General features: G+C 44.9%; 1 protein-coding gene across 3 annotated transcripts; it reads left to right on the forward strand.

Moving 5' to 3' along the window:
- The first annotated feature begins 7739 nt into the window (after positions 1 to 7739).
- On the forward strand, positions 7740 to 42652 carry Znf697 (zinc finger protein 697). Of its 3 annotated transcripts, XM_076933010.1 has the most exons (4): positions 7783 to 7888; positions 12633 to 12784; positions 35312 to 35538; positions 38030 to 42652. In XM_076933010.1, the coding sequence occupies exons 3-4, from the start codon at positions 35349 to 35351 to the stop codon at positions 39478 to 39480; spliced, it is 1641 nt and encodes a 546-aa protein (XP_076789125.1). In that variant the 5' UTR covers positions 7783 to 7888; positions 12633 to 12784; positions 35312 to 35348; the 3' UTR covers positions 39481 to 42652. The 3 variants fall into 3 exon arrangements, with proteins under 3 accessions (XP_034356991.1, XP_076789125.1, XP_076789126.1); XM_034501100.2 differs by lacking the exon at positions 12633 to 12784 and having other exon boundaries at positions 7740 to 7888; XM_076933011.1 differs by lacking the exons at positions 7783 to 7888; positions 12633 to 12784 and adding an exon at positions 20435 to 21051.
- Positions 42653 to 57861: the final 15209 nt, after the last annotated feature.

Consider the following 57861-nt stretch of genomic DNA (forward strand, 5'->3'; position numbering starts at 1 on the left):
GTTCTCTTCCTTTCTTGTCTCGAGTCTGCACACAGGCTACAACTTCTAGCACATTCAGCTATGTGCTGTCTTTTTTTTTTTTTTTTTAAATAAGAGTACAAGTACTCTTTTTTGAAAAAAAATGATTTATTAATTTTATGTGTATGAATGTTTTGCTTCTATTTATGCATGTGTATCATGTGCGTGCCTGGGTGCCTGCAGAGGCCAGGAGAAGCTGTCAGATTCCTTGGAGCTGGAGTTACAGGCAGTTGTGAGCCACTGTGTGGCTGCTGGGGATTGAACTCAAGAGCAGCCAGTGATCTTAACCACTTATTCATCTTTCTAGCCCTTGTGTTTTTTTGATTAGCATTTCCAACATAACCCCCCCCACACACACACAAAGAGAGAGAGAGAGAGAGAGAGGGGAGAGAGAGAGAGAGAGAGAGAGAGAGAGAGAGAGAGAGAGACAGTCATATACAAAGACAGACAGACACGTGTGTGCATGTGGATGCACACACAGAATCAGAGACAGACAGACAGACAAAGAAAGAGAGAGAGAGAGAGAGAGAGAAGTTAGCTTTCTGGTCATTTGATTAGAACTTGATGGTGTGTGTCTGAAAAACTCCCTCTTCTAGGCAGGCCTCAAGTGGAAGAGAAGTGATTTTTTTAATTTAATTTATTTTATTTATTTATTTTTTTTGTGAGGAAAAACCAGGCCACTGTTAACAAGGAAAAGTAAAACTGGATGTTGAGCCTTCAAGTCCTTCAAGTGTGGTTCACCCCTTGGCTTCATTTCCACTGTACATGTAGTTTTAAAAATGTCCACATTGGCCAGCAGGCTATCATTCAACCTATGTATGAAGTGCATTCCCCCACACCTGAAAGGGAACAGCATCTGTCTTGTCTTGGTGTCTAGCTCCCTGGTAGCCTCTGGCTAGACTACAAGTGCAATCTCTCTGCATGTAGTCGGTGGTTTCCCTGTGACTGGAAACACTTTCTGATTTTCCCAACAGTACCAGCTAAGCTTCAGTCTGCTTCAGGCCTCCGGAGTGATGATAAGCACACAGGCAACAGTGCCATGCGTCTGCTTCAGGCCTCCGGAGTGATGATAAGCACACAGGCAACAGTGCCATGCGTTCTGCTTGTTTCCTTCTGACTAAACATGATTAGTGTTTATGCCAATACAACTCTTGATGAGGATGAAGCAGGTCAGCATCTAGCACAGGCTCTCACACGGGAAGCATCTCAAGCTGCGAAGAAGAAACTGCAGAAATCGCCGGGTGTAGTGCTGAGGGGCTGTGGTCCTCGAATTTGGAAGGTGGAGCCAGGTGGATCTTGAATTCCAGGCACGGATTCTTGCTTTGCATGTGCATGTGCACACGCACACGTGCACACACACACAGAGCTGGAGGGAAGATTCTGTGCTTAAAAACACTTCTTGTTCTTGCAGAGGGCCAGGGTTCAGATCCTAGCACACACACAGGCTCACAGTTATTTGTAACTACAGTTTCAGGTCTAACATCCTCTTCCAACAGCCACAGGCTCCTGCATGCATGTGGGGCAAGTGTACACTCAGTGCCCGCACACACACGCGTGCACACACACACACACACACACACACACAGAGAGAGAGAGAAAGAGAGAGAGAGAGAGAGAGAGAGAGAGAGAGAGAGAGAACAAATAAAAAGTAAAACAAAACACCCCAAAACCTTACAAACCAAAATGTTACACAAGAAAACTAACAGGGAGTCTGGTGACTCTCACTATAATTCTATCTGCTAGGGGAGGCTGGGAAGGGAGGGCTACGAGTTCAGATCTGGAATACATAAGAAGATCCTGTTTCAAAACAAAATGTAACAGAAAGGCATAGTTTGGTAGAGTACTTGCCTATCATGTGCACCACTCCAGGTTCAATCCCCTACACCAGCCCTCCACATACAAGCAAAACTTATCTACCCTCAAGAGAGAGGTTTCTGGCTAATTTCCTATTTACCCCTCAATCCTTTCTAGGACGGGGGTGGGGCGGGGGCGGGGGCGGGGGTGAGGGCAGGCTTCTTACCACATTCCTTGACTGGACTGTGATGGGAACTTCGGGCAGCATCCTTCTCGGGATGCATGGCTTACCCCTGGCCATTGTGTTTCAGAGGACAGAACTCCTCTGCACTCTAACCCTTAGTCTTGGTTGTCTCCTAATGAAAGGCTGGGGCTGGTTCACTCTCCAGTCCTCAGCTGACTAGCTGCCATCTTGGCCTCCACCAGAGGCAAGCAAAAATAATTGTCTGCTGGTGAGGAGGACTAAGGGGTTGGCTTTTTGAAGTAGGACCATGTTCTAGTGATAGCCCTTTTAATTAGGGTAACCTGCTTTAGCGACATCAACTAAGTCTAATTATTAATAGCACTGCCCCCTTCACACTCAGAACAGCTCCATTTACATGACAAACTGTGGTCATCCTACCTTAAAGGGGCTTAACTCCTCCTTTTCTTAAACATAGATGGCACAGCAGGTAGAAATTGATCCAGGCCCAGGAATCAGTCTTTCCGGGATCACTTTTCTATCTTTCTCATTGCTTTGCAGGGGACAGAGAAAGTCTGCAGTCCAGCCTGGCTTTGATTGATGTGTTTGACAGTCCCTCTTAGGTGTTCCAGAGACCTTGGAAGACCTAGGAAGAGCACCTTGGAGCCTGTCTGTCACACTTTCCTCTCTGTTAATACTGCAGCCAGTTTCTCTTTAGATTCTCTGTAGAACACTCAGTGAACAACCCTCAAATTCCAACATCGGTCTGTTACTCCGACTCACCTTTCCCATGCTGACTTGACACTCCTGGATCAGTCCCTTGGCCACAGGAATTCCAATTCCTGACTCTGGCACTGGGGGGGGGGGGGGGGGGAGGGCTCTTTCCCATTCTCACACATCCACACCTCAGCCAATTGCTAAACTACAATCTCCCACATCCAGCTATATAGAACTCTTAGCTGCAAGGCACAGAACTTAGCTTGAAATAGCTCGAGTCCCCAAAGGAATATTTTGGCTCAAGAAGTCTAAAAGTCCACGTACACGTAAGCTTCAGCCACAATCCAACAAAGTCTTAAAGATTTTATTGGGCTTTTCCTCCCTTTGCTCAGCTTTGCTTCTTTTTATCATTCTGTTCCTAGTATAGTATCACAACTGGTATATCTTGGTTACATCCTCCCATTGAAACAGAAGTGGGGAAGTGGGTGGTGTCTTTCTCTTTCTAAACTGCAAGGGCTTGGGGGTTATTTCTCAAAGGTGCTGCTATCCAGTTAATGGGGGATGATTGCTTACTAGGTTGAGAAAAATGACAGGTGTCTTCCTGACACGTGAAAGCATCTAAGACCTCTGTACCCGGGCTCCTTTCCTCCCGGTGTTCTCTGTGCAATGCTACAAAAGCAGTCTTGCAGTTGTGTATATAGACTGTTGCTGGAGTATGGACGGTTGCCCTCAGCAGTCTTCCAGACTTTGCAAGGAGGCATGCAAGTCTCTGATCTCAGGCTGTTACCAGGATGGATGCCAGACAGGTATGACAGGTGCCTTCGGGAAGCCCCAGGACACAGTGGCCAAGGTTCATTACTGGCCATGTCATTATGACTGTCACCACCAGGCTGCAAAACAAAGAACATATAACAAAGCCCTGTGCACAAGCCATATTCAGATACTCTGGCCACCACCAGAAGAGCCACATCTCAAAGAAAACCAGATTTTTTTTTTGTTTTTACCAAGTTTAATAAAGATAAACTTGATAATATGGTGGTTGACAAGTGGCTTATCCCCAGTAGCTACAGGATCAAATATACCCCCAGTTGTCATCCTCTGATCAAACACTCCCCATCAGTAAATCATACCTCCTGTTCACATAAAGTAACTGTAAAAAATGAGATTAATACAAAACACAAGAGCTATTTGATCTAAAAATGTTGTTGGCCAATCTCTGAGCTCAGCCCTCCTCGTTGGAAGGCAAGGATGAGAATAGCTATTTATTGTACTTCAGGGTGGAGAAGTAACAAACCGAGCAGGCCTGGCAGCTCAGGCTGATTATCTCAGCCTCTTCCTGAGGCTGAGGCAGGAGGAGCGTAAACATTCAAGGCCATCCTGGGCAATTTAGCCAGAGACACAGCCTTGAATTAAGAAAGAAAAAGAGTGTGCTTGGATGTGACTCAGTTATAGAGTGCTTGCCTAGTATTTAAGAGACCCCCTTTCAATGCCCAGAACCAGAAAGAACAATACAAGGCAAAGGTAGGGTAAAATATTTATTTAAACATAAGTAAAATAAAAATCCCGGAAGCTTCGGCTGCTCTGAAGTTGCTGTCTACTTTTTAAATCTGTCCTTAAGTCAGAGAGAGCTTGTCCTCCAGCACCAGGGCCGCTTGAGTCTCTCCTTTCCCTCATTCATCATTATCTTCCCCTGGGGATGTGAAGGGCAGGGGAGGGAGTATGAACAGGAAGAAAGGAATGCCGGTTCTGTCTGGTCTTAGTCTGTGTCTCAGTGGGAATGTGCACTTGGAGCAGCTCACGCTCAACATCACCAGTCAGGCTACGCGTCAGGAATTTGTTAGTTCAACAAGCATTTGTTGAATGCTAATCCCTCATCTTTTTTCTCTCCCTCTGGCTTTACCATCTGCCTCTCTGTCCCAGCCAAAATCCCAATATCCCCAAAGCATCTCGAAAGTCAAACAAAGACAACTCCATGAATAACACCATTCTCACCAAGGTCATCATCCTTCAGAGCCAGAGTTCACACCTTAACTGTCTGTTTTCTCCTTCTCATTCCTATTCCCACCCCTTAGAGCAGCAGTTCTCAACTTGTGGTTCAAACGACCAAAGGTTCTAAAGGGCAAAGGACCAAAACCTTGTAGATTAAATGACCCATTCACAGGGGTCGCCTAAGACCATGGGGGAAACACAGATATTTACATTATAATTCATAACAATATCAAAATTACAGTAATGAATTACAGTATCAATGAAAATTATTATGGTGGGGGATGGTCACCACAACATGAGGAACTGAATTGAAGGGTGGAAGCATTAGGAAGGTTGAAGACCACTGCCTTGGAGGTGCAAAAGGGCTTCTGGGAAGACCAGAAACTTCTGAGAACCCAAATTCCTTGACAGTTTCTCATGTCGATGGATGTAGATTCTATGTAGTGATTGTACGAGCTAGATCTTGTCAACTGGGATGCAGGTTCTTGAGGGTAGCCCGCACCTTTAATTACTCAATGTCTAACCTGTGGAAGGCCTCAGAGATGCTTGTTAGTCTGGAAGCAAAGCTCTACTCTATGGCTAGTCTCTCTCCCTACCACCTCAGACACACTGTCCACATACAGTGGCCATTACAGGTTTCATAGGACTTCATTATAACAGTGAGGTCACTGTTGAAATCTATAAAGGCAGGAGTATTTTTTTTTAAACACACTTTGCCAAAGTAATGAATTAACTACATTGGAAACAAACAAACAAACAAACAAACAAAAACAAACAAAAAAATGAAAGGTCAGGTTTCCTCTGGGGGTGGTGGGGTAATGTGTCAAATTTCCATATCATCAACAAGAGTAAGAAATGTAGAAAAAAGTGGTGTTAGAGGAACGAGAGCAAATAGCTTCACTGGGGGCAGAGTGGGCAATGTTCAGTGCCACAGGCAAGCCTAGCATCGCCTCAGACTGAGCACTACGAGGCTACGTGATTTGACAAACATCCATGAGTGATTTGACAAACATCCATGAGTTCTGTGTGGGAGACGTGGGGGGCTTTTTACCTGAACGTTCTGAGGCTACAAATGTGAAGCTAAAATACTTTGTGCAGCTAATTCAGATGGACAGCCAGCAGATCAACAAGGACTTCTGGGAAGTACACAATGCTATCCACCCGTTCTTCATCACTTTTGCACCTTGAATTAAACCAGCCATTTATCCCTGTGTCGAAGGGCTCTCAAAGAATGATGACAGCATTCTGAGATAATCTGTTCTTAAACACGGAACAATGCCCTCTCTCAAAGGTTCCTACTTGTGCGGACTTGAAATGGGAGTTGACAAATGGAAACTCACATTGTGAGCTTCTGATTGTGTATGTATGCACGCATTACCTACGATCAGGGTTTTGTTAGGTAGCCCACATTAACTTTGAACTCCACACCCTCCCACCCCAGCCTTCCCGGTGGTGCCACTAGATCACTGGGGCTATAGCCAAATTATTTTTCAAGTATTCTAGAGAATCTTAGGACCTGTCCTTTCCTTGATTGGCTCCTCATGCCCTTCCTGCCATGCTTTGGGAAGCATAGCTTTTAGTCATTTAGTTGTTTGTTTTTTGGGGACAGAGATTTTCTGTGTAGCCCTGGCTGTCCTAGAACTCCATCTGTACCAGAACTTGTTCTGTAGACTAGGCTGGCCTCAAATCCACAGAGATCCGCCTGCCTCTGCCTCCTGAGTGCTGGGATTAAAGGCACACACCACTATCCAACTTGTCACTTAGTTTTTATGTTGCCCTGCCTTGACTTTTCCAGGGGGATCTTGAGCCCCACAAACAGATGGAAACTCAGGGAAAACTCATGGACCTCATTGGGCTGAAAGTGGAGTCTCTCTCTGGTAGCGGTGTCCTTCCCTACCCGACACACATCCCACTGAATGTGTCACTGTGCCGAGGAGGCTGAATCCTAAAGGTGAATGAGGATAAAATAAATAGAAAGTCCAGAATGATCCTAATTCAAGGGCACACTGACTTTCATACACCTAATTCATGAAGTTTATTTTCTATCTCTCAATTACTTTTCTTGAAAAGAAGCCTGGGCAGAGGCCAACAGTGGAGAAAAGGGATGTCACCAGCCCAAGATCTAGGAATGATCAGCTCCTTATGGTTTTTAGGGACAAAGTGCCAAGATCTTTAAGGAGCTTGGATACCAGAAGAGCAGTTAAGTGTTTTTCTTAAACAGGCCACAGACAGCGTTCTGACTGCATAGAGTCATGGTTCTTAACCTTCCTAATTCTGTCCCTTTAAGTAGATCTTCATGTTGTGGTGACGCCCAACCATTATTTTCATTGCTACTTTATAACTATAATTTTGTTACTGTTTATGAACTGTAATGTAAATATCTGTGTTTTCTGATGGTCTTAGGCGATTTCTATGAGAAAGGCCATTTGATCCACAGGGGTCGCGATCCACAGGTTGAGAAACATTGGGTTAGAGAAATTGGTAGGCGAAAAGTTTGGTAGATGGTTAGAACATTGGCCACACATGCAGGGGCCTTTAAGGTAGATTAGCACACAACAGAAACAAGCAAAACAACAAACTCGGTTTGGCATATACTGGAAACATAGGAAGAAGAATCATGGTGAGTTGTCTAGGTGAGTTCCAGGCTAGGCTGAGTGTCAGAGTGTGGCCCCCTCTCCCAACCTCACCTTATGGAAGACCATCTATTAGAAGAAGCGGGAGTGGGGTGGGGGGGGAGCCAACTTAAAGAGAATCTATCATAAACTTCACTTCTAAAGAAAAGGCCACTCGCACTGCGCGCACAGGACAGCAAGCATCTGCGGGCAGAACGGGTCTGCAGGACCGCGACTCTACCAAGCGGCGGCGGGTCGGCCATCTGCACAGAGCAACTACAACCCGACAGTGTCCAGGGACGTAGCGAGTGCCTCTCCTCCAGTCCTGGGGTCCGCAGGAGCCCCCGTTGTTGCTGCGGTGGCAGGAAGTCCCGGTGAACTACAAATCGAGGCATGCTGGGAACATTCCCTGCTCCTCCCAGGAAATGTCCTTTGTCCAGCCCCACAGGAAGCCCCAGCTAGGAGGCAGTGGGCAGCCAGTCCGAGTGCCAGCCAGCGGCCGCATCGCCGCAGCACCGGGCAGACGCGCGGGCGCCAGGCTTGGGCAGTGCGCTCAGAGCCGCCCGGCGCATCACAGGTAGGAGCGCCGCTGCGGCTGGGCGCGCCAGCTTCGGGGATGGGGAGCTGGGGTCCTGAGCTGATCATCCCGGGGCTGGGGTGTATGCTGTGGCTGAGCTGCCGCGCGAAGCTATCCTTCACACACTGGACTGTGGTCCGCCACTCTGTGGGCTCATGAACCAAGGACGCATGGGGAGCCCTCGTGTCCTATAGCTGGGTTGAGCTCCCTTTGGTCTCTGTAGCGAGGGGCGGGGAGGAGGAGGAGGCTGAGACTGCGCTGCCAGAGCAAGTCGGACCGTCCCACAGACCACCGAAGGGGGCATCAGAGACCCCGGGAGACCAAGCCCAGGGAGGAGCTTGCTAGACCGAAGGTGAAGGGCTTTGTGTGCACCGGCTTAGATCGTGCTCCCTTTGCCTGCTAAGTCAGTGCCCCCCAGCCCCACTGTAAGGAAGGGGGTGAAGGTGGGGACTTTGCGAAGGGCAGCAGGTTCATTTTGGCCCTTGTGAAATGTGTGTCTGTTCCCCGTTCCTCCCATTTGTCTGCCCGACTCGGATTACCGCTTGGGGGCTGCGATCGGACTGGGCTAAAGGTACAATGAAGACCTGCGAATAGAAGGCTGAGCTAGCCAGCTGCTCGTGGCCCAGGAGGGGTCATTGTCTGGTTTTGCTAGAATCCCCAGCCACAAATGTCCACGTTGTCTGGTCATGGGCAGGTGGTGGACAGAGCTGGAGCCTGCAGCTAGAGGGCTTATTGAGGCTCAGGTGGCCTGGGGTGAGGCATATGTTGGCGTTGGGATGCTGAAGAGGAACAGTGAGACAGGGGCCCTGGGTGTACCTTACAGCCAGAGCACACAATAGTAGGCCTCTAGAATGAAACTTTAAGACTTCCCATGATTTAACCGTTTTTCTTCTTCTTCTTCTTCTTCTTCTTCTTCTTCTTCTTCTTCTTCTTCTTCTTCTTCTTCTTCTTCTTCTTCTTCCTTCTTCTCCTTCTTCTCCTTCTTCTCCTTCTTCTCCTTCTTCTCCTTCTTCTCCTTCTTCTCCTTCTTCTCCTTCTTCTCCTTCTCCTTCTCCTTCTCCTCCTCCTCCTCCTCCTCCTCCTCCTCCTCCTCCTCCTCCTCCTCCTCCTCCTCCTCCTCAACGGCCCCCATCCCCCGGCAGTGAATCAGCTACCCCTCCAAATGAGTATGAGACATAATTTAATTTAGTGCTGTAATCCTGCCTGTTGAGTCAGGCTCTGTTGGCTGTCAGCATTCCCATACAGTGGGTCTCTTCCCAAGAGACCGGTGTGGTAAATGCGGCAACGGCTAGCAAGTTCGTGGTCTTTGTGAGCTGCTGTGAACAAATGGGCAAGTTTGAACACAGCTGGAGTGTGACTCCTATAAGAGAATTCACCTGCCTCTGATGCCTTTCTGCTCTTCCATGTATGTACGATTGTGCATCCCTTCTCTTAAGGAAACATAAGGTGATTACTTGATGTATAATATACTTTAAAACCAAAGGAATGCCTCTTGAGTAGGGTGGGGATTACCTAAGGCTCATGGGAGAACAGGATGCTCTAGATCCTGGATAAATGGCTTGTAGGGGGAGGAAGGGTTTTTCACTTTCATTGTTAGTTAGATAAGACATGTGAACTAAGTTAGAATGAACTAACTGGAGTTGTCCAGGCAGTCAGTGTTAGGATGAAATGAAGGAAGAGTGTCTGCATTGGAAAAAGTCCCCAGTTGCACACACTGGCGTGCATGCAAGGAGGTAGGATTTTCAGGGGAGAAATTGACAGCCCAAGAGACAGTGACATGACCGGAGATTGAACCAAGACCATACAGTGAAAGTCAGGCCACTTCCAGGTCGCTCAGGAGAAAAACATGATGGCACTCAAAACCTACTGGAATTAAGGAGTGAGTGACAGGAAGTCAGAAAACTCAAAGGGCGCAGTGAAATTGAAGGGACTGGGTGACCTCACTGGAGGCTGTATGTCTGAAGCTGAAGGATTTGCATAACATTTCCTTTTCCTCCTGCCAAGAGCTCTTCGGATTTCTCCAGAATCTACTTACTTGTCTGCCTAAATTTTAGTGTCTTGGGAAAGGAAGGAGAAATTGTAGAAGTTGGTTCCAAGGAGGACACAGTAAGACAAGCAGAGGGCTTGTCTGCTCCCCAAGGGACAATACAGGAAGCCACAGCAGGGTGCAGGAGCCCAGGTTGCAGCCCTGTGCAGGTGCCCTGGGTGCCATTTGAAGCATTCTCTCTAGGTCATTGCTTTCCCCTTTTCTCTGCGTCTTGGCAGCTTTCTGAGTATACTACATGCTATTTGGGGTTAATGTAGTTGGCAAAGGTTAATAACTTAATTCGGCCTTTAGAGTATACTACATGCTATTTGGGGTTAATGTAGTTGGCAAAGGTTAATAACTTAATTCGGCCTTTAGAGTTCTGTACGTAGCCAGTGCCTGCCCACTTCTCCGTTGTATCTCCATTCTCTACTGGTCCTTGTACCAAACAGCTTTCATCCTAAGAAGGAACACACGTTCTTGAGTGTTGGTTACTCAGGTCAAACCACACCCCTGTAGCACATTCCTGTGCTGCCTCTCATTTTTGTTCCAATTTCTAATTCCCTCATAGGAACCTTTCAAGAATTCCTAGTGGGACTGGGGAGATGGCTCAGAGGTTAAGAGCACTGACTACTCTCCCAGAGGTCCTGAGTTCAATTCCCAGCAACCACATAGCGGCTCACAACCATCAGTAATGGGATTCAATGCCTTCTTCTTGTGTGTCTGAAGACAGGGACGGTGTGCTCATATTCATAAAATAAATAATTCTTAAAAAAAGAATTCCTAGTTAGTTTTAAGCTTTTGCTCGTGGTATTTTGAATTTTGGTGACACCTCTTCCTGTCTGTTATGAGAACTTGTTCATCTTGTTCCCCTTTAAATTATAAACTCCTTGAGGACAATGACTTTTTCTCCCTGATGCTTTATAAGCGGCAGATGCACAAAGGATGGTTAATTTGAAGTTCATAAATAAATAAAAGCAATGAAATAACACACATATCTTGTATTTACTTATCGATCAGGTCTCATGTAGCCCAGGCTAGCTTCTAACTCATTGTGTAGCCAAGGATGGCTGAAAGGCTCCGTGGCTCCCATCCTTCTTGTCTCTATCTCTTGAATGCTGGGATTAGAGGTGTGCTTCAGGACACTTCATTTTATGCCTTACTGGAGATCCAACCTGGGCCAGCATAGTGCAAGCTTGAAACACTTCACCAACGGAGCTACGTCCCCAGCCCACACACAGCTTATTTTATCTCTTACTTAGTTTCTATAGTAAAGCTTTGGAGTCTTTTTCAGACTTGTGAGGACTCATTGAGACAGGGAAAATAAAACCTCTGTTTCATGGCATACCGAAACCTTTCCTTTCTCCTGGTTGAAGAAGACCTACTAAACGTGTCTGTCTCCGTGGCTAGTAAAAGATGTTCGTGAGTACCATGTTAGTGAGCTTCTTTGCCAAGCTGAATGTTTTTAAACTCTTGCAACATATAGAATGGATTCATGTACGTGCATAGTCAAGTGTTTTTATAAGTCTACGTGGGAGAAGGTGATTTTTGTTCTCAGTTGTTAAAGTGTTTAAGTCCTGCTCTTTGCAACTGAGTCAGACACTGAACATGCCTATTCCCTCTTACAGCCTAAACTATCTGTTGGGGTCAAAATATACCACATAAAAGTGCTCAAACTTGATTTACTTCCAATTTAGCTTTTTTTTCCCCTGACAAATAAATGAATATTTTTTCTTGCTTGCTTTTCTGTGATTTCTAGCAGTCACCGCTGTCTGGATACATCATTGAAGACATCAGTGATTACACTATGAAATTTGGGGCTGGGGAAATGCATGCCTTAGTTGGTACAGTGCTTTCTTTGCAGGTACAAGGACATGAATTTGATCCTGAGAATGTGTGTTAAAACAAAACAAAACAAAACCAAAAACCAGGCATGGTGACCTGTGCATGTAATCCCAGTCCTGGGGAGGTAGAGACAGGAGAATCCGTGAAGCCAGCCAGACTAGCATACTTGATAAATTCCAGGTTACTGAGAGATCTGGCAGATAAAAAGGTGGGCAGCACCTGAGTAATGACAGCCAAGACTGTCCTGTGGCCTCCATGGTCACATGTATGCATGTGCACCTGGGTGTGTGTGTGCACTTGCATGTGTACCCCTGTGTGTGCACCTGTATATGTGCACCTGTGTATGTGTACCTGTACATGTACACAGAATAAACTAGAGAGTTTATTTGCATTGCCTTATTTCATCTGACATTATCTCCATTCTAAAAATGAGGAAACCAAAGGTCATAGAGACTTCAAGAAACTTGCCTGGAGCCCCAGATTCCAAACTGGACATGCATTGGAATGTAGCTCTGTTGACCACAGCTTTCAGGGCTGCTTTCTGTGGGCGGGAATTGCCAGGTGGCTGCCTTTTCTGCCTCCACAGACCTCCACATTTGCAGGTTGCCTGCCAGGAATATTGATAGGCTTCTAAAAGCATCCTACTGGTTCTCATTCCGAGAAAATTAGGTTTTTTTTTTTTTTTTTTTTTTAATTAAAAACAAAACAATAATAAACCACATTTTTAAAAAATGCTTTTAATTTCCCATGGCTATTAGTTTGAAAGATCAAATTTAGAATCCTTAGAGCCCTTGGGCACAGAAACGTGCCCAGAATTCTTCTTGTTTTTTGTTTTCTTCCAGCCTATTTAAATTTGTTTTCTCTCCTCTCCAGGCTAAGTCCCTTATCTTCTGGGTAGGTTGGCTTGATTGTGTCAGGCCATCCTTAGGCTGTCCGTCAGCTCTTGCACTGCCTGAGATGCCTGGGTTCTATTGACGTCTTCATGAGAACTTAACAGAGCACACGGCAGGCACTGTGTCCAGATGGTACGTGGTGGACTTTCAGAACTCTGATCATCACGAATTATTGGGCATGGGTAAAATGCAAAAACGGAGGGATGAAACATGTTCATGTCAACAGTTGGCTTCTGTTGTAGAAGGAGGACCAGAAAGCAGTTGATTTTCTTGTTATTGTTCCGGTTTCTTTCAATGGGACTGACAGATCCGGTTGGAAGGATGCAGGGTAGAGCTGTGGTATGCTGTTTTCTGTGTTTGTGTGAACATCAATGATGTGGAAGTTAATGATTTCAGGTGGTGTGGGTGGGGCCCCTGCTTCAGCTGGCGTGTCCACCCTCACTAGATCTTGGAAAGGCCTTTTTACTGTACAGCTAAGGAAACCATCGGGTTCCCTGGGTGCCGGCAGGGCAGGACATAGAAAAGAGAAAGGCTGGCATGAAGAAGCACATCTGATAATATCCCTGTGAGAGTGGAAAGAGTCGAGTTGTGGATGGGCTTGGGCTTTACTTCAGCAAGTAGGGATGGTCGGGCAGTCTCTCCTTTCTTCTTGGGTGGACCTGGCTGTCAGCCGCCATGATTGAACCTGACTTCTGGCAGGCAGCTCATGGGATAGCTGTGCCTAACTACACAACAGGTCAGGTTCTATGCATTCACAGTCTAGGGGTGACCTTTCTTCAAGGAGGTGTATACATGTGGCCTTCTGATACCTTAGTTAGGATCCTACCGTAAAGTACAAGGCAGCAACCGTTCTTCCTGGGCTTATTTCTAAGAAGTGTCCCACTTAGGATTCAGGGCCATGTGCTGTCATGTGGCTAGCACACTTTGCTTGATACTTGATGAGAGACATTACTGAAAAGTGCCTCCTTCCCAGCTAGCATTTTGTTTTTCTATCATACTTGGGAACCTTGGTTTAAAAAAAGCACATTTTCCTCCTGGGCCTTTTTGGTAATCCCTCAGCAGATATTCGTAAAGACTTATGACAGGTGCTTTTAAAAACTGGATAGAAACATAAATCCATTGGACATGATCTCTAGCAACCCAGAACCTAGAAAAATGGTAGCTTATGGTGTGTCTGACACATTGTTATCGATTGAATAGTTATTAAGCACATATTATGTTTCAAATATTTGAAATATTTCTTATTTTAACTATTTAAAATACTACATTTTTATTCTTGCCTAGTATGATGGTACTGCCAACTTTTTATAAGGAAATGTGGGGAAGAGCAAATGCTTATTCACTGTCTGAGCTAGGAAATAATCATACGGCAACTATACATAATTTCTTTTTAAAAATAGACATTTTCAGAGCTTCCCCCCACCACCCCGAGGGATTACCAAAAAGGAGGAAAATGTGACTTTTTTTTTTTTTTTTTTTTTTTTTTTTTTTTTTTTTTTTTTTTTAGCCAAGGTTCCCAAGTATGATGAAAAAACAAAATAGTCAGCAACTGGAAAGGAGAGAATTTCAGGTTTTTAGGTTCACAGGAGAGTTGAGCAGAAGGTACAGAGTCTCCATGTTCCTCCTGCCCCCACTCTTTCACAGCCTCCCCCACTCTCAACATGTACCAGCATGATACATTTGTTACACTTGAGAAGCCACAAGGGAAGCTGGGAAGTGTAGTCCTTTGTTGGAGCAGGTAGTTCTAGGTCCATTGAAGAAGAGGGTCTTCTGGTCACACAGCAACGGGGGGGGGGGGGGGGGGGGGGGGGGGGGGGAGGGAGGGGGGGAGGGAGGGGGAGGGGGCGGGGAGCAGTCTTAACTTAATCAGCTGCAATGGATCATACTGTTGGTGACCTGCGTTCCTGTAGAGACTTGGAAAATAAGAGAGTTGAAAGCATTTGATTTGGTTACAGAGTTAAAACCGAGAGATTTTCTGAGACTGTTGAGTGATATGGAGGGCCGGAGGTGGGGAAGACCGAGTGGGCCAGTGAGAGAAAGTGGGCATAGAGTTGATTCCGGGTGACTGTGACTGGTCCCATTGCCAGGTCTGTTGCACCGAAATGAGGAGCTGAAGTAGCAGGGAGCGACAGAGCATCAGAGGAAGGAGCAGGAGGAAATAGGAGAGAAATATCCCGAATTTTATCTGGTCTGGGGTGAAAGATGATAGTCCCTTTTAGCCAGTTTCTCCACAATGTCTAAAAGATCTTTTTGCAGATGTATCAGAGGCAAATGTAAGGTGAGAGTTTTGGAAGAGCTCACCTGGGACATTTTGTTTGGGTATAGGGTGAGGTTCCATAAGTAAGTCATTTACAAGACAGGGTGAAACCCCACAGGTGAGGGTAATAAGAGGGAAAGAAGTGACCTGGGGAGGAGCCAGGGTAGTAGGGAACCAGGAATCCAAACAGGAGGATGCTTGGGGTTGGCTTTTTCATGGTCCCTGTCTGTAGGCTCCATCTCAAACCGGTTAGGATCTGTTGGTGTGGAAGCCGCATTGTTTGTGGAGGGGATGCGACTCTCATCCCAATGTCAGGTCTAGTCCTTTTTCATCTTGGAGCACTGCAGCAGGTAAGCAGAGCTGGTCCTGAAGCACGGTAAGCTGGCCTGAGCTGGTGAGACTGAGAGGATAATTGATAGAAAGGAAGCTTCAGTCCGGATGCTTCAGTTGTGAGTTCCCCAAATGATGTGCAGAGCGACAGGAAGAGGGATAATATGCATGGCCTGTGGCCCAATAGTCCTCTTGTCGAGGTCATCCCAACTGCCTTGTAGGGGTTTGAGGATGTCTGTATCTCTGAGACTGCTTGAAGGCTGACAGAACGGTGAAGAGGAACAGCACTTAAGAGTACCTCAGAAGAGAGTCCATGCAAAGAGCCATGGTAAAACTTAACAGTTGGCAAAGATCAGAACGTAAGTCGTCGGAAGATATAACTGCAACTTTATGGGGGACATTAAGAAACAAAGTTACATGAGGAAAGCTTTTACATCAAGATTAACAGGAGTTAAATGCAATTGTATAACTGGCTGGACCATGTACCAGTTCTGTACATGTTCTACAGTGTTCTGTAGAAGGAAAAGGTCACTGTAATCAGCTGTTGTTACATCAGACTCCTGCATAAAGGATGCACCTGGAAGCCCTGTAAAAGAACTCAAAGTCAGCATTCAAGGAGTGCATCTGAACAGAATGTGTCTGAGACATGCTCCTTGCTTTTACACATGACGGACTGTGTATTCGTGCTCTAAATATTAACAATACCAGCTATTATTGAGTGAAGAAAAAATGTACCTTAAGTAAAACCAAAATATTTGGCTTGAAACCATTTGATAAGGTAAAAATTTTAAAAACTGGGACTGTTCCCTTAAATGACCATCTATAGTATTTGAAAACATGACAATACAATACATATTTTTCTTAACACCAAGTTGCTATACCTACATTCCAAGAGACAATTTAATTGTAAGTTGTATTTTTCCCAAAGAAATTATTTTTAATTTTCAATGTAAACATCCTCCCAGAGACAGTGACTGCCTTGTGTTCTCTGCAGCAGACGCTTCTTTAGAGCTCTCCTGAGCATCCATTCTCTGCTGCTACCCTAGTCAGTGACAGCAGTGTCAGTAAATGAGAACTTTACAAAGATTTCTAAAATCAACCCTGTTAGCAGCAGAACCATTAAAAATCTCTACCTTTTCATTCCATACAGTCAGCCAACAGATGAAACATTATGGCAGTTGGTCATGTTAGATCTGTAATAAATAATTTACACCACAGACTGAATTAACAAGGTGGGCTAAAGCGAGCTTTCTCCAATGGACGGATGTCTAGGTCACCTCATATGGACAGCAATAAGCCTATTTCTTAACATGATTCTATTTAAAAGATAGGTTGGTTTGTTGTAAAGCAAGATGACCAAATTAAGTGAGCCTTAACAGATACTGACTTTTGGAATTTCTTAGAAAGCATCTACAAACGTCACTGTCAAGGCCTGTATACTCCTTGTAGACTTCAAGTGGTGGACTCTGGCAGCTCTCTATCTTACTACAGGCTGGGGCGGGTCACTGCAACAGGAGGAACTGTATTAAGGGGTGGCAGCATTAGGAAGGCTGAGAACCACTGATATAAATCATCTCCTTCTGAAGGATCTAAAAGCGTGGGCTATCATTTATTAGAGACATTTATTGACTCTACAGACATAAAACCAACTGTCAAATATACCTCTAGAATATTCTGTATAACTTTCCCAAGCTGTGAGTTTGATGACAGAGTATCTGGCATCTTCCTTTAATGAGGGAACATGGATGGTTAGAGTGTAGACCCTGGGATTAGCTTCTGCTAAGAGGAAGAACTGAATGCTAGGGTAAAGGGCCAGGGCCAATTGAACTAGTCCCATGCCAGTCAGAGGCTAGGCTTAGGTACCAAGTTCTTCTGTTTACAGCATCCTTGTAAATCAGTTTACAAGGGGCCATGCATAGGAGGCTTGGAGTTGGCTTTTTCATGGTCCCTGTCTGTAGGCTCCATCTCAAACCGGTTAGGATCTGTTGGTGTGAAAGCCGAATTGTTTGTGGAGGGGATGCAACTCTCATCCCAGTGTCAGGTCTAGTCCTTTTTCATCTTAGAGTACTGCAGCAGGCAAGCAGACCAGCTTGTATTGTTATATTTCAAAATATGAATTGTTATGTTTTCAAATACTAGAAATGGTCATTTAAAAAAACAGTCTCAGACTTTAAAAATTTTACCTTATCAGTTGGTTTCTAACCAAATATTTTGTTTTTACTTAAGATACTGTTTTTCTTTATTCAAAGTTGAGAGTAGAATGAGTGTTACATGCCTCTCTGTGGTTTGAGACATTTCATATGTGGTGCACACTCTAAGACCCTGATCCTTTTACAATGTTACACCGTTGTATATTGGACATAATAATGTAACTATATATTACATTATTAAGAGGCAGCTATAGAGAGATGGTAAGTGTAAAGAAAGGGAGGCTTGGTTGGACCTTAGGCTGGACCAAGTTTCTTCCCTGCCAGTGGCATCACTCATATGGACCAGTGACCTAAATGCCCACAGAGGAAGATGGGATGGGACTCCTTATGGGTTGGAAATGGCTTCTTTAGTCCACAGGAGAAGCTGGGAAATGTCTTCTTTCAAGAAGAAAACTATCTTGGTGTCTGCCTCAACAGTGTTGTAATTGTGGGAGCATTCCAGCCCTTGGGTTTCTTATGTGGAGCTTGTGTTTGTGGGGCAAGGATGTTATTGACAGAGCCATCACCTCAGACCTATTGTTCAGTAGTAAGATTGCTTACTCTGTATTTTGGGTGGTAGTCCTTTATCAGATACATTTTTGCAAATATTTTCTCCAAGTCTATGCTTATCTCATTGTTTTGATATGTCTGTACCTGTGTCAATATTTATATCTGAACATTCACAATCTGTTTTCTTCTCTGGGGGTATGCATGTGACAGATACAAAGCTTGCTTTATCCTAGAAACAGGAGACAAAACCATGAGCCAGTCTTGAAGAAATACCTGTCTCGTGCTTATTTTTTTATTTTTTTAAGTGAGGGTCTGGAAGAATGACTTAGCAATTAAGAGTACTTAGTGTTCTTGCAGAGGAACCTAATTCAATTTATGTTAGCTCACAATGTGACTGCGGGTCCTGGGTATCCAGTACCCTCTTCTGGTCTGAGAGGGTACCATGCAAGCACATGGTGCACACATATTCATGTAGGCAAAATGATCAGACACAGGAGGAGAAGGAGGGAAAGAAGGATAAGGAAGAGGAGGAGGGAGAGGAGGAGGAAGAAGAAGAGGAGGAGGAGGAAGAGGAGAAGCAACAGCAGCAGCAGCAGCAGCAACAATAACAATGTCAAGGGATTGTACACAGCCAGTACATAACTATAGGAACCTTTGTTTTTATTTCTCTACTTCTCAATAGGCACCTGGGTTTATTGATTGAGTTGGTGGTTTGTTGATTATTTCTGGTCACCACTTCCTATGCCCTGTAATTGTTTCTTTAAGAGTGTGTGGTTGCTACCCCGATCACTGCCAACAACATCAGTGAGAATCAGAACCTCTATATCACTGCAGGCACCTCTGGCATTAGAACTTAACCCTAGACCCTTCCGAAAAAGATTTTCGTGGTTGACAGTTAGACACAGGAACGTGAGAAATTAAGGAAATCTATACCTTTCTAATTGTAGTAAGGAAAACAAAACACCTGTCAGAGAATCACTTCCCTTCACATAGACACTCTTAACATTACATGCAGGTGCCTCTTGGTGTTTGCATGGTGTTCCTCCCTCCTCCCGTAGTTCAGTATCTTCTTTACTTTCATTATTACTCTGGAAAGGTTGAGTTTTGGTTGCTTCTTGTGCATTTCCAGATTTGTATGATTGTTTGTCCTATCTGTCATCAGTGAGAGAGAAGCAGTGACTGAGAGGGCTGGGGCGTACTGGGGAGTACTGGAGAGTACTGGGTGATTTCCATGAGCAGCACACACACACACCAGACCGCTTTCATTTTCCTTTCTTCTTTTTCTATTTCCATCTCCTTCCTCTCTCCCTCTTTCCCTCCCTCCCTCTTTCCCTCCCTCCCTTTCTTTTTCCCTTCCCTTCCCTTCCCTTCCCTTCCCTTCCCTTCCCTTCCCTTCCCTTCCCTTCCCTTCCCTTCCCTTCCCTTCCCTTTCTTTTTCTTTTATTTCCTTTTGCACAGGTAGAATAGAGGTCATATCTCTGCTGGGACATCTGATATAAACAAGAAGTGATGATTCTTGACCAAGTGGTACAGTCTTCCTTTTTGAGACAATTGTGTCAGTGTCTGAAGTTAACTACCATTTTGTCATGACTGCCTCAGTAGTGGATGGCTGGGTGTGCTTGGCTCCTGGTGCTGATGGGTTATTGGATCTGGTTGCGAGTGGCAAGTTGGCTGGGTGTAGTGGCACATGTTCTCATTTTCAGCACTCCAGAGGCAGAGGCAGGCAGATCTCTGTGAATTTGAGGCCAGGCTGCTCTACAGAGTTATTCCAGGATAGCCAGGACAGAGTCTGTCTCTGAAAACAAGCAAACAAGCAAAGAAACAAATGTGTGTGTTTTGAAAAAAAAAAAAAACCAAGTTGTTTTCATGCTTCCATCTTGATGTGATCTTGGCCAGGCCTCTGGATTTCCCAGTTTTTTCTTAGTTTTTTTCTTTTGAGGCAGAGGTAATGAAATGATTATACAGAATTTTGTGTTTCAAGAAACGTTTGAGAACTCACATGGGAGAATCACCAAAGTGAATAAAACTCAACATTTTACCCAAGGAACTTACAGCTCGTTGAGAGGTGACAAGGAAAGGGAGAGCCAGCAGGTAGGTATAAATCATATATTTATTATATGTACACATTCACATATGTTTGTTTTGTTTTGTAGTGGCACTGAGGATCAACTCTCCAGTGTCCTTTACTTGGTAGGCAAGAGTTCTACCACTAAACTACATCCCTAGTCAGTTAAAAATATGCCCATAATTATGAACAAATGTTAGGCAGAATAAGATGAGGGAAGGTACCTCAGAAAGCCAGGTCTACTCTGTGAAGTTAGCATAGTATGGAAATTAGCAGTCATGTTGGTCTAGGAACGTTAAACATGTTTTTCCTCATTTGTACACTGATAACACATTACTAAATATGTGAGGTCTTATCTATGTGGCTTTCGTTACAGAAATAATAAAGTATCCCCTAAATAATGCGAGATTCAGTCATAGTGAAATAAAAATAAATGAGATAATTCTGTGTGAGCCATTAACAGTAATTCTATAGATTAAGTTAAATTCCTTTCCCCTATTTTATAAATGAAACAAATGGAGGCTCAGAGAGCTCCAGCAGGGCTGCCTGGGGATGTGCCTCGGTGATAGAATACTTGCCCACCAACCTGCCCCAGAGTAACCTTAGAGGCTAGGTTTCTACAATCAGTCTGGCTCCAGAGGGCTGAGCTCTGACTGCTCCATGTGGGAAGGAAACAAGAGACATCTCTTGTGTGTCCTGGAAAGGACAGCATGAGCCAGCACAGTAAGTACCTTTCATGGGATTCTAGGCACCAGATAAAGAGTCTTGATTTCAATCACTGAGCGCTTAGTCTGTGCCTCTCTACTAGTGTCATTTAGGGATTCCTGAACAGGAGAATAAACAGTGGCAAGTGTGTTTTAGGATTGATTCTACAGTGACTTGTCGGTGTGCCTATCTAGTGTGTGTCCAGTGCAGTGACGGTGGCGCCAAAAAGGAGGAGAATGCCAAGCTAGCTCACACCTGAACACCCAGGCTCCAGAGGAACGAGGGTTTGTGGTGGTGATGCTATCTGTGACCCTGTGCGTTGATAACGTTCCTTCATTTCCCAGTGAGTAGTCTGCAAGGTTTGTTTTTGGAAAGAAAACAAATGATGCTTTAGGAAGAAGTGCAGTAAAGTTTGATGACTGGCTTTAGGCCAAGGATTCTGCAGGATTGGGAAGCAGCTAGCCTCTTTTAATGAAAAGCATTCATAGTTTGAATAGAAATAATGATTTAAAAATTTTTTTGGATGGAGCTGTGTTTGTAGTTTAGTGTGGGGACACTTGACTAGCACAGATGAAGCTCTGGGTTCAATCACTAGCATTGTGAGGGATAAAGATAACTGAAGATGGCATAGCCAGAACTGTCTACATATGTATGGTCTCTGTAGCCATATTCCAACCCTGATTTTTCCTTTACACAATTACACAAGCGACTTAATGTTATTCAGTGTTGACCCAAGTCAGTGTTAATTCAAACAACTAAAAAATGTCAACAAGATGTTTTGTTTCTTGAGCGAAAACTATAGACAATCCAAAACCTGGTTTGTCGGAGACCATCTTAGAGAATCAGATGAAACCTTTAAGATTATTTTTTAGTTTTGAAGAGGTAGGTTAATCCTAATTATAGTAGGAGAGTAACAATAGGAGTTGGCTGAAGTCTGGAAGAGAACATGAAATAGGAAGAAGGAAGGTGTTGCCCACAGAGTGTGCTTACTGTAGCTAGAGCACCAAGCCGTGAAGATGACAGAGGAGGTCAGATGCAGAAGAGACTGAAAGAACCAGCTGACTCTGGATGGCTGTCTCAGTGCTCTGCCTACTCACTACCTTCGTGTGTTCAGACAAAACTTACATATTTGTTGGGCCTCATTTTTTCTCTGGGAAATAATGTTTCTCTGTCTCTCTCTGTCTCTCTGTTTCTGTCACTCTCTCTTTTTCTTTCTTTCTCACTCTCTCTCAAGCATATAAAACATGGCAGATTCCACCAGCATATAAAAGGACTGCCCACCACCCCAGTGCGGTCGGTCTCTCTCTCTCTCTCTCTCTCTCTCTCTCTCTCTCTCTCTCTTTCTCTCTCTCTTTCTCTCTCTCTCTCTCCATGTGTTCCTGGCTGGTCTCTCTCTCCATCCTTTCTGTCCTTCTCTGCCCCCTTCCCCTGCTTTGCCCGAGTGGCTCTGCTGTCTGTCTGCCTATTTACATGTCCACTCGTCTGCCTCTATCAGGTCCTTGCTCCACTTCCTTCCCCCAAATAAACTCCCTTATAACAGAAAAACAAAAAAACAAAACATGTCAGACTTTCTCATTATCAATGAGTATAGTCTCTTCAGCAAAATGTCACTGTAGTCATCGGCCTTTACCACCTGGCTTACTTCTCTGGTGCCTCCCAGATACGGAGGGGGATGCTATTAAAACAGGAGCAAAGAGATACTGTGAATCTGAATCTGAAGAATTGTTCATCGTAGATTAGATGACCTGGAGTCTTGATCTAGACACATCTTCTAGTTTATGGTCTCATATCTTGGAGGGTTTTGTGTCATTCTTATCAGTAAGCTCCTTCTAGAAACTGGAGAGACTGTTCAGCTAAGATCTCTTACAGTTCCTGCAGAAGCCCCCTCAGTGGGGTTTTCATGCCCGCCAGCATTGGGTGACTTACAGCTGCTAGTAACCTCAGCTTTAGGACATCCACCTCCTTTCTCTGGATTCTGTGAGCACCTGTACACCACACACACACATACACACACATACACACACATACACACACACACACACACACACACACACACACACACACACACATAATTAAAGAATAATACAAATAAATATTAAAACAAGAATCTCCCTCCTGACCAGGTATTCCAGGATCTCATTTGCAGGTAGATGATTTGGCTAAGACTTTGAAGATATTTTAGGAATGGGTTGGTTACTTTGGCAAGACTTTAAATCTTCTTCCTAAGACAGGGATGGAGATCACCCTACAAAGGATCCATGTACTGGGCGGGTTATGAGTTGATGAATGTGACTTGACTCATTGTCCTATCAAGCAGTTAACAGAAGCTACAAATTCCAGGGCTAAATATGTAAATGAAGTATAACCCAGAGAGATTGTATGTTTGGGACTCGGGGATCAGCCTTCTTCAAGGGCACCTGTTACACCGTCGAATAGGAAGTGAAGAGCAGGCGCATTGGTGTGCTGAAAGGCACTGATTGCTAGTTCGAGTAGCCAAAGTACACTGGTTACCTTGGGTGGTGAAGCAAGGGTGATTGGAGCAAAAGCTGGTATGCATGGATGTAGGCTCCTGCCTGGCACTCGCTTGTGTGTTCTTGGACAATGTTTGCGCTGTTTACGCTTCCTTGATCCTTTCTTCGCGATCACATTTGAAGCTGCTGGTACGTTTGTCTGTTACAGCCTGGATCTGAATTAGTTGCTATTATTTTCAACCAGATATCTTGGCAAACATAATGCTAAAATGGTTTACCCTCTTCTCCAAACCACTGTGGCCCATTTCTGAAATATTTTAACAGTAAGATGCTTTCTGATGGCTCTTACTTCCTCTCCATCCCTCTTCTTCAATGTTCCCTGAGCCTTGGGGGCCAGGGCTTAACACACTCAGCACTATAGTCTATTGTGTTAACTGCTGCCCGCTGCAGAGAGAAGCTTCTCTGGCGTAGGTTGGTAAAGCAGGGTAAAGCAGGTTTGGTTTTCTATCTAAAAAATACAAACTCACGTAGGGTGGAATAATGAACGTAGATCTACAGCATTTAGCAGAGACTGATGCATGGCCTTTCCTGTTTCATCCGCATCCATCTAATCCTCTCTTCCTTGGAATTGTGTTGAAGCAAATTCCAGACGTTATCATCTCATCTGTAAATATTTCTTCATATATTGATGATAAAGGACTCTGTAAACTTATCCAAATACCAGTATCATAAAGATGTACAGTTCTTGATATCAGATCGCTAAGCAGAATTTCGCAATTACTTAGTTGTCTCATAATTTGCGTAGGCTTTGCTTTTGGAGGGCGCCTCACTATGTAGCCCAGGCTAGCCTTGAATTTTTAGTCTCTGTCTTTTTATTGAAGAATTGAGTCATTGATATTAAGAAATATTAAGGAAAAATGAATGTTGTTTCCAGTTATTTTTGTTATTGGCAGTGGAGATATGTTTGTTTAGCTACCTTCTATTAGGGTTGTTGGAAGATTACTTTCTTGCTTTTTCTAGGTTGTAGTTTCCCTCCTTGTGTTGGAGTTTTCCACCAATTATCCTTTGAAGTGCTGGATTTGTGGTAAGATATTGTGTAAATTTGGTTTTATCATGGAATATTTTGGTTTCTCCATCAATATTGATTGAGAGTTTTGCTGGGTATGGTAGTCTGGGCTGGCATTTGTGTTCTCTTAGGGTCTGTATGATATCAGTCCAGGATCTTCTGGCTTTTATAGTCTCTGGTGAGAAGTCTGGTGTAATTCTTATAGGTCTGCCTTTATATGTTACTTTACCTTTTCCCCTTACTGCTTTTAGTATTTTTTCTTTGTTTTGTACACTTGATGTTTTGATTATTATGTGGTGGGAGGTATTTCTTTTCTGGTCTAAACTATTTGGAGTTCTGTAGGCTTCTTGTATATTTATGGACATCTCTTTCTGTAGGTTAGCAAAGTTTTCCTCTATAATTTTGTTGAAGATATTTACTGGTCCTTTAATTTGGGAGTCTTCCCCCTCATCTATGCCTATTATCCTTAGGTTTGGCCTTCTTATTGTGTCCTGGGTTTCCTGTATGTTTTGGGTTAGTAGCTTTTTGTATTTTGCATTTTCTTTGACAGTTGTGTCAATGTTTTCCATGGTATCTTCTGCACATGAGATTCTCTCTTCTATCTCTTGTATTCTGTTGGTGATGCTTGTGTCTATGACTCCTGATCTTTTTTCCTAGGTTTTCTATCTCCAGAGTAGTTTCCCTTTGTGAGTTCTTTATTGTTTCTACTTCCATTTTTAGATCTTGGATGGTTTTGTTTAATTCCTTCACCTGTTTGGTTGTGTTTTCTTGCAATTCATTAAAGGATTTTTGTGTTTCCTCTTTAAGGGCTTCTATCTGTCTACCTGTGTTCTCCTTAAATTCTTTGAGAGTGTTATTTATGTCCTTCTTAAAATCCTCTATCGTTGTCATGAGAAGTTATTTTAATTCTGGATCCTGCTTTTCCGGTGTGATGGGGTGTTTAGGGCTTGCTATGATGGGGGAACTGGGTGGTGATGATGCCATGTAACTTTGGATTCTGTTGCTTAAGTTCTTGCGCTTGCCTTTCACCATCTGGTTAACTCTAGTGCTGCCTGTACTTGCTGTCTCTGACTGAAGCTTGCCTTTCCAGTTATCTTGCTTGTGTCTGATCTCCTAGGGATCCAGATGTCTCTGTGATCTTCTCCAGCTGCTCTGAGTACAGTGGTACCTCTAGGATGACTCAGGATAAGGTGTCTCCAAGGTAGCAGTCCAGCTAGGTGTCCGCTGTTCTGGGTGCAGTGTCTCCTCTAGGATGTCTCAGGATAAGGTGCCCACTGTTCTGAGTGTAGTGGCTCTTCTAGGATATGTTGTCTGCCGCTCTAAGTTCAGTTGTTCCTCTGCCGCTCTGGGTTCAGTGGTACCTCTGCCACTCTGGGTTGAGTGGACCTTCCAGAATGTCTCGGGCAGAATCCGGTGTCCACACAAGAGCAGACTGGGCAGGGGTCTGCTCCAGGCCTCAGATCCGGGAGAGGGGTAGAAGGGGAGTGCTATTCCGCAGGGGTGGGGGTTTGGGTATCTGCTGGAATCTGAGCACTCCTGGCACCCAGCTATGTGTATACAGTGTGTGGGTCTTCCTACCTATGGCTCTGGGTTCAGTGGAGCCTCCAGGATGTCTTGGGTGGAATCCGGTGTCCATACAAGAGCAGAACATGATATAGCTGTCTCCTTGGAGGTCTGCCAGAGACTGATACATTCAGAGGCCGATGCTCACAGCTAACCACTGATCTGATCAAGGGTTTCCCAATGGAGAAGTTAGAGAGAAGACTGAAGGAGCAGAAAGGGTTTGTGACCCCATGAGGAAAGCAACAATACCAACCAACCAGAGCTCCCCAGGGTCTAAACCACCAGCCTGGGAGCACATAGGGAGGGACCCATGACTCCAGTGGTATATGTAGGGGAGGATGGACTTATCGGGCATAGGTGGGAGAGAAGATTCTTGGTTCCATGAAAAATGAACACAGAGTGTGTGTGTGTGGGGGAATGTGAGGGTGGGGAGGGGGTAGTGGGGACGGGGGTAGGTGGGGGCACAGCCTCATAGAAGCATGAGGAGGGGGGATGGGATAGGAGGTTTCTTGGTGGTGGGAGGAAGTGGGATAAGGGGATAAAATCTGAAATGTAAATATAATACCCAATTAAACAAAAACAAAAACAAAAAAAGGAGCAGACCAGGCAGGGGCTAGCCTTGAATTTTTAATGCCCCTGTTTCTCTGTGTACCTTGCCCAACTGCTTAGAACTTGCTTTTGTAGTACGTTAATTTGAGTTGGGTTTGTGTAAGTACTGTTGAGGTTGGTTGATTTATTACTTGTGTTTTGACCTTTGGACAAACCCTTCCCTCCCCCTGCCCTGCTCCTTTCTTCTTTTTATTACATTTTTCCTTGCTGTTTTTGTCATTGTTCTCTTGGTAAAGAAACTGGAGATCATGTGTCTTTTGCAGCTTCTTAGGATCTGGGTTTTGTGTATCCTGTTATTTTTAAGGAAATAAGAGTGAGTTAAGTTTTTAAAAGTGTTTTCAAGTGTATGCAAGTGCTTTGTTTTGTTTTACTTTAAATCAGTCTAGCTGCAGAGTTGTGAGACTTGATGAGGCAGGAACATTTAGACATCAGGTAGCTCGTCTTTCTCCTTGCCTTCGACTCATGGGACCCTATCGTGGCAGGTTACACGCAGAGGTGTCACTTATCCAGCTGAAATGCTCCGAGAGGAAAATGCCAGCCATTCCTTGTCAGTAACACCAAGCAGTTATTTTGGGCAGAGAAGGGAACGGCAGTTTTTTCCTGTTGAATCTACATGGGAGGCTGGGTGACAGAGTGTCTGCCTCAAACTCTTTGTTCCTGCACCCCTGTCTTCTTCTTTGCTATGAAGAACATTTCTCTCAGGACTACCCATTCCAGGGGAAACAGGATCACAGAATCATTTAGATTTGGAAAGACTTGCGGAGATCACTTGACCCTACCCAGAAACCTAACACAGAGACTCCCACCCCATCAGTACTTCCAGAACAAGGCTGTTTATGAGCACATCTCATCAGACACACCCCTCCTGCATTCCATTCCAGGTCCCTTCTTAGTTAAGCAAGATTAGTTATTAACTGTGTCTCTTTCTGCTGTGTATACCATACATGTGTCCAGAAAGCTTCCCTTGACTTTGAGGATGTTTGTTAGTTTTGCAACAGAGTTCTGCTCTGTGGACCTGGCTAGTCTGACACTCACTATGTAGCCCAAGCTGGCCATGTTTTCTTACTCAGCCTCTATCATGTTGAGCTTCCAGGCCTGTCTGAGCATTTTTAGGATCAACCTTAGTCTTCCTCCTCATCCTTTTTATCACATGGTACAGAAACTGTATCCAAGTATATATTGTGATTTTCATGACAAAACCTATGCTTTTAGGGGTAAATTTGAAGTGTGAAGGGATTATTTGAGATTGCTTTTTGGCCAGGGTGTGTGTGGTAGTTAATCTTTTGTGTTAGTTTGTCTGGGCTACAAGGCAGCAAGATACATAAACAAACATTTATGGATATTTTTCTGAGATTGTTTTTTTAGGGGCTTGGCGGGTGTGACAGGTTGCATACTCTCAGGGGTCCTGTTTGCGATAATGGACAGGAAATACCCGGCCCCAAGGACATTGTGTGGTTTTCTGTGCTTGTCTGTTTGGTGTGTGTATGTGTCTGCATGTGCGTGTGTGCTCATATGCACGTGTGTGTGCGCATGTGTGTCTAGAGACTGAATTCAGCAGGGCCTCCCACTGGCTATGTCGTCTTTGGGCTCTCCTCTCTAGGTGAAAGGGCAGTAACTACAGATCAGGAACTAGATTATTCTGGCTTCTCCTGTCTGGAGAGTGGTCAGTACTTAGTTGCAGGCGTGTTTTGCTGTTCTCTGTCTGGAATTCAGGTCTACCTTGCTCAGCAGTCTGTCACTCAGGACTCTGGCATTGAGGGTTGGGTGGTCTGTGAAAGCCAGCCAAAGTGAGGGTCAGTGGCCTCTTTGGATGTGACACATGGGAAGAGGGTGACGAAGCTGTGTTTCTTGTTCACCAGAGACATCACCTGTCCAGTAAGGTGACTGACTTATTACCCTGTTAGCTAGCCAGTAAGGATGCAGGGCTCTGAGACCATCCCCCCTCAAGAAGCAACTCTTCTACTTGGTTACTGATGAAGATGGACAAATGATTAACCCTTGCAGTCCCCAGTTGGATCTCCCTGCCTGTCCTGAATCCAGCCTTTTGGACTGCTGCCTGGAGTTGTCTTTACCAGTTTCTTCCAAATTGTGTGTCTTTGCTTGGACTCTTGTATGCAAACTATCCCTGGGGAGGGAGTGGTGGGCCAGGGCTGTGGGAAGCAGCAGAAAGAAGCTTTTAGATGCTGCTGCTGGATTTCTGGCTTACCCCCCCCCCCCAAGATGAGTAGGAGACAGGAAGGGCGCTTCAGTCTGGAGGCTGCTGAATGGAGCCACTCCTGGCCTTCTGCCCAGAGAGCACTTCCTTTCCCTGACAAGGCAGCTCTGCTGGCCTGGCCACCTGCCACCTGGCAGTGGCCTTAGCACATGACTCCTGTCCACCCAAGGTCTGAGGGAGTAGGCAGGAGGTTCCAGGTTTAGCCTGCCTCTTCTGAGTCACAAGGCTTTTTTGCCAGTTCCCCCATTTGCTATGATACAGGTTAGTCTGCCTAGGGGATGGGCCATATGCTCAGAGTTTGGCGTGTGTGTGTGTGTGTGTGTGTGTGTGTGTGTGTGTGTTTCCAATACAGGGTTTCTCTGTGCAGCCCTGGCTGTCCTGGAATTCACTCTGTAGACCAGGCTGGCCTCAAACTCACAGAGATCCTCCTGCCTCTGCCTTCTGAGTGCTGGGACTAAAGGGATATGCAACCATTGCCCAATGGTATTCTTAACACATATAATGAGTAACCTACTTTCCTGATAGTTGTAGGATCAGTGGAGAGAGACTGGATCAACGGTATGGTAAGTTGCATAGGTCCAGTCAAATGAGACACTGCTTCCCAGCCTGGGACTATCACAGCTGGCCTCTGATCTCCACGGGGGTGGGAGCTGTCCCACAGCAGCAGGGCAGTGGGTGTGTGTATGTGTGTGTGGATGCCACTGGAGGGTGGGAGTTGTTAGTGTTTTGTCACTTGGTGCTATTTCTGGCCTTAGTTTCTCTCTGTAAAATCTAGGGAGGTGGGAGGGTGGTATGGACTTGACTGCCCATCCGTAGGAAGTTAGATCTCATCTATAAAGGGGCGGGACCCTGATCAAAGGAATAGTTAACAGGTAGATCTAGAGGGGGCTAAACATCGCAGTAAACCCAGGTCAAAGTCTCATTTCCCACTCTCCTGGCTTCCTCTTCCCTCTGTTCCAGCCTTTTCCTCCTCTTTCTTTTTATAGAAGTACTTTGAGGGCAGGAATGCACTCCAGTTGACTGAGTGCTTGTGAAGACTGATCTCCTGGGTTTGGGTCTCAGTGCTGCACAAGCCGGGAAGACAGTACCTGTAATCTCAGGACCAGAAATTCAGGATTGTTTTGACTATGTAGGGAGCTCAACGGCAGCCTCGGACACAGACCATGTTGTTAACATATAACAACAAAAAAATCCCCCAAAGCTACTAGGTCATGTTTAACCCCCACCCGCTTTGGAAGTAGTATCTTCCAGGTGCATTGACTGGTCGTTTCAGACAGTTTCCAGATGACTTAAGCTCTTGAGCATTTTCCGGGTTACTTTAAGGCTAGTAACATTTTTAAAAGCTGGGACCACAGAGGAGGAACAAGGGACATGAAAATATGTAAATTTTAGAAATTTGGATTTAAACAGTGCTAGGGAGGTGCCCAGCTCCGTCTTTAAAGGCGGTGGTTGATTGACAAGGTGGAGCTTGTAAAACTGACTTAGTGCCTCTATTAGACAACTAACCTGGTTATCAAGGACTCAGGCACATTCAAACTCTTTTTAAAAATGATTCATTTTTATTGCATGCATGTTTGTGGCAGATCCCCTGGAAATGGAGTTACAGACAGCTGTGAGTTGCCACATGGGTGCTGGGAATTGAACCTGGGTCCTCTGGAAGAGCAGCCAGCGTTCTTAACTGCTGAGCCATCCCTCCACCTGCCCTCCACCTGCCCTCCACCTGCCCTCCACCTGCCCTCCACCTGCCCTCCACCTGCCCTCCACCTGCCCTCCACCTGCCCTCCACCTGCCCTCCACCTGCCCTCCCTGCCCCACATTCAAACTCTTAGAAGCATGGATCAGACACACAGCAGAGTGGTGGTGCTGGCTGCACCTGGGACTCTGTCCCATCAGCTCGTGCTGCTCCTTTGCCTCTGTGAGCCCCTAGAACTAGATGTGGAGTTAGTTTTTCCCGCTGGACCACTCCCCTTCCCTTATTAACCTCCTCTGTTCTTACTGGGGGAGTTGGCTCCTTTAGCGACAGTGTGTGAATGGGGTGTGCTAAGCCATACGCCCACTCCTCGGTTAGCTTTAGACCCAAGTTCTGTGCTTTAAGATGGATATTTTCGAAACTACCAACTGTTCACCCTGTATCCAGCTCCCTTCAGCAACCACCCACAACTTGATTCTTGTCTTCACATGCTGAGTTGTTTATTAACAGCAGGAAGGCTGAGGGAAATTCTACCTGGAGCCGGAAAAAGAATGTATTCCCAGGGAACATAGCTGTGGACAGTGACTTTGGTTTGCTGTACAATTATTTAAGTCAAGTACCTGGAACTTCAGAATAAAGTAATTAATTATAAACTCTATTCACGCTGTATCTAATGTGTCATCAGCTTTAACAAATGGTAATTTATCAGGCTCGTAGAATGACCCTGCAAGTAGGAGGGAACCTCCTTGTTTTTATGGACACAGAATGCGACCTCCAAGTCATGTGACTCACATAAAGTCAGGTAGCTGGTTGAGAGCAGACAGTTCAAGCATGGGTCAGTCTGGCTACAAAGTGATCACTCGGCCCTGCTGCCTACTCATTATCCATCCCTGGCTGAGCTCTCCCCTCCCCCCCGCCCCCCAGGAAAATGTTGCTAGTTTTTGAAAATGAGTAGGAGAGGAGTTGGAACAAAGTGGCTGAGTGTCTGCCGTGCCCAGCTGACATTCCCATTACCCCGCAGTGAGTAATGAAAGTTAAGTTCTGAAAGTTAAGTCCTCAGGAGTGACAGAACCCCAGCTGCTCCGCTTGTGGCTTTTGTTGCTTCTAGAATGATCACAGGTTTTTCATTAACATATTTGATCATACTGAAAATAAAGGCAACTTTTTTCCTGGGTTAAAAAAAAAATAATACATTTACTGTAGGAAATGCAAATACATACAGAAATGGCAAAGATCTCCAAAGTACCAGCAGCTGTCTGAGAAGGTGGGCTGGATCTCAGTCCGCTTTGTAGTTCACCAGGTGTGGGGCCTTGGTATAATCAGTTCTGTTGTTTCTTGTTTGTGAAGTTGGACATAGCCCACATCATTGGGTTTTGGTAAGATAAGCATTAACAGCCAGAAGCCTCCAAGAAGTGACCCACAGATGGTTAATATTTTAATGATGAGCTCCTGACCTTCCTTTCTGAGCCTGCGTATATATGTGTTAACCTACATACTACTGTGTCTATATTAATGAAAATAAGATATTTTTAAAACCAGCTGTAGCTTTTTATTAAGTAATGTATCTTGAACACCTATCCTTACATCTAAATAGCTTCCACCATTGCCTGATAGGGGTTTGCAATCCAGGATGGGATGGTGTGAGTGGAATTGAGTTTGTCATTGCAGGTCTGTGTGTGTGTGTGTGTGTGTGTGTGTGTGTGTGTGTGTGTGTGTGTGTGTGTGTGTCAGGGAGAGGGAGGATGAGGGCAGCAGGTATAGACTTCTAGTCTTCTGCTAACATATGGCATTTTAAAACAAATTTGTTAACATTGTTGCTTTTGGTTGATAGGGGCTCTTCTTTCCAGCTCCTTCTTAACCCTCCCTCCCCTTGTGGTGAGGATGAAGGAGGATTCCTTTGGGAGCTCAGAGCCTGCCTTGTTTCTGTGTGGTGGTCCTGTGGATTCACCAGTCTCAGTAGGGGAGCTCAAAGCCTAGCTCTCTTTGAAGTTAGAGATACAGAGCTCCTGCATTTGATCTGATCTCTGGGTTCACAGGAAGTCACCAACCAGCGCATCCTCTGCTTCTTGCTGTCCAAGATCTCAGAGGTAAAGCTGTATTCCAGGTTGGACCACCACACTCCACCCTTCAGGGAGGTGGGCTGCAGTCGCTGTCCTTGCCGTTTTAGTTTTGGGATACACCCTTTTTCTCTTGCTGCAGTCAGCTGGTTAGAAACCTCTCTTGAATCCCTCCCCCACCAGCAAACCTATAAGCCACATTTGCAAACCTTGCATGAGCCCTGGCCCTCAACACCACCTTCCAGTGCACCGTATGTGCAGATTCAAGGGATGTACCTGACTGTTGAGCCTAACCTCCAGAAGGCAAACGAGTGATGCAGAGTGTGACTGAGGACAGAAGTCTCATGTGGCATTCACCTCTGAGAAGGTTCACGACTATAATAATATTCCTTTCTTCCTTTGAAACTTGGCAGCTGGCAGCGAAGTTGGTCCACCTTCAAAGGAACCACCTGCCCTGCATGATGTTGTTGACTAAGTTCAGACACAACAGCTTCCCTTAGGAAATTTAAGGGAAGGGCTCAATCTTTACACTTAAGGAGTGAGTATATCATCACCATGGAGAAAGATCTGAGACACTGCTGGGGTGCTGTGTCTGCCCAAATCATAGAGGAGCCACTGTATCTTCAAGAGGCATGCCGAGAGGAACAATGCATGCATTCCACAGCAGAGCACTAACGACTCTCTGATGTCTTCTAAAGTGCTTTTTAGAAGTGCTCTCCCTGTGAGAAAGGTTAAGTAGCACTACCTCTTTCCACTGATGAGACTGAGCCTATGAGAGGCTAGTTGACTTCCCTTGGGCCTGCCTGACCCAGGGGAGGGATCTCCTCGATGCAGAACTCCTGCTTTTCACACCAAGGAAGGCCTGGGTAGAGGAGGGAAAGCTCCTTGCCAAGGATGGGACATCCTTGCTCACCATACCTTTCTTTGCTCTTTGTATTTTAGCATTTTCTTTTTCTGAGACAGGGTCTCTCTCCTGTAGCACAGCTGCCCTCTGACTCACTGTTTGAGATTCTGATTCTCTTGCCTCCACCTCCTGAGCGCTGAGATCGCAGTTACACATGGGCACATCTGGTTCTGTGCTGTGCCTGGGACTCTTAACTCAGGGTTTGCATACGAGGCAAGTATCCTATCAAGATGTACCTGAGATGCATCTCCTGCCACTACTGCCTCCACCCCTTCTTCCCAGGCAAGGGATCAAGTCTACAGCCTTATTCTTGCAGTCCTCTCTGAGGATTGCTTAGACAGTGGTACTGCAGACCAAGATCCTTGACCTGGATGTGCCTTTCCTTCCTTGAGCTAAGCTGCAAGCATGGCGAATGGCAGAAAGTAATTATTTTTGGCTCAATTTCCCAGTGTTGACATGATTCGCTTTGCATTTGAGTTGCAAACCAAACATCCACAGAGGGCTTCAGAATCTTACGCTGGTGGGGCTTTTTTTTTTTTTTTTTTTTTTTGGATTACCAGTCCTTGATACATGTTCCTTTTCAAGTTCGTCTAGAACTGACATGCCACACTAAATACAGTTCAGACTGTGGATGCGGTCTGTACCACAGCAGGCCCTAGCATCCAGCTCTTGCCTCCAACCAGCCTGCCACGGTTTTGATCGTCTTGGCTTTCTTCTTCTAAAGATCTAGCAGAGCCTTGCTGCAGAGCCAGGCTGAGTGTGCCTTGGAAGACAGTAGTCTTAGATAAGAAGCTGCCATATTGAAGTTTGTTATTCTCCTGTATAGAGTGTACTTTCCCTCCAGCTCCATAAAGGGCCTCCACTAATTCGCTAAATGCTCGTAAGAATGTTTCAGGCTTATGGAGGGCAGACTTCCCAAAATGGAGGAAACAAAGGATAGCAAAACTGGCTTCCTGTCTACACTAGAGGTTTCATGGACTAAAGAGAATTGTTATTAGGGCTTTTCTTTTTTTCTTTTTCTTTCTTTCTTTTCTAACCTTAAGGGTTTTTTTTTTTTTTTTTTTTTTTTGTTGTTGTTGTTGTTGTTGTTTTTGTTTTTGTTTTTCCCAGCCATAGTGGTGGTTTTTCCTCTTCTGGGGACAGAAGAGTTTAGAGGTATCCAGAGTGGTCTAGGGTTTAACATGCCACGATAGCCTTTTCAACTCCCAAGTTATTGGCAAGAGAATTGCTCATGTTTTGTACCAAGGAGGTTGAAAACATCAAACTCCACATTCAGTGTGGCCAGGTGGACGTGTGTGGCCAGGTGGACGTGTGTGGCCAGGTGGACGTGTGTGGCCAGGTGGACGTGTGTGGCCAGGTGGACGTGTGTGGCCAGGTGGACACGTGTGGCCAGGTGGACATGGCCTCTGAGGTTCCACATGTGCTAAACGTGTCAGTGGCAAGTACAGAGTCAGGACACTAAATAAACATGAAAGGTTTCTAAACAATTGAAAGAAAAATGCCATAGTCCTAGAATCCCAGCCACTCAGGAGACAGATGCAGAAGACAGAAAGTTCAAGATCTATCTGGGCTACAGAATGAGTTTAAGGCCATCTTGGGTAACTTAGCAAGACCTTGTTCCAAAATAATAACTAAGTAGCGGGACATGTAACTCAGTAGTAGAGTGGTTGCTTGCAGTCCTAGGTTCAATCCCCCTGCACTGTGGACTAAAGTAAAACTGAAACAAACAAAAACAATGTTTATGTCAATGTTAAGTCATAAATGTACACTCAGAAATTTACCTCACAGACTGAACTGATTTAGTTTTGGTCCCATGAGTGTTGGCATGTGGCTATTGTTCCTCCCCTACCCAAATGCCCTATTTTCCACAGTTGTTTATGCACGCATGGTGTGCGTGTGATAGTGAGTTGACTTGCTGGTGGCACTTGCCACTCTGTGTTTTATTGGATGGAGAAATCAAGACCACATGTAGTAAAAGTTTGAATCCAGGTTGATAGAACCTTTCCTCTCTGTGTTTTGTCTGAGCAGGGACTCTTGCTTACCCCCTTCGCCCTTCTCTTGCTGGATGGAACAGGAAGATAATCAGGGTGTGTGTGAACACCAGACTTCTGAAGACAGAGGCATGGGTTCTGACTTTGAGAACTCTGAGGACCAGGACCGAGAAGGGGACCCAGAAGAAAGAGGAGTGGGCTCTGATCCACAGGACACAGAAGAAAGAGGCCACCTGGAACAGGAGGTGGACTCCAACCCACCAGGTGATGATCTAAGAGGGGACTCACAAGAGAGGGACATAGTGTTCACTGTCTGTTCAGGTGAGAAGACTGAGTATCCTCTGAGGTTGCAGAACCCACATTTACTTACATTGGATTCTACTGGCATACAACCAGGGCCAGCATCCTGGGGACCTAGAGGTGGGCTCTCTAGAGGCCATTGAGCAGGATTCTCAACTGACTTGGCTCTCCGAATGTCGGAGCCGTGAGTATCCATTCCTTTAATACCATCCACCACTGAGGCCACACTGGTAAGTATGGGTGCTGCTTCTTGTGACAGATGAACACTGCAGTGAAAGCACAGGTGATACTGGGGCCTATCTCATAGATGTTGGGGGAGTAACATGGTACGTTGGATTTAAACAGTGACTTAGGAGCCTAGAGAGAGCTTACTACTCTTGTAGAAGACCTGAGTTCAGTTCTAAGCACCCATATCATTCTGTTTATAACTACCTGGAATCAGTTCCAGGGGGTCCAGTGTCCTCATCTCTGCAGGTACCCGCATGTCCTTGGTACACACAAACTCACATTCATACGTAAATATATATATTTATTTATATAAGAGTGACTTAGCACAGTGCCGGGTGAAGTACATTGATATTTCTAGTTAAATCATCATTTTTCTCTAGATATGCAAATTTGGTGGTTAAGTGACCTACCTGTGTTCATGAGGCTGATTACCCAAGTGCCCAAGTTTCCTGGTTACCACCCGTGCTATTTCTGACCTGAAAGCAAATGCTGGGTCTCTAGCTACTTCCTTGTTTCTGTCCTTGGGCATTGATTGCTTTGTTCTGTTCAGGATATACAGAGGGGACAGAAAAGAGCTGAAATACTGTCTGGCCAGGACTGTGTGTTTACATTCCTTTCCTACGACAGAGTTCCAGACTCCCTGCTCCTCTCCTCCACAGTACACACAAGCCCTCTGCTTGAGGAGGAAGCAACCATAGACTGACAGGTCTATATCTGCTACCAGTTAACTTGGTCTTACTAGTTCTAGGCTGCTTGTCATCCCTTACCCATCCCTCCTTCACTGATGCTGAGTTCAGTTTGCTCATAGGTACCTGCAACCTGCTACTGAGGACAGCAGTGAATGCTCCAACACAACACTGTAAATGTAATTAAAACTCGAGGTTGTGTGTGTATGTGTGCATGTGTGGGTTGTTGTGTGTGTCAAAGGTTGTCCTTTGCCATTATTTCTCAGGAGCCATCTAACTTGAATTTTGAGATAGGGTCTCTTTGGCCTAGAGCTCACTGAGGTAGGCTAGGTTGGCTGGTCAGCAAGCCTCAGGCTGTCTGAGAATTGAAAACACTAGCCACCCCACTTGGCTTTTTCCCCCAACAGAATATTTTTATTGATTATTTTGGAATGTCACATCATGTACTCATTACAGTCACTTCCTAGTTTGTTTCCCTACCCTTGTAACTTCCCTCCCCCCCACTGAACAAAAGATGGAGAAAAGAAGAAAGGGGTCTATTTAGTAGGTTCTGGGTATCAGAATTAGATCATAATGCATGTACGGCAGTGTAGCCCAGTGGTTCTCAACCTATGGGTCCCGACCCCTTTAGGGGTATCTAACAACCCTTTCACAGGGGTAGCCTGAGATCCTTGGAAAACACAGATATTTACATTACAATTCACAACAGTAGCAAAATTACAGTTATGAAGTAGCACGGGAAATGATTTTTATGGTTGGGGGTCACCACAACATGAGGAACTGTATTAAAGGGTCGCAGCATCAGGAAGGCTGAGGACCAGTGCTTTAGAGAGGAGCTCTCCTGATTTTTTTTCTTAAGACTTGACAGCTTCTGGAGCACAAACTTTGTGGATGACAACACATTGTTGCAATGTCAAAGGTTGGACATGCTCTCGTGTTGTTCCCAGACTGAGCAAATGGTTTTCTTTCTTTCTTTCTTTCTTTCTTTCTTTCTTTCTTTCTTTCTTTCTTTCTTTCTTTCTTTCTTTCTTTCTTTCTTTATTTCTTTATTTCTTTCTTTCTTTCCTTCCTTCCTTCCTTCCTTCCTTTCTTGTTTGTTTGTTTTGTTTTAGAATCTGTCTGGGTCCTGATGAGTCCCACTGGTCTCTTACTTTTCCTGACTAACGTGACTTGTGTTTTGAGGCTCTAGCTTTAGAAAGTATGGTTGAGGAAAAAAAAAATATACCCCCCCCCCTTCCTTCTGGAGATATATTCCTATCTGGTACAGACCTGGCCATTTGCAGGCTTCAGGCGATTCAGCTGAGCAGAGCCTGGGGTGTCTAGTTGGTGGAGTCTGCCAGAAGGGGTGTCAGTGGGGCAGAGTGCACTGTCCATTAGTCTTACTGGGAGGAGCCGGGTGGGGAAGAGGCTGGAGTAAACGGTAGGGGTAAGGAGGCTGGGGGAGGGGCGTCACTGCTTTGGGCTCCTTGTAGGGCTGTTCCCCTAGCTTTACCTTCGCACATCGGGTCTACTTGACCCCATTGCCAACTTGTCTGTTTCAGAGGGGCTGCTGAGTGAGGAAGAAGAGGCTATCTTCCGTGAGGAAGAGGACGACCAGCCTGGTGTGGCTGACATGGCGCTGTTCCCAGGACTCTCAGAATCTGACGGCATATCCCGGAGTCCCGGAGGAGAGGACGAGGAGGAGGAAGACGAAGAGGAGGAAAGCGCTGGGGAGAACCACTTGATAGCCGAGGAAGAGCCATTGCCTACTCCAGTGCTTCCCTGGAGGCGTCACCTCTCCCTGGGCGGTCGACACCGGGGTGACAAGCCTGCTCGTCGCCGCTTCCACCGGCTCCATCACCCCATGGCCGTGGACCTCGGGGAACTCGACAGCCTGATGGCCAGCATCATGGACGCGCCCACCATCTGCCCGGACTGCGGGGAGAGCTTTAGCCCCGGCGCCGCATTCCTGCAGCACCAGCGCATTCACCGCCTGGCGGAGGCCGCGGCCGTGGCCAGCCTGGAGCCCTTCGGTTTGGCGGGAGAGTGCGGAGGGGTGGTGGGGATGATGGGCGTGGGCATGGGCGTGGCCGGCGGCTTCGGGGCGGGGCCCACGCTGGCCCGGCCCCCTCGCGAGAAGCCCTTCCGCTGCGGGGAGTGCGGCAAAGGCTTCAGCCGCAACACCTACCTAACCAACCATCTGCGGCTGCACACGGGCGAGCGGCCCAACTTGTGCGCCAACTGCGGCAAGAGCTTCAGCTGGCGCGCCGACCTGCTCAAGCACCGGCGCCTGCACACGGGCGAGAAGCCCTACCCGTGCCCGGAGTGCGGCGAAGCCTTCAGCCTCAGCTCGCACTTGCTCAGCCACCGGCGCGCGCACGCGGCGGCGGGCGGCGCGGGCTCGGCGGACTCGGCGGCGGCGCTGCGGCCCTTCGCGTGTGGAGAGTGCGGCAAGGGTTTCGTGCGCCGCTCGCATCTGGCCAACCACCAGCGCATCCACACCGGCGAGAAGCCGCACGGCTGCGGCGAGTGCGGCAAGCGTTTCAGCTGGCGCTCGGACCTGGTGAAGCACCAGCGCGTGCACACGGGCGAGAAGCCCTACATGTGCTCCGAGTGCGGCGAGACCTTCAGCGTGAGCTCGCACCTCTTCACGCACAAGCGCACGCACTCGGGCGAGCGGCCCTACGTGTGCCGCGAGTGCGGCAAGGGCTTCGGCCGCAACTCGCACCTCGTCAACCACTTGCGCGTGCACACCGGCGAGAAGCCCTTCGGCTGCGGCCAGTGCGAGAAGCGCTTTAGCGACTTCTCCACGCTTACGCAGCATCAGCGCACGCACACCGGCGAGAAGCCCTACACATGCTTCGAGTGCGGCAAGAGCTTCATCCAGAGCTCCCACCTCATCCGCCACCGGCGCATCCACACCGGCAACAAGCCTCACAAGTGCGCGGGCTGCGGCAAGGGCTTCCGCTACAAGACGCACCTTGCGCAGCACCAGAAGTTGCACTTGTGCTAGGGAGGGCATCCGATCTGGCTACTGATCTGTGGATGTTGGGGGAAGGGGCTGGAGCGACAGCCTGAGAGTGTCTGAGGGAGCCTTTTGGTGTTTGGCACCCCACCCCCCAAGGGGACCTACCTCCACCATCGAAGTAACTCTTAGAAGATGTGCTTGACTTGGTAGCTTAGTTAAATACACCCTGCAAAGAGTGTAGACTTTGGGTGAGCACACGTTTTGAGGAACCCGAGGAAAGGCGTTTGGGGCTGCGTAGAGAGGGTTGAGAGGGTTAGGCTGACGCGTTTGAGAGAACCGGGATAGGTGATTTGTTTGGAGTTACAGGGGTACAACAAAACGCGGGTAGAAATAAGGCTGTCACGCTCCCGGGGTGTGGTAAGCCTGTGTTTGCCCTGACACCTCTCATATCAGCTATAGTACAACCCTTCTCATTCCTATAGAAGAGGTTGTTTAGTATCCACTTCTCTTTCTATGAGCCCCAGCTGCTGTTTTGAGACATCCAGGGGAAATCGAGCAGAAAAACTGCACAGTTACTTCAAAGGGCAATCTTTGATTTAGAAATTCACATAAATTGGTTCTCAGATCTCTTAGGAAATCCTGCACCTGTTTCTTCGCTAATTCTTGAAACTACTCAAGCTTCATGTAGGATCAGGGGTGCCTAGGAATGGCCTATGTAAATCTCAGTTCAACTTGGAGAGTAGGTTTCAGGAGAAAGGTAGACTGTCAACAGTCGCCTCAGAAACCTGTTCACAAAAGTCAACCAGCTAGCCCAGTTTTGCTGGCATTGTGTAGAACAGGGAAGCTGAGTTCGTTGGATGGGTTGCCTTCATTTGCATGTGTGTGCCTGACCCCAGGAACCCCAACTTATACACAAATTAATGAGGGATTTGATCCAAACAGGAGTTTCCGTCCTGCCCGCCCCCCCTCACCCCCTTTGATAAGAGACACGGATGTACACGTGGAGGGCGCAGTCAGGGAGAGGTGGAAACAGAAAATTGCCAAATAGCACAAACAGTGAATGTTTTCTAATTCTACAAGATGCCAAAATAGCACTTTTGTATTGAACAGAGTGCTTTATGCTTTTTAATGACTGTTAGTGTTTCTCACATGCCTGTGAGATAAATCAGTATTGAAAACTGTGATTTGGGAAAAGTCTGGGGAAGGAGCATGGCAAGCCTTTCAAAGAAAGGCCGAGGACCATGAATGGCCGAGCCTGACCTTTTGTGTTCTCAAGCTCAGTTGCTAGGATGACTTACGTGCTCTGATTTATATAATAAAGCAAGAAGACTGAACATTCTTACACTTGGTGGAAAAATTAAAGCCTAGAAGGACCAAAGATGTCCTTATTGACAAAGCTGGCCTTTGTCACCTGATTCCAGTGTTCTCACTATCTTCTATTTCTAGTAGGGAGCTGTAGTCAAATGACTTGTACAGATTTTGGTTACCTACCCTGAAAACCCCTCCCCTGGATTAACCTTTGAAGTCAGTGTTGTGGCAGGCAGTGAAGTTTTCTTCACCAGCATTTATTACCCTAGATTGTTCATGGGAATCTCAAACTGTTGGACACAGTTGAAGGTGGGGTGGAGAAACTACACAATTGTTTTTACAATTTTGGCCAAGTTTCTGTGAATGCTAGCAATTTATACTTGATTATTTGTATTTTAGTAATGAGCTTCTCTGGGGACTCTAGGGAAGCATTTTTGTTTTTTATTTTTTTCATTCTAAGAACACTAAAAAAAAAAAAAAAAAAGCAAAAAAAAAAAAAAAAAAAAAAAAAAAAGCTGGAGAACATCCAGGCTTTTGTATATTACCTGCTGATCTTGTCCACTTAATCTGTTTACTGTTGTTCACAGATGAAAATAGATGCTCACACTAGGGATAGTTTTGAAAAACACTAATTCTCTTCCAGTTTTCTTTAGTGAAGACTTACACATGCAAACTCCGTGCCCCTTATTTATTCTGACTCTTGCCGTCTGGATGCCCAGTGTATGAGACCCACTTAGAACAACACAGTCAATTTGTAGGCAATTTTAAAGCTCTGGCGGTCCTGGAACTCAGTATGTAGACCGGGCTGTCCTTAAACTCAGAGCTCTGCCTGCCTCTGGAATGCTGGGATTCCAGGCAACCCCATCACAACCAGGTTTTTTGTTTTTCTCTTTCCCCCACATCTACCTCTTTCCTGTTTTAAGTTCTCTCAAGTGTGTGCCAATGAAATCTAATCTGACTTTTGATTCTTCATATATATTTTAGCCACTTTATGGGCTTTTTGTTTTGTTTTGGCTTTTTGCTGCCATTATTACAGACAGTATAGCCATTATCAAATGTGATACAGGACAGCAAGCAGCTTTAGACAGTGGGTTTGATGGCGTGAAGTAATGGCAGTAGAAACCCATGGACTTCTCTCTCTTGTTTGTTCTATTGCTGTGGATAAGAGAGTCAGCTACTGTGTTATTCCTTGTCTGAGCCAAACCCCCAGCAGAAGAAACGGTCCAGCCACCAATGCGTGCACGAACAGTGTATTTAAAATGTGATTCTATTTTTCTTCTTCAGGGAACATGCCGGCATTACGTGAAATTCCAAGCGCCCAGGTGGTTATTTCTTGTCTTCCGTCTTAGAAGAATAGTGTTTCTTCAGGATACTCTTGTGACTGTGGTTCATGCTTGAAATGTTAGATTTCACGATCCAACTTGTTACTGAGTTGGAGGCATTTGTACTATTTATTTCCTGGGGAATTTGGCCAAAGGCCGGCTTCTTTTGCTGTCTTTAATAAGCAAAACTTGAAGAAGTTTATGTTCTGGGGCAGAAGGAGAAGGCGGGCAGTTAACCCTTTGAGCTATGTCGTCTTTACAGTCTAGAGACTGTACATATATATGAAAAGTAAAAAAAAAAAAATTATAAAAAGACCGATGTTCATAGACAATCTGAGCTGTCTGTCTGAGATCTGGGCACACTTTCCATGTTAGTGCTTGTTTACATCTGTTTGTTAAAGTGGTAAGTAATTTAATGATTCCAAGAGTCCCTGATTCTGTGAGTACACTCCTGTATGTGAGAACTGCCCTGTTTTCAGGTTGTTTTATTTAATGATGGTACCTTGGACAGCATCCTAGTGTTCAGCAACCCACATGGGCTATTTGTCATTAAATCCCTACCAATCTTTTATCATATCATCCTTCTATATTATGTGTCACGTGTTTGTAAGTGAAATTTTACTGGGGTGCAGTTTCACCCACACTGTCCACAGAAACTGTCTGCGGAGACATTCATGCAAAGCTGAATAATTGTGACAGAAATCACAAGGGCCATGATCCTAAAATATTTACTATCATACTTTTAAAAGCACAGTCTGGCGGGGGTGTAGTGAGCATGCTACAAGAAGCTGCTATGGGATGAAGTGTGAGACTAGCCTGGTCTACGTAGTACGACACTGACTCAAAATCACTGATTCTCTTCATCTGTGTATGTATGTAATGCGCACATGTATGCCCTCGTTTGCTTTCTGTGGTTGTGATAAAACACCACGGTCAAACACAGCTCGAGGAGGAAGGGGTTCACATGACTTCCTTGTTTTAATCACAGCCCATCATGAAAGGAAATCAGGGCGAGAACCTAGAGGTGGGAACTGAAGCAGAGGCCACAGAGGAATGTTCCGGAATATTCCTTACAGGCTTGCTCCCCCAGGCTTGCTCTGCTTGCTCCAAGCATCTTTATAACTCAGGACCACCTGCCCTGGATGGCACCAAACACAGTGAACTGGCCTTTTCTTCATCAGTCGTTAATCAAAAAGATGCCCCACAGACCTGCCCACTGGCCAGTCTTCTACAGGCGTTTTCTCAGAGTTCCCTCTTCCGGAGTGTCTGGGAAAGCTGTCCACTTTGTGTCAAATAGAAAAACAACTAACCAGCACAATTGATTTCTTGCACACAAATGCATTCAAAACAGTGTTTCCTTTCTTGTTTGTCTCCAAGAGTGTGTTAATGTCACAATATAAAACAGTAGAATTTTAAAGACTTTAAGAAATGCAGACATTTTGAAAATTTCCAGCTCCTTAAAAATCTTCAAAGCCTCTCAACTGTGGGCCCCTGAAAAACAACAACAACAACAACAACAACAACAAAAAAAAAAAAAAAAAAAAAAAAAAAAAAAAAAAAAAAAAAAAAAAAAAAAAAACCAAGGCACACTCTTTCAAATTGGGAAAGCCCTGGGCATGCTTTCAGTTAGATCAAGGCAAACTCAAAACCCACCAGTACTGGGTGTCTGGCAGTCACTCATGCTCTGATCTCCCAAGGCTTTAAGCATCTGCGTACTTGCATCCACTGAAGTTGCTGACTCCTGTGTTAGAACATAAGGTAGATCCCAGATCACCCTGGGACTGGTTCATGGCTGAGGTTTAAGTAGTTTGCACATTCTTAGCAGTGACTCCACACAGCACAGTGAGGCTAACGCCTTTGGACTACTGGCAATGTTCTCGTGTTCAACGTTGGTCTTCATCCTCAAAGAATCATCTTCACTCTTAGCAGTGTGGGGATGGTGGTGAGAGGGGTTTGGGGAAAGGTTCAAGAAAACACAGTTACTGAGAAGGGAAGAGACTAAAATATGTACCCCTGAATCTCATAACAAAGTTTCCTTTGCCTTAGTTCACAAGAATGTGTATTAATGATGGCTGATAACACCCAAGGGAACTAACTCACTAGCTAGACTAAACTTTTGCTGAAATGTCCTAGTTGGTCTGGTCCTAGCCACACAAAATCACCAACTATGTTCCTAGGGTAGAGATCTTCACGGCAGAAATGGAATTATGAGAATTTATCACCTTTTTACATTCACAGTCACCTTGTTTGGACAATCCAGGTGTCTTGCCCTACTCAGCAGTGCCATGGGAAGGCAAAGAGGAAGCAAAAACAGACTTATCTTGGAGTGTTAACCAGAGCAGCTGCTGGTCCCACAAGCATCTCAAGAAAATGAAATCAAACCCAGAGCTTTAGCATAGGTGATCCTAGCAAAGGGTGACCCTGAATGACCTTGAATGACCTTGATTTTTAAATCCTGGCCTCTGGCTCTCAAGTTCTGGGATTAGAGAAATTGTATTTTCACACAGTGATAGTACTATTATTTTAAACAGTGCTGCTGACCAAGCCCAGGGCTTCATATAGGCTAAGCTAGCACTGTGCCATCAGAGCCTCTCAGTGGAAGGCAGCAGGACCAGCTGGGTATGGTGACATACACTTGTAATTCCAGCACTCAGCTGACCAGTACAGGAGGATCATGAATTAGAGGCCAGCCTCAATAACAGTTTGGAACTGAAAAACAAACCCAGGAAATTGATGTATTGTTTCCCAGGATCAGGTAGGAGTTGCCCAGTGCTGATGGGGCAGCCTCTGCATAGTCTAGACCTACTTTGTCTGCATACTATGGGATTCTCAAGTTTGATGAGTTGAAGCCAGGCATGCTTTTAACCATGGAGAGATTTTTGTGACTTCATTATCTAAATCTAGATATCAGTTTATTGGGGTGAGCAGGGTTGGTTTTGTTTTGTTTTTGCCAGCAAGTAACAGGTGTCTTGAGCAAAGACTTGTTTGACATTGCTAAGAATCTGTTTGACAAGCAGACACCACCATTGTTGGCTTTCCCCTCTAGTGACTATCAGGGCTTCAGCCTCACCTGGAAAATACCAGAGTTCAATGTTGGAATGATAGGAGACCCCTCTGACCTGAACAGTCAGTGCTGCCACTGAGGAGGTTGCATATCTGATGGGGAAGTGGCTCTCCTGAGCTCCTCCTTGCTTCAGGCCCTTCATAGTCTGTGGAGGAGGTTGGTGGCCCTTAACATATAGGTATGCCAATGAGGCTGGAGAAGAAGTGTGAAACTATATTCTCACATCACATCACCTTCATGCCACACAGCAATCTACAGACTCTGGACTGCTACCAGAAGCTGCAGAAGCTTTGAAGAGGCAGATTGTATAAACCATCTTTTGGTCACGGAGTGCCTTGGAGGCCTTCAGGAATTAGCTGAGGGCTGGCAAAGTCAGCTTTCTAGGTGGGATCAGAGTTCACTGTGGAGAGTTACACCAGACAGATTCTGAAGCACTTCTCAGCACGCTGGTCATCCCAGTTCGGTGTACCTTGGTTCTCTTTCCTTTTCTACAACTTTATAGATTTAAAAAATAGCTTTGTATAGGTTGCCAGTTCAGTGGCACCCTCCCAGAACCCACAGATCAGGAAGTTGGCAGACAAGTTAGTGAGTAACCACATTGTCCAGTGATAGGTGCACTTCAGAGGGAAGTTTCAGCTCTACTTGGGGCCTGAAGACTTTCTGGGGGAAAGGGAGCTCAAGCAGAGGGGATGACATAGGGGCAGTTGCACGAAGAAATGGGACAAGGTCAGACAGCCGCAGATCTGGTGGAGGGCTAGTGTGTCTGGAGCATGTTCCAATGTTGGTTAAAAAAAGGTGTGTGGGGGGGGGAGCAGATAATGTAAAGTAATTCCTTAGCTTCTGGCTGAGGGTAGAGAAATTGGGGTCCAGCCCAACTCTGGTGTCCATGACTTGGGTAGGCTTAGGCCAGTTCCTTCACCTTAAAATTCTCAGTGTCCGTATTAATAAATAGGGACTTGAAGGAGCCCATTGCATCAAGCTGAAAATAATGATCACAGACAGCATTGGTGGCACACATTGGCCACTAAATGGAAAGTTAAGTCTGGGGTCCTGTATAGACTTTTAAGCCAAGCACAGGACCCTGCACATTGATCCTGTGCCCACGAGAGTGTTCTAATAATTACACAGTGATGTCAAGACTCTGGCCAGGAAGGAGCAAGGATTTTAGAGACTTCTAAGAATTCTTCTGAGTTCATGGCCAGCGTCCATGACAGAATACCTACAATCTAGAGGCCCTCAGGTTTCTCCTGCAGGCCCCAGCAACCACACTGGCTGGGCTGAGTTTACTGGTACAGGACCTTGTAGTAACTGATGAGAAGCCACTATGCTTGTTCCTGAGAGGGGGCTTCAAGGCTGCAGAGCAGTTTCATGGCAGTCTACAGCAACCCAGCCTTTGGGAACAGTGATTCAGAGTCCCCTGCCTTTGGGGACAGTGAGCATTGTCTTTGTATTCAGCCTCTAACCTCCTTTTCTCCACTCTTCAGGCCTCAGAAATCTGCCTCTATTCTAGGCCCATTATATTTATGTGAGATCTTGGCAGTTAAAAACATGAAGAACTTCCAGGCTGGTGGAGTAAATCTTTAATCCCAGCACTTGGGAGGCAGAGGCTGATGGAACTTTTTGAGCTCAAGGCCAGCCTGGTCAACATAGCAAGTTCCAGGGCAGCCAGGACCATATAGAAAGACACTGACTGGGAGCGACTGGGCCACGGAGGGGGACAACTTCCTCTCAACCTTTCCAGAGGTTGTCAATACTGCATAGAGTACTCCACTCCAGAAGGACTGACTCCTACTTCCCTGAAGGTGTCCCTGAGGTGAAGAGTATTTAAAATGTGTCACTTTTTAAAGACAGACTTACCTCATTTCTAAAATAGATTAGCAATGCCATATGTATTACTTTATTTCAGAACTTCATCAAGTTTTCATCCCATTTACAATCTTTGAAGCTGGCATTTGCCTTCGTGGAAGTCTTCTCTGTTTCCTTCTCAGGTCTGTCTAGTTCCCTTCCTATCTCTAGGGTCCCTTCCTCCTACCCTTTCTTTCCTTCCTCCTCCCTCCCTCCTGCACAGGTAATGTAAATGAATACTTCCTCCCACCATGCCTCCAGTGAGGTTTCATGGCTCTGATTCTCACAATGATGACTTGTTCAGGTTCACTGAGATGTTGAAGTCACTTTTGTTGAAGTCATCTTTTCCTTTGTCACTCAAAACTGTCTGTTTCCTTCTCATTTCTTCACGCTACAGTGGCTTTTTGTTCTATCTTATTGCCTCTGCTCATTTCTTTAAATTTGTTTTCCCTCTTCCTCTACCTTTCCCTGCTCCCTTGGCCTCCCATCTCCTTTCTTCTCTCTCCTTTTTTTTTTTTTTTCTTATATGCTGTCTTGTGTCAAGCACTGACAGCATACATATGATTTGGGATACACACACACACACACACACCCCTTGCATATATGGTGAATTTCTCCTCAGTACAGGGCTATGCAGAGGAGGAATGTAATATAAGAATCAATATGGGCAAAGTAATTAGACATGCACAAGATAGGGGCAGTAAAAAGACATTCTAGCCAGTGGGGGGAATGAGGAGGATGGGCTGTCAGCCCAGAAGGGCACCTTGTAAGCAGAAGGGATACTGTGTCCTGCCATTCCCAGTGTGTGTAGGAAGCTTCAAGTTTCAATGTATTGATGAACCATCCAACTGAGCCATTTAGGGATGGGTCAAGGATGTCGTGAATGCCTACCCAGGCAGTAAGGCCTTGATGGGGAATGGAGCAAGGAATGGTGATGACTGAGGCAAAGCTGAGCTACCAGAGACAAGGGAAGCAGGATTTGGAGTTCCTGGGATGGGACTGAATGCTTAGTTTCTAGCTTCATTTCTGTTGCTGTGACAAATGCCCTGACCAGAAGCAATATTGAGAGAAAAGAGTTTATTTGTATGTGCAATCTCAGGTTACAGTCCATCATTTTGGGGAAATCAAGGCAGGGACTTAAGAGGCTGGTTACATCACAAACACAGGTAAGAGCTGGGAGGAGCAAATGTACCCATGGGGCCTGCTTGCTACTTCTGCTCCCTAGTGCTTTCTTCTGTCTCAGGCTTTTCCTACCTTGATTAAGAACAGACGTGCACATGGGGCAACTTGGACTTTGTAATTCCTCTTTAAGCCTTCTTCCCAGAGGATTCTAGGTCATGTCAAGATCGTGGTTAAAACTAGTCAGCACAGAGAAGGCTGTGAGTGATGAAGGATTTGTATCTGGGACAAATGAGCCCATGGTCTACAGTGAGGACACTTGATTCTTCCTGGTGTTCTTCCCACTCAGCCCCAGGATTGGCTTATTAGACCTGATTCTATTTTGCTATAATCACAAGTACCAGGCCTCTATTTCGCTGCTAGATTTTTGGAGTGTCCTTTCATCTCTTCTAATCCATTTGTCCCAGAAGGCTTTTCAGAACACTGAAGCTACGTGCTCACTGCTTTCCATAGCCTATTGGGTAGGGCCTGGGTTCCAGCTCCTGACTCATTGATTACTCACTACTAAAGCTGACCGTGTTCACTACCCTCACCCAGGGAGAACATTGACATCCCTTAGACCTTGACCTTTCCCTCAACACTGTGCACCTTCCTGTCTAGAGCCCCTATGAGATGTCATGTTTTTCTATCTCTACTAAGCCCTAAGTCTGAATCAATGATGGAAAACAAGCCAGAGGTCCCAGGTTCAGCATAAAATATATTTTCCTAGTTTGCATATCACTACTACTATTTCCTCTTCCTCTTCTTCTTCTTTCCCTTCCTTTTCCCTTCCCCTTCTTCCTTCCTTCCTTCCTTCCTTCCTTCCTTCCTTCCTTCCTTCCTTCCTTCCTTCCTTCCTCCCTCCTCTTATCCTCTTCCTCCTACTCCCCCTCCTCTTCCTCATCCTGTTTTTCAGAGACAGGTTTTCTCTTTGTAGTCCTGGCTGTCTGGAAACTCACTTTGTAGACCAGGCTGGCCTTGAACTTATAAAGAGATCTGCCGGTCTCTGTCTTTCAAGTGCTGGGATTAAAGGCATGCACCACCACTGCCCAGCATTTTGGATCTTTTTTTTTCCCATCAGATCACATTTCTTTAAAATCAAAGCCCACATCCAACTTTCTGAAAGTTCAGATTTTGATGAGGTATAATCTTAGGACTCATGTCAAGGGGAAACAGATATATCAGTAACCTCCCACATCTTGTTAAGGATTTCACAGCCCCATGAAGAGCAATAGCCACTCACTCCCTTCCTTGAACTGCACTTTCTCTACTGCCTAAAGCTCACATGCATGAATTTGAAGATTAAAGATCAAGCATGGATTGCCTTTGGTATCCTGGCACTCTCCAGCAGATGGCCTTTTAAAGATACCGTTCATTGGACTACCCGAATCCCCAGAGGCCACCCTTGTCTAGTGTCCAGCTCTGTCTGGCACCTGAAACATCTCATGTCTCTCTGCAAACCCTACTTAAGTTGTGTCAAGCATCTTTTATTGCCCTGGCTCTCCTCCCTCCCCCACCTGCACACTGACCCTCTCTACACCAGCCTCAGGATGCCCTCCCAGCATGGACTCACCTGGCTCTCCTTTCCAAGTTCCTTCTGTAATCTGAAGTTTTCCCAGTTACCTTATGCTCAGTTCCATTATCTTCAACCATAGGTACATCACACTTACACCCGTGGGTGAGCGCTTCCCTCACTCCATGACCACAGAATCCAGGGGAAAGGAGAAGAGGCTTACATTGAACAGGGCTGCTGCTATTCTTTCTGGGCCTTTACTGCCCCCTTGTGATCGTTTATGTGTAGTGCATGACTCTTGTGCGTTGGAGGTCTAATTGCCATCAGTCACTTGGTGTCAAGGTTGGGTAAGGAAGGAGGTCTTTGTTATCCAAAGCATTCTAAGGCATTATGGAGCCAGATACAGGAGTCTTTTCATGCTCCTTTCTTTCCACTCATCCTTGTCAGAGCTAGGAAGGCTGCTTTCCTCTGGGAAACAGGCCCAGTGGCTCAATGAGGCATTTTAATTAGGCCAAAAATCAAGATGGAAGATCCATTCATTCCCCATCCATCACCAGTCTTGTTTGATTCTGAGCCAAGGGAACAGTCTTGGGGAAGGTGTTCAGTTTCCCCAGGGAGGATGGACACTCACTCTGTGCAAGTGCCCACAATCTGAGTGTCCAGTGATGAGCTCTACTTGAGACGTTGCAGGTAATTCCTGAGTATTTCCCATTCCCTTCACAGAGCGCATGCTGCAGCTATATCCTCACTGACTGCCCAACGCAACAGATTTACCTATGCAGGAATCCAAACACAAAATTCCAACAAATGGTAGTTTAAAAGCTCCCTAGGATTTACTTTTATTCCCAGAACAGGCAACTCTTCCTTTTATACCATAGAACATAGTCCAGTAAGCTGAATTAAGGGTTTCTTGGTATGATGGGGGCAAAATAAAAGCAGATTCTTTCAGATTGTCTGTGTGAAATGGTGCTGGTCTCTCTCTGTCTCTTTCCTCTCTCTCTGCCTCTCTCCCTCTGTCTCTCTTCCTCTGTCTCTTTCCCTCTGTTTATGTCTTTCTGTCTCTCTCTTTCTGTGTTTGTCTCTGTCTCTCTCTGTTGATTGCAGTGATTAGAAAATAGTCTAAGGTGTGGTTTGCTGTGTAGAATGTCAACATGATTTTGCCTCCTGACTGGAGTGTGGGAGCTCAGTGCCAACCTATAAGCATTACTTCCCATAAACCTTACTTAATATGGGGTGAGGAGGAAGAAGAAGTTTTGATGCTGGGGGAGATTTTACTTCTGACTGTGATAGGATATTACAGGTAAGTGATGCAACTGTCAGTAAACTAGTCCCTGGGAATCTGAAACTCTCTTCTGCCTTCTGAGGAAACCACACATGTATATACTAAGTGCACAGACACATAAGTTGTCAAAACACCCATTCACACATAAGCAGACAGACAGATGGATGGAAAGATGGACAGACAGAAAGACAGACAGATAGATATGGGAGGGGTAGAAACTGAGGCTCCAATCTTCAACCCAAAGTGTTATGAGAGACAGGCAGTTTTGTGCCTTCTAGATGGTGTCACTTGCATCTCATTTAGTTTGGAACTGTCTGGTTGAGCAGACAGGGCTTCTTTCAGCTGTGAGGGTTGAGGTCAGCTACTAACTCCTTTATCATGTAAGACCTCAAACCTGTCTTGACTGGCTTCCTCTGCTCAAAGAGACTGAAAGTGATGAGAGAGAGAGAGAGAGAGAGAGAGAGAGAGAGAGAGAGAGAGAGAGAGAGAGAGCAAAAAAACAGGATAAGGGGATAAAAAATAGCTGGGCAGTGGTGACACACACTTTAATCCCAGCACTTGGGAGGCAGAGGCAGGCTGATTTCTGAGTTCAAGGCCAGTCTGGTCTACAGAGTGAGTTCCAGGACAGCCGGGGCTACACAGAGAAACTATGTCTAGAAAAACTGAAAAAATAAAACATGAAACTGAAAAAAAAACATGAAAAATAAAAGGAGAGAAAGGATAGGACATGGATGAAACAAGAGGCGGAGGCAGTTGCATTTGGAGGTAGGGATAGTAGATGTTCAAACTATGGCTCAGTAGGAGATAATTTTGAGGGCTTCATTAGAAGGAGACTTTTAGATTATCTCTTCAGCCGGCAGCCATCTGATATAATGCCCATGACCTCCTGGGAACCTCTCAAAGCTTCTGGTTCTAGAGAGTCCTGTGCACAGTTGCTAAGGAGGAGGAAGAGCAAAGGAGGCAATGCTTGCCCTAGAGGGATGGACTGTCCTCTAGCACTGTGCTGTGCTCTGTCTCCCACAACCAGTGTGAGCTCATCCACTCAGAGGGAGGAGAGTTTTAATTTCCTAAAACTAGGAGCAAGATTCTGTCTGTGACCTTGTTTTTTTTTTTTCTTTTTTTTTATTGGATAATATATTTACATTTCAGATTTTATATCCTAACACCCTTTCCCCCACCACCTATCCCATCCCCTTCCTCGTGCTTCTATGAGGATGTGCTCCCACCTACCCCCCACTCCCACCTCCCCACCCTGGAATTCCCGCCCTCACTCGGTGTTTATCCTTCATGGGACCAAGAATCTCCTCTCCCACCTATGCCAGACAAGGCCATCCTCCCCTTCATGTACAGATGGAGTCATGTGTCCCTCCATATGTGCTCCCAGGCTGGTGGTTTAGACCTTGGGGAGCTCTGGTTGGTTGGTATTGTTGCTCTCCTCATGGGGCCACGAACCCTTTCTGCTCCTTCAGTCTTCTCTCTAACGTCTCCATTGGGAAACCCTTAATCAGATCAGTGGTTAGCTGTGAGCATTGGCCTCTGAATGTGTCAGACTCTGGCAGACCTCTAAGGAGACAGCTATATTAGGCTCTTGTCAGCATGCACTTCCTGCCATCCACATCAGTGTCTATCTTTGGTGACTGTACCTGGGATGGAGACCCAGGTAGAATGGTCTCCAGACGGCCCCTGCTTCAGTTTCTGTCCCACACTTTGTTTCTATATTTGCTCCCTTCAGTATTTTTGTTACTCCTTCTAAGTAGGACTGAGGCATCAACACTTGGTCTTTCTTCTTCATGAGCTTCATTTGGTCTGTGTGTTGAGTCTTGGCTATTCCCAGCTTTTGAGCTAACATCCGCTTATCAGTGAGTACATACTATGTGTGGTTTTTTTTTGTTTGTTTGTTTTTGTTTTTTGTTTTTGTTTTTTTTTTGTTTTTGTTTTTTTTGTTTTTTGTTTTTTTTTGATTTTTTGAGACAGGGTTTCTCTGTATAGCCTTTGGCTGTCCTGGAACTCACTCGGTAGACCAGGCTGGCCTCGAACTCAGAAATCCGCCTGCCTCTGCCTCCCAAGTGCTGGGATTAAAGGTGTGCGCCACCACCGCCCGGCCCATGTGTGTTCTTTTGTGATTGGGTTAACTCACTCAGGATAATTTCTAGTTCTATCCATTTGCCTAAGAACTTCTTGAATTCATTATTTTTAATAGCTGAGTAATACTCCATTGTGTAAATGTACCACATTCCTATGTTGAAGGACATCTGGGTTCTTTCCAGCTTCTGGCTATTATAAATAAGGCTGCTATGAACATAGTGGAGCATATGTCCTTGTTATATGTTGGGGCATCTTCTGGGTATATGCCCAGGAGTGGTATAGCTGGATCCTCAGGTAATGCTATGTCCAATTTTCTGAGGAACCGCCATACTGATTTCCAGAGTGGTTGTACCAGCTTGCAATTTCACCAACAATGGAGGAGTGTTCCTCTTTCTCCACATCCTCACCAGCATCTACTATCACCTGAGTTTTTGATCTTAGCCATTCTGACTGGTGTGAGGTGGTATCTCAGGGTTGTTTTGATTTGCATTTCCCTGATGACTAAGGATGTTGAGCATTTCTTAAGGTGCTTCTTGGCCATTCGAGTTTCTTCAGTTGAGAATTCTTTGTTTAGCTCTGTACTCCATTTTTTAAATAGAGTCATTTGGTTGTCTGGAGTATAATTTCTTGAGATCTTTATATATATTGGATATTATTGGATATTAGCCCTCTATCAGATGTAGGATTGGTAAAGATCTTTCCCAAACTGTTGGTTGCCGATTTGTCTTATTGACAATGTCCTTTGCCTTACAGAAGCTTTGCAATTTGATGAGGTCCCACTTGTCAATTCTTGATCTTAGAGCACAAGCCATGGTGTTCTGTTCAGGAACTTTCCCCCTGTGCCTAGGTATTCGAGGGTCTTCCCCACCTTCTTTTCTATTAGTTTCAGTGTATCTGGTTTTATGTGAAGGTCCTTTATCCACTTGGACTTGAGCTTTGTACAAGGGGATAAGAATGGATAAATTTGCATTCTTCTACATGCTGACCTCCAGTTGAGCCAGCACCATTTGCTGAAAATGCTGTCCTTTTTCCATTGGATGGTTTTAGCTCCTTTGTCAAAGATCAAGTGATCATAGGTGTGTGGGCTCATTTCTGAATCTTCAATTCTATTCCATTGATCTTCCTGCCTGTCTCTGTACCAATACCATGCAGTTTTTTTTTTTTTTTTTTTTTTTTTTTTTTTTTTTTTTTTTTTTTTTTTTTTTTTTTTTTTTTTATCACTACTGCTCTGTAGTACAGTTTGAGGTCAGGGATGGTAATTCCTCCAGAAGTTCTTTTATTGTTGAGAATGGTTCTCACTATCCTGGGTTTTTGTTATTCCAAATGAATTTGCAAATTGCTCTATCTCTATGAAGAATTGATTTGGAATTTTGATGGGGGAGTGCATTGAATCTGTAGATTGCTTTTGGCAAGATGGCTATTTTTACTAAATTAATCCTGCCAATCCATGAGCATGGGAGATCTTTCCATCTTCTGAGATCTTCTTCAATTTCTTTCCTCAGAGACTTGAAGTTCTTGTCATACAGATCTTTTACTTGCTTGGTTAGATTCACTCCAAGATACTTTATATTATTTGTGACTATTGTGAAGGGTGTCATTTCCCTAAATTCTTTTTCGGCCTGTTTATCCTTTGAGTAGAGGAAGGCTACTGATTTGCTTGAGTAGTTTTATATCCAGCCACTTTGCTGAAGTTGTTTATCAGGTTTAGGAGTTCTCTGGTGGAAGTTTTGGGGTCATTTCAGTATACTATCATATCATCTGCAAATAGTGAAATTTTGACTTCTTCTTTTCCTATTTGTATCCCTTTGACTTCTTTTTGTTGTCTAATTGCTCTGGCTAGGACTTCCAGTACTATATTGAATAGGTAGGGTGAGATTGGGCAGCCTTGTCTAGTCCCTGATCTTAGTGGGATTGCTTCAAGTTTCTCTCCATTTAGTTTGATGCTGGCTACTGGCTTGCTGTATATTGCTTTTACTATGTTTAGATATGGGCCTTGAATTCCTGATCTTTCCAAGACTTTTACCATGAAGGGGTGTTGAATTTTGTCAAATGCTTTCTCAGCATCTAGTGAGATGATCATATGGTTTTTTCTTTGAGTTTATTTATGTAGTGGATTACATTGATGGATTTCCAAATATTGAACCATCCCTGCATTTCTGGGATAAAGCCTACTGGATCATGATGAATGATTGCTTTGACGTGTTCTTGGATTTGGTTTGCGAGAATTTTATTGAGTATTTTTGCATCAATATTCATAAGAAAGATTGGTCTATAGTTCTCTTTCTTTGTTGGGTCTTTCTGTGGTTTAGGTATGATCGTAATTGTAGCTTCATAGAACGAATTGGGTGTTGTTCCTTCTGTTTCTATTCTGTGGAATAGTTTGAAGAGAATTGGTATTAGGTCTTCCTTGAAGGTCTGATAGAATTCTGCTCTAAAGCCATCTGGTCCTGGACTTATTTTGGTGGGGAGACTTTTAATGACTGCTTCTATTTCTTTAGGGATTATGGGACTGTTTAGATGGTTTATCTACTCCTGTTTTAATCTTGATACTTTGTATCTGTCTAGGAAGTTGTCCATTTAAACCAGATTTTCCAATTTTGTTGAATATAGGTCTTTGTAGTAGGATCTGACGATCTTTTAAATTTCTTCAGTTTCTGTTGTTATGTCTCCGTTTTCAGTTCTGATTTTATTAATTTGGATACTGTCTCTGTGCCCTTTGTTTAGTCTGGCTAAGGGTTTATCTATCTTGTTGATTTTCTCAAAGAACCAGCTCCTGGTTTTGTTAATATTTCATATAGTTCTTTCTGTTTCTATTTGGTTGATTTTAGCTCTGAGTTTGATTATTTCCTGTCATCTACTCCTCTTGGGTATATTAGCTTCATTTTGTTCTAACGCTTTCAGGTGTGTTGTCAAGGTGTTAGTGTATGCTCTTTCCAGTTTCTTTTTGTGGGCACTTAGAGCTATGAGTTTTCCTCTTAGTACTGCTTTCATGGAGTCCTACAAGTTTTGGTATGATGTGTCCTCCTTTTCATTAAATTCTAAAAAGTCTTTAATTTCTTTCTTTCTTTCTTCCTTGACCAAGTCACCACTGAGTAGAGCGTTGTTCAGTTTCCATGTGTATGTTGGCTTTACATTGTTTTTTGTTATTATTGAAGACCAGTCTTAGTCTGTGGTGGTCTGACAAGATGCAAGGGATTATTTCAATCTTTTTGTATCTGTTGAGGCCTGTTTTGTGACCAATTATATGGTCTGTTTTGGAGAAGGTACCATGAGGCGCTGAGGAAAAGGTATATTCTTTTGTTTTAGGATGAAATGTTCTATAGATACCAGTTAAGTCCAATTGGTTCATATCTTCTGTTAATTTCATTGTGTCTCAGTTTAGTTTTTGTTTCCATGATCTGTCTATTGCTGAGAGTGGGGTGTTGAAGTCTCCCACTATTATTGTGTGAGGTGCAATGTGTGCTTTGAGCTTTAGTAAGGTTTCTTTTATGAAAGTGGGTGCTCTTGCATTTGGCACATAGATGTTCAGTATTGAGAGTTCATGTTGGTTGACTTTTCCTTTGATGAGTATGATATGTCCTTCCTTGTCCTTTTTAATAGCTTTAAGTTGAAAGTTGATTTTATTTGATATTAGAATTACTACTCCAGCTTGTTTCTTGGGACCATTTGCTTGGAAGATTGTTTTCCAACCTTTTACTCTGAGGTAGTGTCTGTCTTTTTTACAGAGGTGTGTTTCCTGTATGCAGCAAAATGCTGGGTCGTGTTTATGTATCCAGTCTGATAGCCTATGTCTTTTTATTGGAGAGTTGATTACATTGATATTAAGAGATATTAAGGAAAAATGAATGTTGCTTCCTGTTATTTTTGTTATTGGAGGTGGAATTATGTTTGTGTAGTTATCTTCTTTTGGGGTTGTTGGAAGATTACTTTCTTGCTTTTTCTAGGTTATAGTAGTATCCCTTCCTTGTGTTGGAGTTTTCTGCCAATTATCCTTTGAAGTACTGGATTAGTGGCAAGATATTGTGTAAATTTGGTTTTGTCATGGAATATCTTGGTTTCTCCATCAATATTGATTGAGAGTTTTGCTGGGTATAGTAATCTGGGCTGGCATTTATGTTCCCTTAGAGTCTGTATGATTTCAGTCCAGGATCTTCTGGCTTTTATAGTCTCTGGTGAGAAGTCTGGTGTAATTCTTATAAGTCTGCCTCTATATGTTACTTTACCTTTTTGTTTACTGCTTTTAGTATTTTTTTCTTTGTTTTGTACATTTTATGTTTTGATTATTACATGGCAATAGGTATTTCTTTTTTGGTCTATTCTATTTGGGGTTCTGTAGGCTTCTTGTATATTTAAGGACATCTCTTTCTGTAGGTTAGGAAAGTTTTCCTCTATAATTTTGTTGAAGATATTTACTGGTCCTTTAAGTTGGGAGTCTTCCCCCTCATCTATGCCTATTATCCTTAGGTTTGGCCTTCTTATTGTGTCCTGGGTTTCCTGTATGTTTTGGGTTAGTAGCTTTTTGCATTTTGCGTTTTCTTTGACAGATGTGTCAATGTTTTCCATGGTATCTTCTGCACAGGAGATTCTCTCTTTTATCTCTTGTATTCTGTTAGTGATACTTGTGTCTATGACTCCTGATCTTTTTCCTAGGTTTTCTATCTCCAGAGTAGTCTCCCTTTGTGATTTCTTTATTGTTTCTACTTCCATTTTTAGATCCTGGTTGGTTTTGTTTAATTCCTTCACCTGTTTGGATGTGTTTTCTTGCAATTCTTTAAGGGATTTTTGTGTTTCCTCTTTAAGGGCTTCTATCTGTCTACTTGTGTTCTCCTTAAATTCTTTGAGAGTGTTA

This window comes from Arvicanthis niloticus, chromosome 4, assembly GCF_011762505.2.
Source record: "Arvicanthis niloticus isolate mArvNil1 chromosome 4, mArvNil1.pat.X, whole genome shotgun sequence".
NCBI lineage: Eukaryota > Metazoa > Chordata > Mammalia > Rodentia > Muridae > Arvicanthis > Arvicanthis niloticus.

Excerpts from the sequence above, each read along its gene's own strand:
- Znf697 (XM_034501100.2), top strand. The coding sequence starts at position 35,349 with ATGGAACAGGAAGATAATCAGGGTGTGTGTGAACACCAGACTTCTGAA. Across the intron at positions 35,539-38,029 it reads GGTGGACTCCAACCCACCAG|AGGGGCTGCTGAGTGAGGAA; the intron begins GTGATGATCTAA and ends TGTCTGTTTCAG.